Raw genomic sequence first — 67,315 nt, 5'->3', positions numbered from 1 at the left:
ATGACAAAAAGGAGTATTAATCCGAATTTGTCCTAAGTTATTGTCTAGACTCAAGTATGTGCAATTGTGTCACTGAGATTAAACACAATAGGATAGTGTTTAATTCACTCAATGTTGGCTCTGATACCAACCTGTCACACCTCGTTTTCCACGTGTCTCACCGGTGGGCTCGGTGGGGGATTACCGTGACGATGTTGGCAACAATATAGTCAAACCACACAATTATATAAATGCACAGCAGAAGCTTAAAGATAAATATATACTTCAACCTCTGGTTGTAATATCAAATGTATTACAGAAGTCGAATATATCCACAGCGGATCAAAATAATAATAAAATATTGTTCATTCAGATACGGCATCGAGTTTGCGAGACTATTCGTGATGCTTAGGAAGCTAATACCAGCCAATTTCGTATAGTACCTGCACTTAATCTTTTGGGGAAAAATACGTCAGTTTACACTGGTAAATACATTCAACTGACACATTTGAAAATGTTTATTAAAATTGATTTGAATGCACAAGGCACAAACTCTTTTATAACTTGGGAAAATTATTAAAATCTTGTGAACGTTTTACATGTTCTTTTATGCGTTCAGTAGCCCGGGTCGTGCCGGGTTAAAGATTTATAGACACACCACATTGCGTAAAACCGTAGTATAAAAACCAACGGCTACGTCTTTTAATTTAATGTCGACAATGTATACCGGGTGTACGCCTACACCGGGATGTCGATGGTCGTGGCCATTTCGTAAAATGATGCCAAGGATATCCGGGACAACGGTCATTAAACCCCCCAAAGGCTTTTAAGAAACAAAACTGTTTAAATGAGCCAATCATATTATTTAATTAACCACCTAAGCGATGGAAAAATATAATGCTCAATCAAGCGGTATTAATATACCGTAACCCAAGCCCATATAGGGGAAATAAGTTAAAGTATTTACCTTTGCAAGTATTATTCCTTAGTTTGATTAAATCACCGATAGCTTTTACTGGGCTCCTAATCTGGAACGAAGGTTTTAATTAACCTCTTAGAATCCTAACGAGTCTTTATAATGGCCGTAGCCTAGACCGGTTGGTTCCGATATGTGAATACGGTTTAATCACGCGAAAAGGCGAAAACCGTGAATGGAGTGTGATTCTGACCCAACAAGTTCAGAGACTTGTTTTATATAGGTCTAAGGTTCACACTCTGGATTTTGGGGTCCAAATAATATAATTTGACCCGTATCGGCTAATTTATGAAAACTAGTTTCATAAGCCGAACCGTGCGCGCAATAGGCGAAACGGTTAACCATGAGAGTCTTACGCTTATTTCCTGAGTCAATATGCCTTAAAGAGGTTGTGGTATCAGTAGGATACCTTCCGTGATGCCCGTAACGAGTTTAAGTTAATATTACGCCCCGTAGGGGCTTTTCGGTCATTTTAAAGACTTTAAAAGGGCTTTTCGAGTTCTACAGGAAATCTGAGTTTCCCAAACAGTTTATAAAGTCTAAAATACTTTATTTATTATTTAAAATCAGTAGCAACTGGAATCGGGTCAAAAGACCTTGTAGAACTCATGTTTCGGCCAAAAAGGGCATATTCGGTATTTACCGAACCGTAGCCATAACCGCAGGTTATGAGCAAGGTAAAAATTATTAAAAATCTCTAAAATTCCCAAAATATTATTTTATAACAGTGGGTAAAAGTTTTGGTGACGAAATCTTGGTTTAGATAGGCGTTATGCTAATTGCGCCGTTTATTACAAAAGTTTACTTTAATTGCGCTATTTAGCATAACTCTCATTCTAGACCTCGGATTGACGTGAAACTTTAAGGACATGCTTATAATTTAATAAGCAAGGTTCTGGTCCGTTCACGTGTCCGAAATACTCGTTTTATTTTCAAAATGGCGTTACGGTCAACTTTTAGGCGATTAACGGAAATGCGCAAAAGACTCGGATAACTCTTGAACCGATCACAGAGGTTTATATCATCATGTAACCTGGTCCTAAGAGAGTCCTAAGGTATATCTATACCTCACTAAAACGGGTCAGAACTGAAGTCAATGCAAAAGTCAAACTTTTGCGACATTCGGCTCCGAACCGGGTCAATATAGCAAATGGTCGATTCAAACGAGCGCAAACAGGTTTACATACTTATTTTCATGTTTTATGATTATCAAAACAGGTTTCATAGCATATACATTACAGATTATGTACAAAATGGCAGAACGACTTTCTGTTGACTTTTTAAGTGCGCGTTTGACTCGATATTTGACATAGTTAGAGTGGTGATCAGAGGGAACCCTTTTAGGGGTTTATTACCCACATAAATACCAACTCAAAACTACTTTTGATCCGACAATTCACTGGACCATTTGTGATTTATCGCTATGACAACCGTTAGTTACGACGGTTGAGTTTATAAGCTAGAACTATGGAAATGTAAGACCAAAATGGGTGTGAACGACTTACAGAAGTTGTATCTTGCTTAGAGAGCAGAAGAGAATGCTAGAGAGCTTCTTAGAATGATCAGATAGGAGTGTTTGAGTTGTGTGAATGTTATGAACCAAACTAGCCTATTTATAGTGAAACAATGCACTCAAGATCATCACACAACAGCCTACAGCTGATCATGGATGATGGGCATGTGTCCCTTAGAGCTATGGGTCAAGTATAGGGTGCCCATGCCTCATTTATTGGTGTTTGATCGTTCATAATGCTCAAAAGGCAAGAAAATACAAAGTTTCTGCATCTGGGCGTCCCACGCGGCCCGCATGGAGAATCCATGCTACTTCTACGCGGGCCGCCTGAGATTCAAAAATCAGGCGAGTAAAAGAGGAGGCTCGCGGCCCGCCTCAACTTAAGCCAAAACCTCATGCGGGCCGCGAGAGGTTATATTCTCAGAACTTTTAAATCTTTTGCAATGATGACAGAATCGGGTAATTAATAACGAAATCTTTCGTAATGATTTACCTGACCTTTCGGGTTTGAAGGGGTAACTTTGCGGTTTGGCCCTCGGTTAATTACAACTAGGGACCTCGTGTTATTTACCCGCTTTGTTAAGTCCCCGGTTAGTTTATTAATTATTCAGAAAGCCTTAACTTTCATTATTGACGCTTTTAACCCTTCTCCTACGAATTCGATCGTAACTTTCTTGTTTCATAACGAAACTTCGCGAAATTTATATATTATATTTTAGTGAGTGTATAATACCGTCACAAAGCCTTGGGAACGTTAAAGGGTCACTCAGAGGTATAATTAAACATGTTGACACGGTTAACCCCTGTAGCTTGTAATCTCTCACTTTCTTTCGCGTTTCGCTTCTGTACGATCTATGATTTATTCGTTTGAAGGTTCAAGCATTATTTAGGGTTACTATACAGTATATTTACCCTTGTTGACATTTATAACCCTCGAATTTATATACTTTCAAGGTTTGTCAAAATTTGTCCTTTATTTAATATAAATGCCACGTGTAATCAAATGACACGTGTTAACACATTATTGGACGCAAAAATTCGAGGTGTTACTCCTCACCCCCTTAAAATAAATCTCGACCCGAGATTTACTCAAATAAATAGGGGTATTTTTCTTTCATTGTGTCTTCGACTTCCCACGTATATTCGGGACCTCTACGAGCATCCCATTTGACTTTTACAATCGGTACGTGCTTTCTTCGAAGCTTTTTTCACCTGTCGATCTTCAATCGACAAAGGTTTTTCTACAAACTTTAAGCTCTCATCTATATGCACATCTGTGTGTGGAATCACCAATGATTCATCGGCGAAGCACTTTTTGAGATTGCAGATGTGGAACACGTTGTGAATTCCATTGAGCTCTTTAGGCAAGTTCAACTTATAGGCAACTGATCCGACACATTCAATGACCTCAAAAGGTCCTATGTATCTCGGACTCAGTTTGCCTTTCTTGCCGAAACGCATCACCCCTTTCCAGGGCGATATTTTAAGCAACACCTTTTCACCCACTTCGAAGTGAAAATCCTTACGCTTTGGATCAGCGTAGCTCTTCTGCCTATCGCGGGCAGCCTTGAGACGTTCTCGAATCTGGACAATCTTGTCCGTTGTCTGGAAAACTATCTCTGGTCCCGATAATTGGACCTCTCCTACTTCCGCCCAACAAACAGGCGATCTGCATTTCCTACCGTATAATGCCTCGAAAGGCGCAGCCTTTATGCTGGTATGGTAGCTATTATTGTAGGAGAACTCGATTAGGGGTAGATTCTTATCCCAGTTACCACCTAAATCGATCGCACACGCACGAAGCATGTCTTCCAACGTTTGAATGGTACGCTCACTCTGACCGTCCGTCTGTGGATGGTAAGTCGTACTGAAGTTCAAACGCGTGCCCAAAGATTGCTGGAAACTCTTCCAGAAGTGAGACGTGTATCTAGTATCCCGGTCGGAGATAATAGACACAGGTATGCCGTGTAAGGCTACAATCTTATCCACATAAAGTTGGGCTAACATATCGGAGCTATACGTCTCCTTGATGGGTAGAAAATGAGCTGATTTAGTCAGCCTATCAACTATGACCCATATTGTATCGTTTCCTTTCCTGGTTTTGGGTAACTTGGTTATGAAGTCCATAGTTACGCATTCCCACTTCCACTCGGGAAGTTCAGGCTGTTGTAGCAAGCCAGACGGCTTTTGGTGCTCGGCTTTGACTTGAGCACAAGTCAAGCACTTTGCTACGTGGGCGGCCACAGACTTTTTCAAGCCTATCCACCAATAGTTTGCCTTTAAATCTTGATACATCTTGTCTGCACCAGGATGGACCGAATATTTGGAACTATGGGCTTCCTGGAGGATAACATCTCGTAGTCCTCCACAAATTGGAACCCATATACGTCCGTTCAATCTAAGGATTCCATCCTTGCTAAGAGTCAACTGCTCCTCAGTTACTCCTAACTTTTCATTAGGATAATTAGCTTCCAACACAGCCTCTTGCTGTGCAGCTAAAATCCTTTCAATTAAATTGTTCTTGACCTCAATACTCTTGGCATTGATTCGAATAGGTTTTACCCTTTCTTTCCTGCTTAAGGCATCAGCGACCACATTCGCTTTGCCGGGATGGTACCTGATCTCGCAATCATAGTCATTCAAGGTTTCCATCCAACGGCGCTGCCTCATGTTCAACTCCTTCTGGTTGAACAGGTGCTGGAGGCTTTTGTGATCAGAATAAATCACAAATTTAATACCATAAAGGTAATGCCTCCACAATTTTAGTGCAAATACAACGGCACCCAACTCCAAGTCATGGGTGGTGTAATTCTTTTCGTGCACCTTTAATTGCCTTGAAGCATAGGCAATCACCTTGCCCTTCTGCATAAGCACACACCCCATGCCCGTGTGTGATGCATCGCAGTAAACTACGAATTCATCTGTACCTTCCGGTAATGTCAGCACAGGTGCGTTGCTTAGCTTTTGCTTCAGTATTTCGAAGGACTCTTGCTGCTTTGGGCCCCAAATAAACTTTTCCTTCTTCTTGGTTAGGGAAGTCAAGGGCGCAGCAATCCTCGAAAAGTTCTCAATAAACCTCCTGTAGTACCCTGCTAACCCCAGGAAACTACGGATTTCGGTAGGCGTCTTTGGCTCTTGCCAGTTCATGACTGCCTCTACCTTAGCGGGATCCACTTGGATACCACGCTCACTCACAACGTGACCTAAAAACTGAACCTCTCGTAGCCAGAATTCACATTTCGAGAATTTGGCGTAGAGTTTCTCACGCTGTAGTAATTCGAGAATGCAACGGAGGTGCTTCTCGTGGTCAGCTTGGTTCTTGGAATATATAAGGATATCGTCGATGAAGACTATGACAAATTTGTCCAAATACGGCTTGCAGACGCGATTCATGAGATCCATGAACGCAGCCGGTGCATTTGTGAGCCCAAAAGGCATCACTAGGAACTCGTAATGACCATAGCGAGTTCTAAATGCTGTCTTATGTACATCCTCATCTCTGACCCTTAGCTGATGATAGCCCGACCTCAAGTCGATCTTCGAGAAATAGCTTGCTCCTTGCAGCTGATCGAATAGATCATCGATCCTCGGCAAAGGATATCTATTCTTTATGGTAACTTTATTTAGCTCTCGATAGTCGATGCACAACCGCATCGATCCGTCCTTCTTCTTTACAAATAGGACTGGTGCTCCCCAGGGAGATGAACTAGGTCTGATAAAACCTTTCGCCAGCAGTTCATCCAACTGGGTCCTCAGTTCTTTCATTTCCGTTGGAGCTAGCCTGTAAGGTGCTCTTGCTATCGGAGCCGCTCCAGGAATGATGTCTATTCTGAACTCCACTTGTCTATCTGGTGGCAAACCAGGTAGTTCTTCAGGAAAAACCTCGGGGTATTCAGAAATGACAGGAAGATCCTCGATCTTCGGCTTAGGTTCTTCTATTATCACCTGAGCCATGTAAATTACGCAGCCTCTGTTTAAACACCTTGAAGCCTTGAGCATAGATACGTCCTCGGGTAACCCGTACTGCGTATCTCCTCGAATGGTAAGCGATTCACCACTCGGAGTCTTTAGCACTATATGCCTCTTGCCGCAAATGATTTGGGCCTGATTACGGGATAACCAGTCCATGCCTAGGACTATGTCGAAACCCGCTAGTTTGAAGGGAAGTAGAGATAGAGGAAAAGAATGGTTCTTAATGGACATTTCACATCCCTCTAGCACAGTGGAGACGGTTTCTATCGTGTCGTCTGCTAACTCTACCTCGTATTTTACATCTAGGGTTTTGATCGGCATGTTCAATAGTTTATAAAACTTTTGGTCTACAAAGGACTTATCAGCGCCAGAATCGAAAAGTACTCTTGCAAATATATTATTTACAAGAAAAGTACCTGTAAGCACATTGTCGTTCTGTACTGCCTCCTTTGCATCCATGCGGAAGACTCTCGCGTTTGTCTTCTTGGTCTCCTCCGCCTTCTTGGCGTTCTTAGGGCAGTTACTCTTGATATGCCCCTTTTCGTTGCAACCATAGCAGGTTGCATCCTTGATCTTCTTGCATTCCACAGTCTTATGATCCTTAGACTTGCACAGTCCACAGGAAGGAGTCTTTGGTTGTGACTGTGAATTCGATGCAAACCTGCACTTCCCAGAGTGGGGTTTCTTGCAGATTTTGCAGTTGGGCCTTTCACCAGCTTGCCCATCTTTCTTCGCCTCCGACCCTCTTTTGCCTTCACCGTTTCCACGATGCTTCTTCCCTGACCTTCGTGAGGTATCATCCTCACGTTTCCTCTTCTCAGCCTCTTTGCTCCTTAGGGTCCTCAGACGGATCGCGTCTAAAGTGAGAGACAAGGAGAGGTCAGTAACTGACCTGAAGGTCGTCGGTCGGGAGGCCTTTACACTCGCCTTTATCGCAGGCTCCAAGCCCCCAATGAAACGGGCGATTCTTCTAGACTCTGGTGTCACAAGGTACGGAACTAGGCGAGACATCGTATTGAAGCTCGTCAAATAAGCCTGGCAGTCCAGGTTCGTCATTACCAGTGACACAAAGTCAGCCTCGATCTTCTCAACCTCATGCTGAGGGCAGTAGTTTTCCTTAATGAGAGCAATAAATTCCTCCCATGTCATCTTGTATAAAGCAGACTTACCTGATGCCTGCACCAACGCTCTCCACCAGGCCAGGGCCTCGCCCTTAAATGACTGGGACACATACTTCACCACATCCCTCTCTGCACACCCGCTGATGTCCACAATAGTATCCATCTCATCTAGCCAGGTGATACAATCAACAGCACCTTTCTCCCCTGTAAATTCCCGGGGCTTACAAGATACAAAGTATTTGTAGGTGCAACCCTTAGCATTTGGTGCATCAGTATATTCTCTATCGCGATGAACGCTGTTCTCAGTGGACGAGTGTTTGTCGTCATCTTTCTTGGGTTGAGAGGGTGGTTTGGAGTGTGTCTTTGGTTTAGAGGGTGGTTTTGACACGGTTCTGCCTTGGGACTCAGTATATTGACGATCCAGAGCTGCCTGAACAGCATTGTCAATTAGAGCCTTTAACTGTGCGCCTGTCAAATGCACTGGCGCATTATCGTAGTCATCTTCATTTGTATGGCTATTCTCTCCATTGGGATCCGCCATTGTAACTTGAATCTGTTACAGAAGATAGCAAAATTTTATTCAGGAGATTATTATATAATTATCTTTTATGACAATTTGTCAACCATGGTAACAGAGACCATATTTGGTTAACTTATTACTTATTAAATCTTAGGATTTGAATACATCCTATTTTAGCTATAACAATAATATTGGCGGCATAAAGCCTAATCACGAGAATGTTTTATAATATTAGCCGAGATTTCAGAGAATCAAAGGCATAGAGATTTGAACCGTAGTTCTTTTATCTCTTTCTGACAGGGAGTCATAGACCACCACTGTCTTTTGTCTTTATAAGACAATTATTACGGCCCATAGGCACTACACCTCTAATGGATGTTTTAATAAGATTGGCCCGTAGGCACTACATCACTAATGGATGTTTTAATAAGATTTGGCCCGTAGGCACTACATCACTAATCGATGTTTTAATAGGATTGGCCCGTAGGCACTACATCACTAATGGATGTTTTTAAATAAGGTTGGCCCGTAGGCACTACATCACTTAATGGATGTTTAATAAATGATCATCCTTATTGATGATTCTTGCCCAAGATTTATAAATCATTTAGTTGGGTCTTTAAAATCCTTTAAAGGATTATTGTATAAGAATGACGTGCGTGATTTTTAACGAATCACATCTGCCATGATTGTTAACATGCGTGCAGCGGTTAACAGGAAATCTGAATCTTTTAATTAAGTCCTACCATCTTGGCCGGATCTTAAAAGACACCAGGCTAGGTTTCACTCGTAAGATTCTTTATTTAGGCAGATCAATTTAAAAGGATTGGTTTTGATTTATTTCATACATATTAAAACAAAACTCATAACATACATTCCATAATCTTAAATACAATTACATATTGCCCTAAACGGGTCTTTTAACTAGTACATACCTCCATAGAGGTTTTAAAATGAGCGACAAGTCCACGCAGGGACTAATATAAGATAGGTGTCCATGCAAGGACTAAAAGATAAGTCCACGTAGGGACTGAAATATGATAAGTGTCCACGCAGGGACTTATTTTAAAGTAGAAATTACACTAGTACAACTATTAAGGGCTAGTGGTCACGTTTCTTCTTTTTGCCCTTTAGTAGGTTCGCCAAGCCTTTGAGAAATCCTCGGTGGCTCTTTTTCTCTTCTTCGAACTCTCTCTCCACACGATCTAGTCGATGGAGTATCTCTTCTTGTTCAGGAGGAGAGAATCGTGGTTGTGGCGCTTGATGCGGAACTGGAGGTCTGGGAGGTATTGGATACCCATAAGCTGAGTAATCCGGTGGTCCCATGTTCCCATGAGCTCCGTCGGGGTAGCGCGCATTATATCTAGCCGACACCACATACGGGTCGCGCTCATAATTGTAGTTGTATTGTGCTTGTGACGGTTTGAACGGGTTGTAAGCCGTTGGACCCGTGTAAGCAGGTATGGGTTGGTCATACCCAAATGGTGGCGAATTTGGTGCAGCTGGTGCGGAGTTCGCCTCCTGTATTGGACTTGAAGGTCCTTCTTCTTGTAGTGGCGGATAGTGGATACTACTAGAGTGTCGAGGGGTGCTGAAGTGGATACCCCCTCCTCCTCGTGTGGACATACGCGCATTCGTCCTCCTACGCCTTGGCGGATCAGGCATTACTGGTTGCGCCGGTGGCGGAGGTGGTGGCGTAACTGCCTCAAAGCGTGAATCCTCAGAGGGATCCTGTGGATGTCGCGGTTATTGTGATGTCTGTTGAGGTGGCGTGTAGTACCACTCATGTCGGTCGAACAACGCTTGGAAACTGTCTGGTCCCTGATAGGGTGTGCCATGGAAAGATGACCCATCAGAGACTTCTATCGGATGCGTGGGCGTACCACGAGCAGGTTCAGTTGGATCAGTATCTTCATCCATATGGTCTTCGGAGAAGTGATCTTGTGGCCCTAATGGAACAAAGCCTGAAGGTTCCTGTATGTAGTCAGCCGGATTAAACTGACCTATGAAGTATGGAGTAGGGTCGTCGTAATTTCGGTGCGATACCGAACGTTGTAGAGGTATGAAGGAAGGTTGTGGGTTGTTGGGATCATTCTCTGAGTTTGGCCCAAAGGAGTGCCGGTATGATGGCGTCGAGCTGTGCGAGGTGGAATGCCTCGCGGGTTCGTAAAGATCTCTTCGTCGTTGTGGCTCTTCGCTCCTTGTCATTGAAGGAGGTCTTGTACCTGATGGTCCAGCTTCGTGATCGTGATGAGTCACGATATCTCCTCTGCCTCTTCTTCCCCTTCCTCTTCCTCGGAATATTACTGGCGGCATGTTTCCTGCTCCAAAACTTATTAAAAATCGAAATGAAAGTAATGACAAAAAGGAGTATTAATCCGAATTTGTCCTAAGTTATTGTCTAGACTCAAGTATGTGCAATTGTGTCACTGAGATTAAACACAATAGGATAGTGTTTAATTCACTCAATGTTGGCTCTGATACCAACCTGTCACACCTCGTTTTCCACGTGTCTCACCGGTGGGCTCGGTGGGGGATTACCGTGACGATGTTGGCAACAATATAGTCAAACCACACAATTATATAAATGCACAGCGGAAGCTTAAAGATAAATATATACTTCAACCTCTGGTTGTAATATCAAATGTATTACAGAAGTCGAATATATCCACAGCGGATCAAAATAATAATAAAATATTGTTCATTCAGATACGGCATCGAGTTTGCGAGACTATTCGTGATGCTTAGGAAGCTAATACCAGCCAATTTCGTATAGTACCTGCACTTAATCTTTTGGGGAAAAATACGTCAGTTTACACTGGTAAATACATTCAACTGACACATTTGAAAATGTTTATTAAAATTGATTTGAATGCACAAGGCACAAACTCTTTTATAACTTGGGAAAATTATTAAAATCTTGTGAACGTTTTACATGTTCTTTTATGCGTTCAGTAGCCCGGGTCGTGCCGGGTTAAAGATTTATAGACACACCACATTGCGTAAAACCGTAGTATAAAAACCAACGGCTACGTCTTTTAATTTAATGTCGACAATGTATACCGGGTGTACGCCTACACCGGGATGTCGATGGTCGTGGCCATTTCGTAAAATGATGCCAAGGATATCCGGGACAACGGTCATTAAACCCCCCCAAAGGCTTTTAAGAAACAAAACTGTTTAAATGAGCCAATCATATTATTTAATTAACCACCTAAGCGATGGAAAAATATAATGCTCAATCAAGCGGTATTAATATACCGTAACCCAAGCCCATATAGGGGAAATAAGTTAAAGTATTTACCTTTGCAAGTATTATTCCTTAGTTTGATTAAATCACCGATAGCTTTTACTGGGCTCCTAATCTGGAACGAAGGTTTTAATTAACCTCTTAGAATCCTAACGAGTCTTTATAATGGCCGTAGCCTAGACCGGTTGGTTCCGATATGTGAATACGGTTTAATCACGCGAAAAGGCGAAAACCGTGAATGGAGTGTGATTCTGACCCAACAAGTTCAGAGACTTGTTTTATATAGGTCTAAGGTTCACACTCTGGATTTTGGGGTCCAAATAATATAATTTGACCCGTATCGGCTAATTTATGAAAACTAGTTTCATAAGCCGAACCGTGCGCGCAATAGGCGAAACGGTTAACCATGAGAGTCTTACGCTTATTTCCTGAGTCAATATGCCTTAAAGAGGTTGTGGTATCAGTAGGATACCTTCCGTGATGCCCGTAACGAGTTTAAGTTAATATTACGCCCCGTAGGGGCTTTTCGGTCATTTTAAAGACTTTAAAAGGGCTTTTCGAGTTCTACAGGAAATCTGAGTTTCCCAAACAGTTTATAAAGTCTAAAATACTTTATTTATTATTTAAAATCAGTAGCAACTGGAATCGGGTCAAAAGACCTTGTAGAACTCATGTTTCGGCCAAAAAGGGCATATTCGGTATTTACCGAACCGTAGCCATAACCGCAGGTTATGAGCAAGGTAAAAATTATTAAAAATCTCTAAAATTCCCAAAATATTATTTTATAACAGTGGGTAAAAGTTTTGGTGACGAAATCTTGGTTTAGATAGGCGTTATGCTAATTGCGCCGTTTATTACAAAAGTTTACTTTAATTGCGCTATTTAGCATAACTCTCATTCTAGACCTCGGATTGACGTGAAACTTTAAGGACATGCTTATAATTTAATAAGCAAGGTTCTGGTCCGTTCACGTGTCCGAAATACTCGTTTTATTTTCAAAATGGCGTTACGGTCAACTTTTAGGCGATTAACGGAAATGCGCAAAAGACTCGGATAACTCTTGAACCGATCACAGAGGTTTATATCATCATGTAACCTGGTCCTAAGAGAGTCCTAAGGTATATCTATACCTCACTAAAACGGGTCAGAACTGAAGTCAATGCAAAAGTCAAACTTTTGCGACATTCGGCTCCGAACCGGGTCAATATAGCAAATGGTCGATTCAAACGAGCGCAAACAGGTTTACATACTTATTTTCATGTTTTATGATTATCAAAACAGGTTTCATAGCATATACATTACAGATTATGTACAAAATGGCAGAACGACTTTCTGTTGACTTTTTAAGTGCGCGTTTGACTCGATATTTGACATAGTTAGAGTGGTGATCAGAGGGAACCCTTTTAGGGGTTTATTACCCACATAAATACCAACTCAAAACTACTTTTGATCCGACAATTCACTGGACCATTTGTGATTTATCGCTATGACAACCGTTAGTTACGACGGTTGAGTTTATAAGCTAGAACTATGGAAATGTAAGACCAAAATGGGTGTGAACGACTTACAGAAGTTGTATCTTGCTTAGAGAGCAGAAGAGAATGCTAGAGAGCTTCTTAGAATGATCAGATAGGAGTGTTTGAGTTGTGTGAATGTTATGAACCAAACTAGCCTATTTATAGTGAAACAATGCACTCAAGATCATCACACAACAGCCTACAGCTGATCATGGATGATGGGCATGTGTCCCTTAGAGCTATGGGTCAAGTATAGGGTGCCCATGCCTCATTTATTGGTGTTTGATCGTTCATAATGCTCAAAAGGCAAGAAAATACAAAGTTTCTGCATCTGGGCGTCCCACGCGGCCCGCATGGAGAATCCATGCTACTTCTACGCGGGCCGCCTGAGATTCAAAAATCAGGCGAGTAAAAGAGGAGGCTCGCGGCCCGCCTCAACTTAAGCCAAAACCTCATGCGGGCCGCGAGAGGTTATATTCTCAGAACTTTTAAATCTTTTGCAATGATGACAGAATCGGGTAATTAATAACGAAATCTTTCGTAATGATTTACCTGACCTTTCGGGTTTGAAGGGGTAACTTTGCGGTTTGGCCCTCGGTTAATTACAACTAGGGACCTCGTGTTATTTACCCGCGTTGTTAAGTCCCCGGTTAGTTTATTAATTATTCAGAAAGCCTTAACTTTCATTATTGACGCTTTTAACCCTTCTCCTACGAATTCGATCGTAACTTTCTTGTTTCATAACGAAACTTCGCGAAATTTATATATTATATTTTAGTGAGTGTATAATACCGTCACAAAGCCTTGGGAACGTCAAAGGGTCACTCAGAGGTATAATTAAACATGTTGACACGGTTAACCCCTGTAGCTTGTAATCTCTCACTTTCTTTCGCGTTTCGCTTCTGTACGATCTATGATTTATTCGTTTGAAGGTTCAAGCATTATTTAGGGTTACTATACAGTATATTTACCCTTGTTGACATTTATAACCCTCGAATTTATATACTTTCAAGGTTTGTCAAAATTTGTCCTTTATTTAATATAAATGCCACGTGTAATCAAATGACACGTGTTAACACATTATTGGACGCAAAAATTCGAGGTGTTACAGTTTGGAGGTTTGGAGGGGCAGTGGTTTGATGGCAATGGTTTGAAAAGGTGAATGTGGACCATCTTTGAATTTTAAAGTCTTTTAATATTAAGGTTTATGATGTAATAATGACATAAGAAAAACCTTGTTGGACAGCCTCTGTCACGGCCCCCGACCCGGTTTGACCCGTTTCAGGAGCCGCGGGACAGGAATCCCGTGGTATTTAATTTAGGCGACAGCGGAAGTCTTTTTAAAACAGGATCTTTCAATAATTTAAACTGTCCGTTTCATAACTTAGGGATAAATTCCCGTAATTTACAATAATGTGATTTTCCAGGGAAATCTTTATTTTCAAAACATGTTCCTTTATTTATTTACATTGAGCCACTTTTCTAAGCTGGGAGTGCTTCACGGCACTTTTCTTTTGCTCACAACAGATCACCTGAAACATGTTTGAAAAAGGTTTTGTCAGCGGGGAAATACTGAGTGAATCATTCATTTTACTAAAACGACACATTTGTTATAATTTACAGTATTAAGAGCGATTACAATGTTTCTGTTTATCAACCAACTACCCACAGTATTTGTCACTCGACCAGCCATCGGTAGCCTCATTGCCTGATGGTGTATGTGACTATGGTCATATCACCCATTGGCTAACCCGTTTGCCCAGTGGTGACGGTTATCAAGTAATGTATACAAAACCCCACATACCGGCTGTAATTTGGTGATTACAAAGACTTAATCCCTGTAATTATAACTTTGAAAATAACTTGGAGTTTTGTAAAAACAGTTGATAAAAAGAGAATGACTCACTTTGCAGATTTAACGAGCAGAGTATAAGCCTACTGATTTGCCTTGATTAACCTAATTTAACAATAATGCACACACAAACGGTTTAGTAACTAATACAGCAGTTACGACAATTCACGAGATTAAACCCTCACAGTGATTTACAAGTGCAATACTTAATAATTCAACGGATTCACGACGAATAACAGAGCATATTCCGAATTCGAACAGCACTCAAATATTCAAGTCGAAATCACGACGAATAATCAAAGTACAAGCTCAATTTGAGCAGCACTCGGACAATCTTTGGATAGTTATAATCGATCGGACGTTGAATCGTAATAGCGATCGAGTTATTACCCTGATTGCGGCAGCACTTCGTGAATTAGTGTGTGTTGTGGACTGTTTCTGCTTATAACGTACTATACACAACGAATTTCTTCGTCGAACTAACAACAGAATGTAAGTCCCAATGTCTGCTATTTATACTGATTTTTGGACACGCTTACGGACCGTAAGCCACTTCCCTTACGGTACGTAAGGGAAGCAGTCTAGTTATAGGGTAGCCAGGTTCGGGACTAGCTATGCTGAGTTGAAAATTTTCTCAAACGAATTTTAGACAGCAAGAATTGTTGATAATCGTTACTAGGGTTTAACCCCCCCTGAGTTTTAGGGGCCCTGATCCTGATTCCGATTGTTCTGAAAATTTTAGGGTTTATGCAGAATCACTTGGGTGTCTCAATTAGGGTTTTCTTAATAGATAATTATCATTCTAAGTATTATTTTTAGTGAGAGTTGTTACAGCCTCTCCTGCTAACACATCAGTTTTTCTTATGTAATCGAAGTTTCTTCTTTTATAGAAAGTATAGATTCTAATTTCTAGAATTACATATATTTTTTGTATAATTTAATCAACACCCAACAAGTTTGCATACTGATACTGCCAAGATGTATGACCAATAATTCATACGCATCCAGAGTTAGTAATTAGCATTCTCAAATAGACGAGGATGTATAATCCATTCTGATTAAATTTTGACCAAAATCAAAGGTTAGTTTTGAACTATCTGAATTTAAACGATTTTTTTTTCTAATCCATAACTTGTGAATTGTAATTAATTAATAGTTACTAGACGGGTTTTGAGTTGATATACCCAATGGGTATTTTGAAAAAATTAGCGGGTGCACACGAAACCCGAAGTATACCCGATACCCGATGGATAGTTAACCGATAGAACCCCAACGCGTTTTGGGTCAGTACACCCAACGGGCATTTTTAATAAATTAGCGGGTACGCCCAAAACCCGGGGTATACCCGATGGATAATCGGTAGTAACCCTATAGTTTTTGGGTAGGGTTCCGAACAGGCTTTTATAATCTGGTATTGGGTTGGACTATTCAAACACGCCCCATTGTCATCCCTACCCTGGTCTATTAGTCTATTGTTTGTTGTAGGGATTTTCAGCTTATGTTGCCTCTTTTTTGCTATTTGTTTGATATAGTTTCATTGTTAAAAATACTAAAGTTTTCTCTTCCTAATAAAATTATCGCCTAACGCACAGTTGAGCAGATTCTCGAACACACTTGAACGAAGTTAAACAACAACAACCGAATGGATTTTGGAACAAGGGTTAGAAGTCTGGAACATTGGAAGAAATTGTTGCACAACAATGTTGGATTCTTGAACGAAGGATGTAGCCGAAAAGAAAAAGAAATCATCCTTGCTTAAACCTATTTCGCAAAAATTAAAAAAAATACAGGCTCGAGTGCTCGACCCTGAACCCAGATTACCAGTTATTCAGTTAACCAGAAAAGGTATAAAACCGGCCAGCTAAAACAAAACGCCTCATTCCTACCTGACCGAACTTGTATGTTCGGTCTAGGTCTGGCTAGTGGAGCCGGTTAGAAAAACCTTGTTAAATATATATTTAAATTGCATAAATTTGTAAATAAATAAAAATAGGTTATTAAACACATAAAGTCAATGTTTTAAAAACCGGTTTTTAAATCATACCGATTTTGACTTTAAAATAGTTTAACCGATTGAACTGGGTTGTACCGGCCGGTTCAACCGGGTTACTAGTTAACCCTATAATTTCATAAAATACAAATTCATTTTAAAAAATAATCTAATCTCTATTAGGATTTATGTAATTGTTCATGATTTTATTAAAAAAAAACTATTTTCTTATGAAATATTAAGCATTTTCAGAGAATTTTTATTAGTTATGAACAATATTATATTAGACGAGGTGAGCAACAATTTCAACAATGATGGAATATTAAAACGGAAGGCATTTTGTTAATTAGTGGAAATATGGAATGTCAATATTACTTATATATCATATTTTATTAAATCTAAAAAATCAAATTTTAAGATAATCCAAACCGGTTCAACGGTTTGAACCGGTAGAACCGGATTTACCGTCGGTACATAAGACATATTGTATTCGGATTTTACCGGCATTTATCGTACCGGACCCGTGTCTGATATCCAGTTTAACCGGTATAACCGGCCGGTTCATACCGGTATTAAAACATTGCATAAAGTTATAAACAAAGGGGATAAACAACAAAAGAAAAAGTCAAAAAATGATGATGATAGGGGAAATTAAATCACATACAAAAGATAAGAACAAAATTAATACTAATCCTACGCCATTAACACCTTTGGTCCATGAAACATTAAAGCTCATTTGGATGGCGATAGGCACGAGAACTATTTACTAAATAATTACAACTTGCATCAATAATTCAAATTAAACAACTCAATACGTCTGTATCAATAAACTTAAAACTCATCAATCAAACTTAGCTGCCGAACTTAAAGTTTAAGTTGTACTAATCGGTCGATTTAGCGGCCAACCCGCCTAAAAGCCCAACTTAGCTTGTTTGGTCCGCTGGTTTATCGATCGAGCCACCTTAAAACATAATATAAATGGAGGATGAAATGGTCAATAGTTCACATGTGTTGTTACTTTTTTTTTTTTTTACTTTTACCCTTGTCTAGTAATGTTTCATTTTAATAGATATATTATGTCGAAAATAAACTTTGTTTTTGAGTATGTATTTTGTATGCAATGAATTATGGAGTGAAAATCATTTCAGAACCCTAAATATTTACAGAACATACAAAACTTCTAATAAACAATCTTTTTATTTGTATATTTTTATATTTTAAATAATTTTATCATTTATTATATGTATATTTATCATTACATACATGTTAAGAGCAACTTTATCATTTTTTATGTGTAATTTTATGATTACACATATGTAAACTAGTTTTTTTACATATATGTAATTAGTTATAACACATATATATAATTTGGCTATTACATATATGTAAACTACTTTTAACATGTATGTAATCATAAAAATACATATAATAAATGATACAAATACCCTATATATATATATATATATATATATATATATATATATATATAGGGAGCCGCTAGAATGAGAACCACCTCGAGTTGTAAGAACCGCGAGAACTACACCCCACGGAGGGGCGTTCGCCGCGATTTTTTTTTTACAAGTAGATGTGTGCATTATAAACACGGCCGTAAAAAATCACGGCGAACGCCCCTCCGTGGGGTGTAGTTTTTTACACCTCAAGTTTGGTGAAAAAAAAAGAAAAAAGAAAAAAAAATTAAAAAACACCAAACTTGAGGTGTAAAAAACTACACCCCACGGAGGGGCGTTCGCCGTGATTTTTTACGGCCGTGTTTATAATGCACACATCTACATGTAAAAAAAATCGCGCCGAACGCCCCTCCGTGGGGTGTAATTCTCGCGGTTCTTACAACTCGAGGTGGTTCTCATTCTAGCGGTCCCCTGTATATATATATATATATATATATATATATATATATATATATATATATATATATATATATATATATATATATATATATATTTATATATATAATTGTTTATTTAGAGTTCTGAAAGTTCTGTATTTAATTAGAGTTCTGAAATAAACCCAACCCATGAACTATGGAAATTTACATATTTTAGATATTTCACACATTTTCTAACGACGATAATATGTATCTAATTTATCATAATAATTAATATGTCGTAAACTCGTATTTGAAAACAAAAATTTAGATAAAATTATAATAGTAAGAAACTTCATTTGCCTCATTCGTATTTTTCTCAATGGCTAAATCAAATACCATCTAAAGAAAACACATTTTCAACACCTCTTAATTTTTTTAGAATAGCAAACTCAAACATCAACTAAATCTACTCTAAATTTTACATCAATATCCACTGACAACACCTTGTTAAACTCCTTAATACAACAATTTTTTTTTTTATTTTTTGCTAGACTAAATATCCTTTACTTGATTGCATGGCGGAGCTAATGGCGTGCTACCAACAACCACATCTTTGTACCATTGTCGTAGTGTAAAAAAAAGAATTACCGGTTTTATATAAAAGATACCCCTGCTTCCAAAAAAATGGACGCCTTTGAAATTTTGGATTAGATCCGTCATTGAATTTTTAGGTTACATACACCACTCCTTGATTGACGAAAAAAAAACCAAGTGACTTTATCTCAAAAACTTGGTTAATAACTTAATTAGTTAAATGCCATTTTATTTCGTGTGATCTGGGCATTTTGACAGTTTAGTCCAAAGGTTTCATTTTTTATATCTGAGTACAAAAGGGTTTCACCATTGCCATTTTAATCCACTGGGTTAACTTCATTCATTTTTTCTATTAACGAGAATGGTAATTCTGTCATTTTATATGCAATTTTGTTAACTAGAATGGCAATTCGGCCATATAAAATGACCGAATTACCCTTTTCGTTAACAGAAAAAAATGGATTAAGTTAACCCAGTGGATTAAAACGACAACGGTGAAACCTTTTTGAACTAAACTGGCAAAATAAAATGACATTTAGCTAAACTTAATATTAAGTGAGATAAAAACTTAGGTTAATATTGCATAAAGTTACCTAATTAAGTGAACCAACACTTTATCTATGTACAATTTATTCAAACTACCATAAAAACCATTACATGTCAATATATAAAAAAAAACATTACATGTATCATCAACTTTAATTATCCCACTTATACTTTTCATATACTCGCCGGAAACCGGTCACCGGAGATCAAGCATCAAACCGATCGGAGAAATCAGAAGCAAAACGAGAAGCAATAGCGGAGTGATACATCGCATCATGAAACGACTCCGTTTCACTCGTCAACATTCGGAGCTTCCGCGCCTTCTCGTCAGTAAAATTCACCGGCGATATTCGAGATTTAATCGGTCTCTGATCCAGATCGGAACCAGAATTGGCGCTAGATTTCGCTGATAAAGTAGAATTGTTCGTCCGGTTTTTGTCGGTGTTGATGTAGTCCGGTTCGGAAGACCAGCCGAAGAGTGGGGTCCACCAGTTGTTGGTTTTCGGTTGTGAGTCGGATGAGTGGTGGCCGGCGGTGGTACGGACGGTGGAGTGTAGCTGAATTGGTGGTATGATATTGGCTGCCATTGTTGTTTAGAGAGAGAAAGTGGCTATTTTTTCAATGGAGATTTGGGGGTTGATATTCAGCTGACGTTGAGGAGTGGTTGTTATATAGGGAAACCGGACACGTGTCGGTTTTGTCTTGATGCGTCGTCACGTGTGGGGCCCTACTCGCTTTTTCTTTTTCTTTTTCTTTTATTTTACTTAATATTTATTAAAATTAAAACCTTATTAATAACCAACAACTTTATGCATATTGTAGTTGTAAAATTGGCTTGGGGAGTTTTTCAAAAAAAAATTGAATTTTTCATTTCTAACCCTAAAGTTTCAAGCTTTGGCAAGTTAAGTTTAAAGTTTTAATCTTTGTTTTCCTTTTAACTTTAAAGTTTTAATCTTTGACAATTTGAGTTTAAAGTTTTAATCTTTGGTAATTTAACCCCTTTGATTAATTTGATTTTTCACTTCTAATTTAAAAGTTCCCATCTTATACATTTTAACCCCTTTCATTAACTTGATTTTTTATTTCTAATTCAAAAGTTTCCATCTTTTGCGATTTAACCATTTTAATTTTTTTTACTTATGTGTTGTAATCTTGGCTTTGAGGGTTTTCCAAAGAAAAAATGGTTATGCATATGGTTGTTGTAACCTTCGCTTTGGGGTTTTACAAAAAAAAAAAAAAAAAACTTGATTTTTTTACTATTCACCCAAAAGTATTTCATAAATTACTTTTAACCCAGAATTATTTGTTTTTTTTTACTTTTAACACAAAACTTTTTATCTTTTACAAATCTATCCTCACAACTTTTTTTACTTTCAACTTTGGTCCTTTATAATTTTCATTTTCTACAAATTTTTCGCTTTATGCTTCGTTCTAAATTTTGTGACTTAACACATCGCAACGTGCGTCTTTGGTTTAACGTTTTTACGTTTCGTTCTAAATTTTGCGAGTTAACACGATGCAACATGCGTGTGTGGGTGAACGTTTTTACATCGTCTATTTTTTCCCGTTTGACAGGTTCAACATAACGTGTGCGTCCTAAATCGACTTAGTTATAACCATGGTTGTAAAAATCCCGACTAGGCACCGATTAATCCCCGATTAATCACCGATTAATCTCGATTAATTTTCGATTAATTACAATTAATCCCGATTATATCCGATTAATCCCCGGTTAATCCCGATTAATCGCTAGTCCCCACCTCACCGACCAACTAGCGACTAGCGATTTCTACAACCATGGTTATAACTAAAGAATCCCCGCCGCAATACGGCGGGTCGTAATTCTAGTTTCTTTTAATTTCAATATATTCTTCTAGAAATTTAATTAAATTCGTTTCAAGTTAAAGTAAGGGTGTAGTAGCCTAGTCTAGGTCTAATTAACTCGTTTAATTTGTATAGAGTTTGGGTTCAAGCGCTTAATTAACTTGTTTCAAGCTTAATTTCTATAAGTTGAGCTTCGCTTGTGATAATTTCTATAAGTTGAGCTTCGTTTCTGAGTAGCTTTTCAACATGCATTTAAGTAGAGAATCTGAGAACTAATTTGAACACAAACAAAACTACCTAAAAAAACTTAAAAACAAACAAAAAAATAAAAAAATGTTCACATTAAAATCATGATTTTTATTAATAATTTTTTTATTAATAAAAAGTCACTTTTTGATGGATTTTTTTTTAAATATTTATAATATTTTTAACATTTAATTTTGGGGTTTAGTTTTTATCATTTAGTTTAGGTGGGAGGTTTAGGTTTTTAGAGGGTGGGGTTAGGTTTTTTTAGGAGGGAGGGAGGGGGGTTCATTGTTTGTGTTTGTGTTCGTGTTTTATTATTTACTAGTTTGTAGTCACATGTGTTACACGGGTTGAATGATAAGATTGATTGTGTTCAAAGAACAACATAATAACAAAATTTGAGATATTCTTGATATTGCACGTGATAAATATAAATTTTAATATAAACAATATTACCCTAACATGAAGTATCCATACCAAATTAAAGTGATAACAATCACTCACTATAAATGACACTTTTAAGCAAATAATTTATATTTATTTATTACTTTAGTAATAATAATTAGATATATATAAAATATATATTTATATAATAACTAAATTTATATATTTCACTCTTCTCAATATCATTCATATTTTGGGATGAAATAAGACACGGATTTTTGGATAGATTAAGATTAGCTGAAATTTTTGGATTTTCTGATTATGATTATTGTTTATTAGATTCTACAGTGTGGATAGATATTCATATAACAACCACGTCAGCAGGAGACGTGGTAAAAAAATCTGGGATGGAAGAGACTTGAAAGTGACGTTATTAAAAAAATAAATTAAACAACAACCAACTAAAACCAACCTAAAATTCACTAATCAAGAGCCATCATATCACCCACCTTCTCCCCTCCACACCGGTGGAATTCTCCAAGCCCTCCCCTTAACGCCACCACCACACCATAACACGGAGCGTCTTATCGACATAATGAAAATCTCCACGCCACCATAACGTTGCCACACGTTGAAGTCTTAGACCATGTGTAGTGGGAGGGAAGATAATTACCCCACCCTTGGGCGTTTTGTGTCATGTGATGGTCCAGTCAGCATGTGGGCATTATTGGACATTATCTTAAAACATATGTAGTGGTATAATGCCCCATAATTCCCCAACCAATCATTACCCAATTATTATTTTTTCAAATTAAAACTAATAATATCTTATTAATTAAATAAAAATTACATAAATAATAAAACACAAACACATAATACTACTCGTCTTAATTTTCGTCATCGCTTTCGCCATTCTCGTCATCTTGGTCTTCCTCGTCATCCGCTTCTTCTTCACCCTCGTTTGGAATATACCGAACCGACCATGCGTGTTGAACCAATTCAACCGTTAATGCAGTATGTGTGGCTTCAGACCGCATTTCATGTGCATTCTTCACTCTGTCTTCCATTGTTGCTTGGGGATATTCCTGAACAGCTTCCGGTACATAGTTTTGGCATATTGTTTTTCCTTCGTCTTCAAATATCGTATTATGCATGTTATACAAGCGTACATAACATTTCTCATTTTTTCTTTGATTCATGCACGACAAGGATTTATCAAATAATGTCACCGTTGTTGAAGAACCCCAAAGGATCTCTCAATGTCCTTCCGCGAAGACTCTTGAACTTTTTTAAATTGAGCTCTTTTTTCATCGTACGGCTCCCTAAACGTCTTCACAACAATCGAATACCTAGGATAAATTCTATCGCACAAATAGTATCCGTGCAGGTAGTAGTTTCCATTTGCCTAAAAAATGAATGCATGTAACAAACATATATAACTTTAAGCATACTAGAAATGGTTTGTGGTTGTATGTGTAGGTTTATGGTTTTGGTTTGTATAAAATGGGGTGTAAGGTAAGGATACAGTGAAATATAAAATATATATAATCTATCTGTTACTTTTGACCGTTGGCAACGGTCTTATTGGTCAAAAAATAAAGTGCAGACGTTTAAAATAGGACGTCCCACCCATTTATTCAAGAAAACGTCCCGAGGGCAGTCCCAAGACGTGTTTAGGCGTTTTTTTAGGAAAAAACGTCAAAAACCCCGCTACCGCGGATGTTAGTAGGCTAATTTCATAATAACTACATGAAGTCGTAAAGTTTTTTTTTTTTTTTTTTTTTTTTTTTCTAGCGTGAGGAGTCAGCTTTTTCTAAAGTCAATGTGGACGTCCTCAATCCTATCCATATTTTTTAGGTATCATTTACCTTTCATAACCTTTGTTTATTTTTATTATTTTATAATATTATCTTCATGAAATGAAATTATCTTCAACTGATGAATTCAAGTGTCGACTCAATAACTTGTCTAGTTTTTAAACATCTAAAAGTAAAATGAAAAGAAAAAAGAAAGGTGATTTTAATGGTCAGCGTAACCTGAAAGTATTCGGGTTGCACGATGTTAAATGTGTCTGAACTAAGATTGATATATTTGACATAACCCGTGTATGGGTTCATCGATTCAACCCGCCAACACAACGCCATTTGTCAACCCTTTTTGTCCACACTAAAAATAGAATAGGTCATCGTTTTAAACTTCGTTATTTTTTTTTCAATTTGAGTAGACCTAAAATTCTACTAGGTTTAGAAAGCAATGATTGTGCAGTTGAGTTTTCATGTCTGAAAACCGCTTTTCTCTCAAGTTACTCGAGTTACTTTTTTAATTTAACCTTTTCATTTTCACTATGAAATCGAGAGGATTCAAAATTAATCAAAGTAAAAACCCTAAAAAGTGTTCGTGTTGTATGGCTCTTTCATACAAATATCTTCATAGAAAAAAAAATGGATGCCGTCTTTTGCGAATATTCTCTATTTTTATTTTCACATATTAAACAAAAGTCAATATCTTATTTCAAAATCAACAAATAAATTTCAAAATGCTAATATATAGAGACAAGAGACATGTAGAAAGGACGACAACTTTTGAGTTGTCTTGTTTCGACCTCATATGCACATGTTTTCAATTGAACTTTCGAACCGTGTATACAATACAACTTGGTGTGGTCCTTTTGAAGGAACACGCGATATGGAATTGCCGCGATGTTTCTTTTGTGGTATTCAAACAAAATAAGAAAGCGGACGAATCTCATATTTGACATGAACATCATGTTTTGGAAACAAATGAGCCACCGAACATTATATTTGTGTATTGTAATATTCTTTCGAGTGAAAAAAGTTAAGCATATAGACAAGACAATTATATTCGTTTTTGTAATGCGTGTTAATATTAGTGAATGTTATGCTAAAAACGATAGAATGATCGACATAGGCTCACAATCGCAATGTAAAGGGAAAAATCACATTAACCATGACAGAAATAAAGCTTTGGGTCGAACTTGACCGGAAATTATTAAAGATCTATAAAACGCTGGAGCATTCTCTATTTTCACGTTATCCACCTTTTCGACTCCAAAACGAACAAAAAGGTGTGTGCCGCACTCACCAAGGACCAATAGACTATAAACCTATTTTAGCAATCAAGTTCTAGAAGTGTATTACTAAAATCACTTCAAAGTTTTAAGTTACATAATTCAACTTTGCAATGTATTCCAGTTTTATGATTCAACTGCTGAGACAAGAACATAAACTACCTTTTCAGAATCAAAATCTGGTGAACAGAAACATTATAAATCTATAAGGTGCTGTTTGTTTTTGAAGAGGTAAAATGTCTGCAGTCTGCGGACCACATCTGCAGACATCTACAGGAGAAGAGGTGGACCAAAGATCTGCAGTCTGCAATGAGAAGACTGCTTGTTTTTTTTACTTCTACAAAAACCTGGTTCTTCTCACAAACACACACAACACAACAGCAAACCTCTCTCTCTCTCTCTGCTTTCATTTACCACCACCACCACCACAACCATCCGCCACAACCTCCTCCACCGTCCACCTCCGCCACCACCACCTCCTCCACCGTCCACCTGCCATCACCGCCTAGCTCCCCGTCGAAACCCACAGCTGCCGCCGGCTCTCTCTCTTCTCTGGCCCCTTTCTCTTCCTCTCTCCGATCCATCGCCGCTATACGCCACCACCAACCGGTGGTGGCCGACCGTTCGTTTGAGGGATGCAACAGGGAAGTGTGGGTGTGGGTTTGATGTGCGACCACCGAAGGATGGCGAAATAGATGGAGCAGATATGTGTTGTTGTGTGCGTGTGACAGATATTTGGTGTGTGGTGTCGGAGATGACTGAGAGCAATTTTAAAGAAATCTGTAGAGGTAAGTTTTTAATGGCTAGGGTTTTGAAGATGAAGGTGAAATAGATGGAGCAGATATGTGTTGTTGTGTGCGTGTGACAGATATTTCGGTGGCAGAGGAGGTGGTGGCGGAGTGGAGGTGGGCGGCGGAGGAGGTGGTGTCGGAGGTGGAGGTGGAGGTGGTGGCGGTGGCAGAGGAGGTGGTGTCGACTGGAGGGAGAAGAGGTTTGAAGACTTGGGTTGATGTCTGCGTGGGGAAGAGGTGGGGAAGATGTTTTTGGTGAGAAGCTCTTCAAGAAAACAAACAAGCTGCATGACCCAAACGTCTGCGCGACGCAGACATAAGTGCTCAGAAGAGCTTTTGCCCAAAAAACAAACACCACCTAAGACTTCAAAGTATTTAATCTGTTTTTTATTGAAGTTGAAAGATAAAACAACCAAGAATATGATACTGGTTTTGTTGCATCCCACCATGAATGCCAACCATATCGAAAACAAAAATAAGACAAATCTTTTTCCTTGCCACAAAGCAAAAGATTTAGGGTATTGTGCGTTGTTGGAGAGGCAATGCTCCGAAGGCTTCACGTTCTGCTCTCTCCCTCTTTACCTGCAAATAAACAGTTTGTTTTATTTCTAACTGTTCAAAGGGTTAATATCAGATAGATTAGTTTCAAATAGTATTTTTAATTCACAAAACGGCATACAACATGTTCAATAAAACTATATTATTATTTATACAACATGATCTTTGTAATCATATTTGACGAACTAACTATTTATAAAGAACTTATACACAACCAGTTTTATTTATCCATCCACCACCGAAACTAACTGCGTTCACTAATTTACTAACAAGGCTCGTGTGAATCTAAACTATGAAGAAATTGAACTTTTTGTGCCACCTCACTTAATTCTTTCATTCTTACAAACACAAGACTGATTTCATATTGATTCTTACCCCTTCAGCCTAATAGGAGAAAAGACCAAAATTTGTGTTCATTGTCACCCCTCGAGCACATGGTCAAGTGGTCAACATGCAGGTTGTGCACCCACAATGCGTACAACTAAACCAAGAACAAGGATCCAACAAGTGGTAGAAGCATAGCAGTCGAAAGCACACAAAGTACACCTCTAGCCCTAGGCGCTTAGTCGAGGCGAGGTGAGATCCATGTTCATTTTCAGATTTTAACCATTGGTTGGAGATGATGATTGATGAACAATGAATGCGGCTGAGTTTTTAGTGGATTGTTATTAGCTTTAAGCCATATGATTTAGCCCACTATATAAATATATATATTTTATTATTTTTCCTATATTGCACTTTTTGTCATGGGTGTGCGCTTTTTTGGCTTTGTGCCTTGCTTCCTAAATTGCATCATGTTATTTGTAGGTACCAGATTTCTAAATACAAAAATGAACTTATGTAGTGAGGAAAACACACTAAGTTCTTATCAAAGAGCCTGACCCTAGGGGTGTAAATGAGCTGGGCCGAGCCCGAGCTCGACTGGGCTCGAGCTCAGCTCGTCATGTTTTTATGAAGCTCGAGCTCAAGCTCAGCTCGGTTCGACCCTACTTATTTGAGCTCAAGCTCGGCTCGCGAGTAAAACCCAAAGCTCGAGCTCGAGCTCGGCTCGGCTCGAGCAATTGTGAGAACAACCTCAAACGAGCTAAAAGCTCGGCTCGATCTCGCTTCAATATCGCTTGAACGAGCCAAAGCTCGGCTCGCCAATGTTATCATCATTATTATTATATTATATATAAAAAAATGTTGTTTGGGCTTGTTCAGCTCGCGAGCCTAAACGAGCTTTGTATTTCAGGCTCGAGCTCGGGCCCGATAACTAAACAAGCTCTATTTCAGGCTCGAGCTCGTTCAAGCTTTTAACCAAGCCGATAACGGAGTAGCTCTCGAGCCTCTGGGCTTGTTTTACACCCCTAAGCCTGGGACCATGAGAAATATAGAAATGAACATAGTCTAAATTTTGGTGCATAAACAAAGGATTTGTAACATATGTCAAAAATCATTAATACAAAATTTGGTCTACCGTGAAAAATATAAAAAAAATTACGAGTAAGAAATGCATCAAAGATGCATAGACAACACTTCGCTTCATCATCTAGTATTTATATCTAAGCAGACAAATAATCACCTAGAAGGGCCTTATTGACAAATAAATTGGAAAATGATATGCACAAAAGCACAACACAATACAATCAGTAACTTATCTCTCGAATCTTAAAGCATTCAATATTATTTACTCTTTTTTCTTTGGTTTCTTCTCAAGAAAAGGCTTCATACCATGATGCTGATTATAACTAACAAAGATTGATAAGTGGTAAACAAACCAATCTAATCTAATTATCTAAACACATTGTAATCAATTTGAATGATTTAGTTCAGTACAATGCAAATTAATTTCATTCTGGTTAACCGACTGAATACCGTTTGTCCGTTTGTGTATTCAAAAATAGGTAATGTCGCTGATTTCAAAACAATGATGAAAGTGTAATTAAACATTTCATGGTCACTAAACCAAAAAAGGAATTCTTTATGAACTTACCAGAGCTAGCATGTCCGAAAGATAACTCCTAAATGGTGTCTGTTGCGCCTGTAACAAGAACAAACCAACAATATTATTCCTGATTTCAAGTTTCAATGCTAAGAATATATTACTCTAAGTGCAATCAAGTATATAAGTATATATACATATATATGACTGAAGATGGACCTGCAGATCTTTGGGGAGGTATTCGTGTTTCATAGAGAGATCCATGGCACGCAAAAGGCGTTGGTTTCTAGCATCAACAATCTCACGAGGCAGCCTATTTAACGCTTCCTTGATGTCCAAACACTCCATCGGATCGTACAGATCGTCATATCGCAACCCTAATATTCATATTGTAATCCACACAAACACACTCATTATTCACAGACAACCAAATTAAGAACAACATCCAAAAGTTCTCAAGCTCATACGAATTCATAAAGCAATCAATGACGTATAAACAGACACGCAATTGCACGCTTAAACAGATAATCAACTAAATGTTCAGAAATGAAACTGCAAACAATTCACAAAATCAAACACCTAGAGGCAACAAGACACGAATAATCAAGGTGTACGCACAGATAATCGCACATGCATGATACCTCAAATGCGTAACCCTGCCAAGTCATAGAACAATCAATGACAGACACACACACACAATCATATGCTTAAACAGATAATCGACCTAAATGTTCAAAAATGAAACTCCAAACAAATCACAAAATCAAACACCTAGAGGCAATTAGACACAAATAATCAAGATGTACACATAGATAATCACGCACACACGATACATCAAACGCGTAACCCTATGAATTCACAGAACAATCAATGACTGATAACTAGACACACACAACCGTACGCTTAAACAGATAATCAACCTAAATGTTCAAAAGCGAAACTGCAAACAATTCACAACATCAAAAACCTAGAGAAAATTAGACAGATACATGCACAGATAATCGCACATACATGATTCCTCAAACGCGCAACCCTACCGTCCCTACGAATTTATAGAACAATCAATGACAGATAACTAGACACACAATTGTACGCTTACACAGATAATAAACCGAAATGTTCAAAAAATAATGAAATCAAACACCTAGAGATAATTACACACATAGAATCACAGACGTAAGCACAAATAATCGTTGAATTCATAGAACAATCAATGACAGATAACTAGACACACGCAATCGTACGCTTCAACAAGATAATCGACCTAAATTGTTCAAAAACAAAACTGCAAACAATAAGAACATCAAAAACCTAGAGGTAATTAGTACGTATAGATACTGACCGTATTTGGTGAGGCGATCGGATATAGTTTTCTTGTGCAGAGCTGCGAACCAGTTCTTGTTTGGATCTAAAATAGTTCGCACGAGCTTCGAGGTCGCCATTGAAACGATATGAAGCTTTCTCTCCGATCTGTTTGCACTACACAGAATTCGCCAGTTACAACAGAAGAAAAGCCCCCTTCACATAAATGGGCTTAAACTTGGCCCAAATCTACCCGTTCGGGTAATTGGGTCAAACGTCAAAAAACTAGGGTTATTATTAGAGGTGTACAAATCGTTTTTTTTTTTTTTTTTAAACCGGTTTCGGTTATTAACCGAACCGGTTTTTTCACCCAAAACGAAAACCGGTTTTTTTATAACCGATTTCGGTTACTAACCGGTTTTTCAAGTCCAAAACAATAACCGGTGTAACCGTTTTTTAACTGGTTTTTCCAAAAAAAAACCTGTTTTTTCCGCTTTTAACCGTTTTTTTTAAACCGGTTTCGGTTATTAACCGGTTTTTCAGATCAAGATTAGTAACCGGTCACAAACTGGCGGTTCGGTTATAAAACCGGTCCGGTTATAAAAAACCGGTTAAAAAAAACTGGTTTCGGTTTTTTTCCCGGTTTCGGTTCTAAAACCGGTTTTTTTGTACACCTCTAGGCTATTATTGAGAGGTTGACTCGATTTAAGAGTTGGTCACAAGAGGTTTGTTGTGGTGCAAGCTAAGTTTGCTGAAGGGCGGACGAAATTCGAGCAGGAGAAAAAATCCGAAGAGTGGGGCGCGCTTGGCGCAAAGAAAATGGTTGAAGCTCTCGAGAAAGAGCTTTCAGAAGCGGTGGACTGAAGCTTGCAGAAGAGACAATGCTATCCTACACAAGGTGTGAGAAGAAAATACCAACCTGAAAGCGCAAGCTGAAATTTTGGAGAAACAGAAGGTTGAGCTCCTGACTTTGTTGAATTAAGCCAAGTCTCACCAAGAGCGTGCTGAGCAACAACAGGTTGAAACCGAAGTCGCCTCTATGTTAAAGATAAGGAAATTGCGGATCTTACTGCTAGTTTGTTTGAACAGGATGAAACCATGGAGCGTTTAGCTTCTTGAGAAAGATATTTGGCGGGCAAAGATGTGGAAATTGGTAGACTGAAACGTTGCTTGCTCGAGAGCCAAGATAAATGTGAGTCCTTGGAGTTGGATGTCGGAGTTGAGAAAGCGTGTGCAGATGCCGCTGAAGAAGCAACATTAGATATGTGACGGCAACTGAAAAAGGAAATTGGTGATAGTAGTTTTAGGGTCAAGATCGAGAACACGAGTTTTTTGTCTTTTAGATGTTAACCGTGATTTGTGAGTTGTTAAGTTTGTTTTAAAGACGAGAGTTTTTTAGTGCTTTTAACAAGAAACATAAAAACATCAGACCGAGTCACCGGTTTAACCACCATACCACCACTTACCGGTCGTTTTTTTAGAAAACAAGTGAATAATGCTTGACCGGACCGGTGCCCCTGGTTGTAATGCACAAGCGGTCCAGTCCACTCGTGAAAACCATGGTTATAGTGTACAACCAAGAAAATACATGTGAATATTACTATTCTTGGTTGACCTTGGTTTATTCCGATTAGCCCGCCTGTCACACCCCCACGAATACCCCAAGCGGAAACCCCCACGAGGCGTGTGACGTACCAGGATCTAGCCACCAATCACATTGAACTCATACAAGATTTTAAATAAAACTTTCATTCATTAGCATAAAGTGTTACAAACGGTAATTACAAATCATCGTATTTAGCGGAAGCATAAAACATTAGTTAAGTGTTTCATATGTATGATAACCATTAGACTCGTCTCGCGATTCCATGTATCTCGACCCATGATGTCACACCCCGATTTCCACGTGTCTCACCGGTGGGCCCGGTGGGGGATTATCGTGACGTAGTTGGCAACGATATAGTCAAACCACACAATATATGAATGCACAGCGGAAGCATAAAGATAAATATATTTCAACTTTATTTGTAATATCAAAGTATCACCATTGTTGAAATAAAATCCACAGGGGATCAATAAAAATAACAAAAGTGTTGTTCAACAGACTTCAGGCATCTTAAGCTTGCGAGACTTCTAATGATGCTAAGGAGAAATCCTAGCCAATTACGCATAAAATTGGTTTATATGCTCAAGGCACAAACTCTTTTTGGGGAAAATACGTCAGTTTACACTGGTAAATACATTCAACTGACACTTTTGTAAAATGTTTAATAAAATTGGTTTAAATGCTCAAGGCACAAACTCTTTATAACTTGGGATAATTTATAATCAAATCTTGTAAAGAATTACATGTTACTATGCGTTCGGTCGCCCGGGTTGTGCCGGGTTAAAGTTTAATAGACACACCACATAGCATAAAACCGTGGCGGGTAACCAACGGCTACACTTTTATAGTCATGGACATAATGTCGGGTGTACGCCTACACTCGGATGTCGAGGTCGTGGCCATTTCGTAAAATGCTGCCAAGGATATCCGGGACATGGTCATTAAGCCCCCAAAGGCGTAAAGCCAACAAAACAAGTTTTTAAACGGGTCACATTGATAATACCCAACTACTAATGAGTTGGGGTCAATTGCCCAATTGCCCGACCAAGCGGTATTTTAAATACCGTAACCCAAGCCCGTATAACGGAAAATAAGTTAAAAGTATTTACCTTTGCAAGTAAAATTCCTTAATTGAATAAATTGCAGATAGCTTTTACTGGTCCTCCTAATCTGGAACGAAGGTTTTATAATAACCTATTAGAATCCTAACGGGTCTTTAATTAAGCTTAAGCTTAGACCGGCTAGTTACAAAGATACGGTTCGTACGCACGATTAAGCGAAGACCAGATAGAATGTGATTTAGACCCGACAAGTTTGAAGACTTGTTCAATATGGGTTTATTATTCACATTCTGGATTTTGAGATAAAACCGTTAAGGTTTGACCCGTCTCGGCTAATTTATGTAAACTTGTTACATAACCCGAACCGTACGCGTAATAAGCGTGACGGGTATTCATGAGAGCTATAGACAGGTCTCCTAAGTTAATTATGCCTCATTTATGTTGTGACATCAGTAAGATGCCTTTCATTATGCCCGAAACGTGTTTAAACACCAACTAGGCCCCGTAGGGGTATTTTGGTAATTTCACATAAGCCGAAAAGCTCAAAACTGGAGTCTGAGTTTATCAACCTTTGCTTACTGTTAAAATATTATAATTTGCTTCTTATATCAGTAGGTATCAACCCGGGTATGTCCAATATAATTTTGTCACATACTTTGCGTTAAAAACGCTTAATAAGGCGATTAGAGGCCATTTCCGGGTTCTATACTTAAATCTGATATTTTTATATTTCCAGAAGGCTTAAAATAATCTATTTATCATATGTGATTAGTAGAAAAAGGTTTGAAGTTGTTTAGATATGTAAAACTCATTTTATGGTCCGTAAGGGCAAAACCGACAATTATCGGATTAAGCCTACGACTACTAGTTATGCTCAGTCTAAAATTAATTAAAAATATTCAAAAATCCCAAAATAATATATTACATCAGTGGGTATTAAGTTTGATACTAAAAAGTAGGCTTAACTAGGCTATACGCTAATTATGCCATTTTATTAACATAAAGCATTCATTTTGCGATAATGAGCATAACTCTTGATCTAAAATTCAAATTGATGTAAAACTTTGCATACATGTCTATATATTAGTAATTAAAGTTTCTACTCTTTTACATTTCCAAAAATCTCGTTTTAAGGCAATAAGGGCATAATGGTCAACATATGGGCATTTAACGGAATCATGCATATTAATTGGATAACTCATGATCCGAGGTGTATAATCACAGAGGGTTATACTAGCATGTAATCTGGTCCAAATAAGGCTCTACGGTATTTTTGAAACATACCATAACGGGTCAGAACTGAAAGTCCAAGTGAAAGTCAAACTATGTGACTTTCGGTTCCGAACCGGGTCCTTATAGTAAATTGTCGTGCTGAACATGTTTAGACATGTCCTTACACTAATTACCAAGTTATATTAATGATTAAACAGGTTATAAGTGTTCTACATTGTTAATCTTGCATAAATCGCATTTTAAACTTTCTGTTGACTTTTTAAGTACACGTTTGACTCGACTTTTGACCTAGTTAGAGTGGTGATCAGGGGGAACCCTTTTAAGGGTTTATTACCCACATAAACACCAACTTATAACTACTTTTAATTCGAGATATGACTGAGCCATTGTTGACTAATCTCGAAGTCAAACCGTAATTACGACGGTTTGATTTTTAGCTAAATAACTAAGCTAAACTCAATTTAGAAAGGATTAGAACACTTACTGAAGTCCTAAGCTTGATTAGAGAACACTTGAGAGGAAGTTGAGCTCCAGAAGTGGTCCTCAAATACAGATGAAGGTGTGAGGAATACTTGTTGCACAATGTGGCCTTTTATAGGCAATGAGGATCATTAAGATCATCACACAAAGGTCTACAAGGGCTCCTTGATGATCAACAACTGTCCCATAGTGCTAGGAGATGATTAGGGGTCGCCCATATATTTGGAAAGATCCTCACATTAATGTTTTACCGTTTACAACAGCCAACAGCCAACTTTCTGTCGCTGGGCGTCGCTTACGGACCGTATGGCATGGCCCTTGCGGTCCGTAAGCCTATGGCGGAAACATTTTTACCCCTTCACCCCTTTACGGTCCGTAAGGCAGGACCCTTACGGTCCGTAAGCGCTTATCAGTGGCAAAAAAAATTAACCTTTCAAGGATTGAATGGTCAACTTGCATTATATAATTTCTGAGGCTTGCCTTTAACCCATACTTGATCAGATGTCTACCCCATTATGCAGTGTAAAGAGATTGATCAAGGGTAGGATACATGAACCTAGATTTAAATTGTATTATTTTCTTAGGATCCAATATTAGTAAACTTGGGCATCCATTATTATTAGTAATTACCGGATTAAGATATATTAGATGCTTATTAATTTTTGCTTAGGGTCTTGGGATTTAAAATGACGAAGTCGCTCAGAGGTATAAAATTAACATGTCGACATATTCGAAAATCCTACCGTATATCTTTAATTAAATCCAGGTTTACAATACTTTTGTCGTATGCGACACGTGTCATTTATTTATTGGACACAAAATTTCGAGGTGTTACATCCTCACCCCCTTAAAATAAATCTCGACCCGAGATTTACTGAAACAAATAAGGGTATTTTTCTTTCATCGTGGATTCAACCTCCCACGTGAATTCGGGACCTCTACGGGCATCCCACTTGACCTTAACAATAGGTATATGCTTCCTTCGAAGCTTCTTTACCTGTCGATCTTCAATCGACAAAGGTTTTTCCACAAATTTTAAGCTCTCATCTATATGCACATCTGTATGTGGTATCACCAGTGATTTATCAGCGAAGCACTTCTTTAGATTGCAGATGTGGAACACATTGTGAATTCCATTGAGCTCCTCTGGTAAGTTTAACTTATAGGCAACTGACCCGACACGTTCGATAACCTCGAAAGGTCCTATGTATCTCGGGCTTAGTTTGCCTTTCTTGCCGAAACGCATCACCCCCTTCCAGGGTGATACTTTAAGTAACACTTTTTCACCTACTTCGAAGTGAAAATCTTTACGCTTTGGATCTGCGTAACTCTTCTGCCTATCTCGGGTAGCTTTGAGACGGTCTCGAATCTGGACAATCTTGTCCGTCGTCTCGAAGACTATCTCTGGTCCTGATAATTAGACATCTCCAACTTCCGCCCAACAAACAGGTGATCTACACTTTCTACCATATAATGCCTCGAAAGGCGCAGCCTTAATGCTGGTATGGTAGCTATTGTTGTAGGAGAATTCGATTAATGGTAGGTTCTTATCCCAACTACCACCCAAATCGATAGCACATGCACGTAGCATGTCTTCCAACGTCTGAATAGTACGCTCACTCTGACCGTCTGTCTGAGGATGGTAAGCCGTACTAAAATTCAAACGTGTGCCCAAAGATTGCTGGAAACTTTTCCAGAAATGCGACGTGTATCTAGTATCCCGGTCAGAGATAATAGACACAGGTATGCCATGCAAGGCTACAATCTTATCAACGTATAACTGGGCCAACATGTCAGAGCTATAAGTCTCCTTGATGGGTAAGAAATGCGCTGACTTAGTCAGTCTATCAACGATAACCCATATTGTGTCATTTCCTTTCCTCGTCTTGGGTAACTTGGTAATAAAATCCATAGTTACACATTCCCACTTCCATTCGGGAAGTTCAGGCTGTTGTAGCAAGCCTGATGGCTTTTGATGCTCAGCCTTGACTTGCGTACAAGTCAAGCATTTGGCTACATGAGCGACTACAGACTTTTTCAAGCCTATCCACCAGTAATTTGCCTTTAAATCCTGATACATCTTATCAGCTCCCGGGTGAACAGAATATTTGGAACTATGGGCTTCCTGGAGGATAACATCTCGTAGTCCTCCATAAATTGGAACCCATATTCGTCCATTTAATCGTAAAATTCCGTCCTTGCTAAGAGTTAACTGCTCCTCAGTTACCCCTAGCTTTTCTTTAGGATAGTTAGCTTCCAACATAGCTTCTTACTGTGCAGCTAACAACCTTTCAATCAAATTATTCTTCACTTCAATGCTCTTGGCATTGATTCGGATGGGTTTCACCCTTTCCTTTCTACTCAGGGCATCAGCGACTACATTCGCCTTGCCGGGATGATATCTGATTTCACAATCATAGTCATTTAAAGTCTCCATCCAACGGCGTTGCCTCATATTTAGCTCCTTCTGATTAAACAGATGTTGAAGGCTCTTATGATCAGAATAGATCACAAACTTGATACCATACAGATAATGCCTCCACAGTTTTAGTGCGAACACAACGGCACCCAGCTCCAAGTCATGGGTGGTGTAATTCTTCTCGTGCACCTTTAACTGTCTCGAAGCATAGGCAATAACCTTGCCTTTCTGCATGAGCACACATCCCATGCCAGTGTGTGATGCGTCGCAGTAAACTACAAACTCTTCGGTACCTTCAGGTAATGTGAGCACAGGAGCGTTGCTCAACTTTTGCTTCAGAATATCAAAGGATTCTTGCTGCTTAGGGCCCCAAACAAACTTTATCTTCTTCTTGGTTAAAGAAGTTAAGGGCGCAGCAATCCTTGAAAAATTTTCAATGAATCGCCTGTAGTATCCTGCCAATCCCAGGAAACTACGAATCTCTATAGGCGTCTTCGGCTCTTGCCAGTTCATGACAGCTTCAACTTTAGCGGGATCCACCTGGATACCACGTTCGCTGACAACGTGTCCTAGAAATTGGACTTCTCGTAGCCAAAATTCGCACTTGGAGAATTTGGCATAGAGTTTCTCATTATGCAGGAGTTTGAGAATACAACGAAGGTGTTTCTCATGGTCAGCTTGGTTCTTAGAGTAGATAAGAATGTCGTCGATGAAAACGATGACGAATTTATCTAAGTACGGCTTGCAGACGCGATTCATGAGATCCATGAACGCAGTCGGTGCCTTAGTGAGCCCAAAAGGCATCACTAGGAACTCGTAGTGACCGTAACGAGTTCTAAATGCGGTTTTATGTACGTCTTCATCTCTGACTTTCAGTTGATGGTAACCTGACCTCAAGTCAATCTTCAAAAAATAACTTGCCCCTTGTAACTGATCAAACAAATCGTCGATCCTCGGCAAGGGATATCTATTCTTTATCGTGACTTTATTAAGCTCGCGATAATCGATGCACAGACGCATCGATCCGTCCTTCTTCTTAACAAACAGGACAGGTGCTCCCCAGGGAGACGAACTGGGTTTGATGAAACCTTTAGCTAGCAGTTCATCCAGCTGGGTCCTTAACTCCTTCATTTCGGTCGGTGCTAGCCTGTAAGGTGCTCTAGCAATAGGTGCTGCTCCAGGGATGATATCGATCCTGAATTCCACTTGCCTATCTGGTGGCAAACCAGGTAGATCTTCAGGGAAAACTTCTGGATATTCCGAAATGACGGGAATGTCTTCTATCTTCGGTTTAGGCTCTTCAATAATCACCTGTGCCATATAGATGACACAACCCTTCTTTAGACATTTTGAAGCCTTGAGCATAGTCACTTGCTCAGGCAATCCGTACTGGGTATCTCCCCGAATGGTAAGCGATTCACCATACGGAGTCTTTATCACCACTTGCTTTCTGTTGCAGACGATTTGGGCCTGGTTGTGAGATAACCAGTCCATACCCAATACTAGGTCAAAACCGGCCAATTTAAAGGGAAGTAGAGATAGAGGAAAAGAGTGGTTCTTAATGGATATCACACATCCATCTAACACAGTGGAGACGGTTTCTATGGTGCCATCTGCTAGCTCTACCTCGTAATTCACATTTAAGGTTTTGACAGGTATATTCAGCAATTTGCAAAATTTATGATCTACGAAAGACTTATCAGCGCCCGAATCAAAAAGTACTCTTGCAAAGATATCATTTACGAGAAAAGTACCTGTGATCACGTTATCATCCAGCACTGCTTCTTTCGCCTCCATCCTGAAGACTCTTGCATTGGTCTTCTTGGCTTCTTCCGGCTTCTTGGCATATTTAGGGCAGTTGCTTTTAATGTGCCCTTTCTCGCTGCAGCCGTAGCAGGTTGCATCCTTTATTTTCTTGCAATCCACGGTCTTGTGGTCCTTGGACTTGCACAACCCGCAAGCATACGACTTCGACTGAGTCTGCGAGTTTGATTCGAGCCTACACTTTCCAAAGTGATGTCTCTTGCAATTCTTGCACTTGGGCTTCTCGCCAGACTGTTGTCCATCCTTCCTTGACTCCGACTCTCTCTTGTTATCACCGTTTCCACGGTGTTTCTTGCCCGACCTCCGTGAAGTATCATCTTCACGCTTTCTCTTTTCAGCCTCTTTGTTCCTCAGTGATCTTTGTCGGACCGCATCCAGAGTAAGGGACAAAGATATGTCGGCTACAGATCGAAAGGTCGCTGGCCGAGAGGCCTTTACGCTTGCCTTTATTTCGGGGGCTAACCCACCGATGAAACGAGCGATTCTCTTTGGCTCCGGGGTTACCAGATACGGAACCAACCGGGACATCGTGTTGAAGCTCGTTAGGTAAGCTTGACAGTCAAGGTTCGTCATAACCAACGATAGAAAGTCGGTCTCAATCTTTTCAACCTCATGTTGAGGGCAGTAATTCTCCTTGATGAGAGAAATGAATTCCTCCCATGTCATGCTGTATAGAACAACCTTTCTCGAGGCCTGAACCAACGACCTCCACCAAGCCAGGGCCTCGCCCTTGAATGATTGTGACACATACTTTACCACATCTCTTTCTGCACAGCCGCTGATGTCCACCACGGTGTCCATCTCGTCAAGCCATGTCATACAATCGACCGCTCCTTTCTCCCCAGTGAAGTCTCGGGGTTTGCATGATACAAAGTACTTGTAGGTGCAGCCTCTGGCGCGAGATGCATCGGTATACACTCTTTCTTGACGGACACTGTTTTCATTGGACGAGTGATTATCATCGTCCCTTTTAGGCTTGGACGGTGGTTTGCTGTGAGATTTTGAGTGGGTTTTCGGCTTTGAGTGTGGTTTGGATATGGTTCTGCTCCGAGATTCAGTATACTCCTCGTATTGTCGATCCAGGGCTGCCTTAACAGCAATGTCGACAAGAGCTTTCAGTTCTGCGCCCGTCAAATGAACCTGGGCGTTATCATATTCGTCTTCTTTCGAGTGGCTATTTTCTCCACTAGGATCAGCCATGGTAACTTGAATCTGTTACAGAAGATAACGAAAATTTTATTTAGGAGTTTATTATGGAATTGTCTTTTATGGCAATTCATTAACCATGGTAAACAAAGGCCATATCTGGTTAATTTGTTACTCACTTTTATTTAGGATTTGAATATAACTTATCCTAATTACAAACAATATTGTTAGTGGCATAAAAGCCTAGTCACGAGGACATTTTTATAATATTAGCCGAGATTACAGAGAATCAAGGTATGAAGGTTTGAACCGTAGTCCTTTTACCCTTTCTGACAGGGAGTCATAGACCACCACTGTCTTTTGTCTTATATGACAATAATTATGGCCCGTAGGCACTACATCACTAATGGATGTTTAATAAGTTTGGCCCGTAGGCACTACATCACTAATGGATGTTTAATAAGTTTGGCCCGTAGGCACTACATCACTAATGGATGTTTAATAAGTTTGGCCCGTAGGCACTACATCACTAATGGATGTTTAATAATTGATCATCTTTATTGACGATTTAACCCATGATTTATAAATCATTAATTTGGGCTTTGAAATCCTTAGAAGGATTCTTATATAAGAATGACGCATGCGATTTTAACGAATCACATCTGTCATGAACGTTAACATGATTACAGAGGTTAACAGGAAATCTGAATCTTTTAATCAGGTCTTACCATCTTGGCCAGATCTTATAAAGACACCTGGCTAGGTTTCACTCTTAAGATTCTTTATTTTAGGCAGATTTAAATTTAAAAGGAATGACTTTTCATTTATTTCATATATAATAATAACAAGAATAAATTTATAACATAACATTCCATAAATATCAAATATGATTACACGCTGCCCTAAACGGGACTTTTAAATAAATAAATAAATACCTACACAGAGGCTCATAGAAAAAACACATCCACGCAGGGACCAAATACAAGATAGATATCCTCGTAGGGACTAAAAGATAAGTCCACGTAGGGACTGAAATACGATAAATGTCCACGCAGGGACTAAATTGCAAATACAACATTACATAAGGAGACTAATGGTCTCGTTTCTTCCTTCCCTTCAGTAGGTTTGCTAAGCCTTTGAGAAATCCGCGATTACTCTTACGTTCTTGTTCGAAGTATCGTTCCACACGGTTTAAGCGGTGGAGTATTTCTTCTTGCTCCGGTGGAGAAAAACGTGGCTGTTGCGACGGTTGCTGAACCGGAGGTCTAGGAGGTATTGGATACCCATGAGCTGAGTAATCTGGTCTCCAAGAGGTTCCATGAAGCGCATTATAATTAGCCGCTACCACATATGGATCGGCATCATAGTTATAGTTGTAGTGCGTGTGAGTCGGCTTCTCAAACGGATTGTACGCCGTGGAAGCGCCGTACGCTGGTATCGGATTGTCATATCCGAATGGTGGCGGAGGTGGTGCAACTGGTGCAGAATTCACCTCTGCAGGGTGACCCGAAGGTTCCCCTGATTGTGGTTCTTCTTCAGGTACTGATGGAAAGTGACTAGCACTCGAGTGGCGAGGGGTGCTGAAATGAAATTCCCCTCCTCGGGTAGACATCCGTGCTCCTGATCTTCTACGCCTTGGCGGATCTGGAATTACTGGTTGAACCGGTGGCGGTGGCGGTGGCGTAACGGCCACGAACCGCGAATCCTCAGAAGGATCCTGTTGTTTCTGTTGATCATGAGGCGAGTAATGATGTGAAGGTGTAAAGTACCAATTACATTGGTCAAACCTCGCCTGGTAGCTGTCGGGACCTTGATAGGGTGTTCCATGGAAGGATGACCCATCAGAAATCTCGATTGGATGGTTGGGAGTACCCCGTGCAGGCTCGACGGGATCTGTATCCTCGTCCATATCCACTGCATTATCTTCAGAAAAGTGATCCTCTGGTCCTAGAGGGTTATACCCTATTGGCTCTTGGACATAATCCGCCGGGTTAAACTGTCCTATGAAGAAAGGTGAAGGATCGCCATAAGATTGGTGCGAAGCAGATCGTTGGAGAGGTATAAAGGATGGTTGAGGGTTATTTGGATTATTTTTCGAATCTGGTCCAAATGAATGGCGGTATGAGGGTGTTGAGCTATGCGAGGTAGAATGTCTCTCAGGTTCAAAAAGGTTTCTTCTTCGTCTCTGTGGTTCCTCACTTCTTGTACTGGAAGGAGCTCGCATGTTCGAAGGTCCAGCCTCGTGATCATTGTGAGTAATGATCATTCCTCTGCCTCTTCCTCCTCTTCCTCGTCTGATTGCAGTGGCATATTCCTGCTTTCAAAACTTTAAATAACAATAAACAATAAAAAGACAAACTGGAATAACAATTCGAATTTGTCCTATGTTCTTGTCTAGACTCAAGTATGTGCAATTGTGTAACTGAGATTTAACACAAAGGCTAGTGTTTAATTCACTCAGTGTTGGCTCTGATACCAACCTGTCACACCCCGATTTCACGTGTCTCACCGGTGGGCCCGGTGGGGGATTATCGTGACGTAGTTGGCAACGATATAGTCAAACCACACAATATATGAATGCACAGCGGAAGCATAAAGATAAATATATTTCAACTTTATTTGTAATATCAAAGTATCACCATTGTTGAAATAAAATCCACAGGGGATCAATAAAAATAACAAAAGTGTTGTTCAACAGACTTCAGGCATCTTAAGCTTGCGAGACTTCTAATGATGCTAAGGAGAAATCCCAGCCAATTACGCATAGTACCTGCATTTAGTGTTTTTGGGGAAAATACGTCAGTTTACACTGGTAAATACATTCAACTGACACTTTTGTAAAATGTTTAATAAAATTGGTTTAAATGCTCAAGGCACAAACTCTTTATAACTTGGGATAATTTATAATCAAATCTTGTAAAAGAATTACATGTTACTATGCGTTCGGTCGCCCGGGTTGTGCCGGGTTAAAGTTTAATAGACACACTACATAGCATAAAACCGTGGCGGGTAACCAACGGCTACACTTTTATAGTCATGGACATAATGCCGGGTGTACGCCTACACCCGGATGTCGAGGTCGTGGCCATTTCGTAAAATGCTGCCAAGGATATCCGGGACATGGTCATTAAGCCCCCAAAGGCGTAAAGCCAACAAAACAAGTTTTTAAACGGGTCACATTGATAATACCCAACTACTAATGAGTTGGGGCCAATTGCCCAATTGCCCGACCAAGCGGTATTTTAAATACCGTAACCCAAGCCCGTATAACGGAAAATAAGTTAAAAGTATTTACCTTTGCAAGTAAAATTCCTTAATTGAATAAATTGCAGATAGCTTTTACTGGTCCTCCTAATCTGGAACGAAGGTTTTATAATAACCTATTAGAATCCTAACGGGTCTTTAATTAAGCTTAAGCTTAGACCGGCTAGTTTCAAAGATACGGTTCGTACGCACGATTAAGCGAAGACCGGATAGAATGTGATTTAGACCCGACAAGTTTGAAGACTTGTTCAATATGGGTTTATTATTCACATTCTGGATTTTGAGATAAAACCGTTAAGGTTTGACCCGTCTCGGCTAATTTATGTAAACTTGTTACATTACCCGAACCGTACGCGTAATAAGCGTGACGAGTATTCATGAGAGCTATAGACAGGTCTCCTAAGTTAATTATGCCTCAAATATGTTGTGACATCAGTAAGATGCCTTTCATTATGCCCGAAACGTGTTTAAACACCAACTAGGCCCCGTAGGGTATTTTGGTAATTTCACATAAGCCGAAAAGCTCAAAACTGGAGTCTGAGTTTATCAACCTTTGCTTACTATTAAAATATTATAATTTGCTTCTTATATCAGTAGGTATCAACCCGGGTATGTCCAATATAATTTTGTCACATACTTTGCGTTAAAAACGCTTAATAAGGCGATTAAAGGCCATTTCCGGGTTCTATACTTAAATCTGATATTTTTATATTTCCAGAAGGCTTAAAATAATCTATTTATCATATGTGATTAGTATCAAAAGATTTGAAGTTGTTTAGATATGTAAAACTCATTTTATGGTCCGTAAGGGCAAAACCTACAATTATCGGATTAAGCCTACCGACAATTATCGGATTAAGCCTACGACTACTAGTTATGCTCAGTCTAAAATTAATTAAAAATATTCAAAAATCCCAAAATAATATATTACATCAGTGGGTATTAAGTTTGATACCAAAAAGTAGGCTTAACTAGGCTATACGCTAATTATGCCATTTTATTAACATAAAGCATTCATTTTGCGATAATGAGCATAACTCTTGATCTAAAATTCAAATTGATGTAAAACTTTGCATACACGTTTATATATCAGTAATTAAAGTTTCTACTCTTTTACATTTCCAAAAATCTCGTTTTAAGGCAATAAGGGCATAATGGTCAACATATGGGCATTTAACGGAATCATGCATATTAATTGGATAACTCATGATCCGAGGTGTATAATCACAGAGGGTTATACTAGCATGTAATCTGGTCCAAATAAGGCTCTACGGTATTTTTGAAGCATACCATAACGGGTCAGAACTGAAAGTCCAAGTGAAAGTCAAACCATGTGACTTTCGGTTCCGAACCGGGTCCTTATAGTAAATTGTCGTGCTGAACATGTTTAGACATGTCCTTACACTAATTACCAAGTTATATTAATGATTAAACAGGTTATAAGTGTTCTACATTGTTAATCTTGCATAAATCGCATTTTAAACTTTCTGTTGACTTTTTAAGTACACGTTTGACTCGACTTTTGACCTAGTTAGAGTGGTGATCAGGGGGAACCCTTTTAAGGGTTTATTACCCACATAAACACCAACTTATAACTACTTTTAATTCGAGATATGACTGAGCCATTGTTGACTAATCTCGAAGTCAAACCGTAATTACGACGGTTTGATTTTTAGCTAAATAACTAAGCTAAACTCAATTTAGAAAGGATTAGAACACTTACTGAAGTCCTAAGCTTGATTAGAGAACACTTGAGAGGAAGTTGAGCTCCAGAAGTGGTCCTCAAATGCAGATGAAGGTGTGAGGAATACTTGTTGCACAATGTGGCCTTTTATAGGCAATGATGATCATTAAGATCATTACACAAAGGTCTACAAGGGCTCCTTGATGATCAACAACTGTCCCATAGTGCTAGGAGATGATTAGGGGTCGCCCATATCTTTGGAAAGATCCTCACATTAATGTTTTACCGTTTACAACAGCCAACAGCCAACTTTCTGTCGCTGGGCGTCGCTTACGGACCGTATGGCATGGCCCTTGCGGTCCGTAAGCCTATGGCGGAAACATTTTTACCCCTTCACCCCTTTACGGTCCGTAAGGCAGGACCCTTACGGTCCATAAGCACTTATCAGTGGCAAAAAAAAATAACCTTTCAAGGATTGAATGGTCAACTTGCATTATATAATTTCTGAGGCTTGCCTTTAACCCATACTTGATCAGATGTCTACCCCATTATGCAGTGTAAAGAGATTAATCAAGGGTAGGATACATGAACCTAGATTTAAATTGTATTATTTTCTTAGGATCCAATATTAGTAAACTTGGGCATCCATTATTATTAGTAATTATCGGATTAAGATATATTAGATGCTTATTATTTTTTCTTAGGGTCTTGGGATTTAAAATGACGAAGTCGCTCAGAGGTATAAAATTAACATGTCGACATATTCGAAAATCCTACCGTATATCTTTAATTAAATCCGGGTTTACAATACTTTTGTCGTATGCGACACGTGTCATTTATTTATTGGACACAAAATTTCGAGGTGTTACACATGACCACTCCAGCATCCCAGACAGCAAGTTCCACATCCACACATACCTATAACCTGCGAGCATGCACACACGTGTATCAGAAAACGCTGTTGAGTTCATAGTTTTACGAAAACGTTGGTTACCAAGTGTTTAATTCCGTTCATTGATTACAATGTTGATAATCCCTCGGATACAAGACGACTCCAGATTTATGTTTTGCCCGTTCCCCAGTGCTCCTATCAAAGCACTGGGCATGACTAGGTCATTAGTTCACACCCGTCCTCTCCGGTACGGGGTGAGGGTGCCAAACCTAAGTAGCGCTATCAACTAATACCCCGTTACCTCTCCGGTAACAAAAAGATGGGACTTAAAGGTGATAGGACGAGTGTATTATCCAACATCCCAGATTTTACCCACAAGACTTATCCCTCCCCGGGATACCCACTGACTGTCCCAGCCACCGGGACGCATGCTCAAGAAAGATGAACTCACCTTTGTTTGCTTGGTATGACTAGTTACTTGTTCTCACTTAATCAGTCAAAGCCTATGATGTTCATGTACACGCAATCAGTTTACATTCACGTTGTTCACATATATGACGTATCCAACATACACGTTACGCGAGTAGCATACAAGTAAGGCACACGTGCTTATACAAGTCGTAACTGTTAATCATGCAATCCATTAATCTATAACGTTTGTCGTAAAGTCACATAACAAGTGTTTTGTTCCCAAACAAGTCTACATCCCATGTTTATGACACATATCAACATTCACAGATGTACTGTCTATTCATACGGGTTAAGTCAAGGTTCTCATCTGATTAACATTATTACCATGCAACATATTGGCTTTTATAATCTAACTACTCAATTCACACAGTTTCGTTCAACGTCATATACATCATACTGTTTCATTGTATATCATACACATCATGCAGTTTCATTATATATCATACACATCATTAGCAGGCAAACAATAAATCATTCAAGTTCCATACCCATGAGGCTCCATACACATGATAAACCTCAAGTTGTTCAACGGCAGGTGTGTGTGATGAAACATCACCTTTCGTCGTGGAGGTATGTGTGACGAAACATTATGTTTCGTCGTGAAGGTGTGTGTGACGAAACACCAGGTATTTCATCGGCAGAAGTGTGACGAAACACCAGGTATCTCGTCGACATGATGGCTTCGTGGGGAGGGGATCATCATCACTGTACCACAGCTGTTTCACCATTATCATTCAAGGCATAGACAAGTCTATTCACTGATTACTATAGTTACTTTACATGATTCCTAAACACCTTGTAAACATTAACAATTACATAGAGCACTCCCTAATCGAATCACACCAACATGCTTCACCAAAAACATACAACACCATACAAACCCTAGTTTCTATCATGCAGATCCTTTTCTAGCAGTCTGTTACTATCACATATAATTATCAAATCACATATTCAGCTCCAGCACCAGTTACCCAAGCACCGCCTGCTAAGCGTGCTTATACTGGCCCTCACCCTGCTTGCCCGACATGTACTTATCATCATCCGGTGGGTATCGCCTGCCGGTTTTGTGTGCATTGCAACATGTACGGCCACTTCACCGCCAACTGTCGTACAGGTCCTCGACAAGCACCAGCTCTGTAACACCTCGAAATTTTGTGTCCAATGATGTGTTAACACGTGTCATTTGATTACACGTGGCATTGATATTAAATAAAGGACTAACATTGACAAACCTTGAATGTATGTAAATTCGAGGGTTATAAATGTCAAGCAAGGGTAAATATACTGTATAGTAACCCTAAGTAGTGCTTGTACCCTCAAACGAATAAATCATGGATCGTACGGAAGCGAAACGCGGAAGAAAGTGAGAGATTACAAACTACAGGGGTTAGCTGTGTCAACATGTTTAATAATACCTCTGAGTGACCCTTTAACGCTCCCGAGGCTTTGTAACAGTATAATACGCTCACTAGAATGCAATATATAAATTTCGCGAAGTTCCGATTTAAAACGAGAAAGTTGTGATCGAATTCGTATAAGAAGGGTTAAAAGCGTCAACAATGAAAGTTAAGGCTTTCCGAATAATTAATAAATTAACCGGGGACTTAATAATGCTTGTAAATAACACAAGGCCCTTAATTGTAATTAATCGAGGGCCAAATCGCAAAGTTACCCCTTCAAACCCGAAAGGTCAGGTTAATAATTACGAAAGATTTCGTTATTAATTACCAGGATTTCGTAATGATAACAAAAGATTTTAAAAACCTGAAAATCAAGCCTCTCGCGACCCGCGTTGTGTTTTGGGTTAAGTGGAGGCGGGCCGCGAGCCACCTCCTTTACGCGCCTGAAGTTTGAACCTCAGGCGGCCCGCATTAAAACGTGCATGGATCCTCCATGCGGGCCGCATTAGACGCCCAGATGCAGAATGTTTGTATTTTCTTGCCTTTTGAGCTTGTGAATGATCAAAATGCCAATAAATGAGGCATGGGCACCCTATACTCGACCCATAGCTCTATGGGACACCTGCCCATCATCCATGATCAGTATAGACCAATGTGGAATGATCTTGGAGCTCATTTTTCACTATAAATAGCCATGTTGTGTTCATAACAATCACACAACTCAAAACACACTTCACTGATCATTCTAAGAGCTTTCAAGTGTTCTTCTCTGTTCTTGAGTCTTGCCTTAAGCTTCTGTAAATTATCTAAACCATTGTGGTCTTGTTTTTCCATAGATTTAGCTTATAAACCAACCGTCGTAACTAACGGTTGTTATAGCGATAATTCACAAATGGTCCAGTGAATTGTCGGATCAAAAGTAGTTATGAGTTGATATTTATGTGGGTAATAAACCCCTAAAAGGGTTCCCTCTGATCACCACTCTAACTATGTCAAATATCGAGTCAAACGTGCACTTAAAAAGTCAACAGAAAGCTATTTTGCCGTTTTATGCATAATCTGTAATGTATATGCTATGAAACCTGTTTTGGCACTCGTAAAACATGATATTAAGTATATAAACTTGTTTACGCTCGTTTAAATCGACCATTTGCTATATTGACCCGGTTCGGAGCCGAATGTCGCAAAAGTTTGACTTTTGCTTTGACTTCAGTTCTGACCCATTTTAGTGAGGTATAGATATGCCTTAGGACTCTCTTAGGACCAGGTTACATGGTGGTATAAGCCTCTGTGACCGGTTCATGATTTGTCCGAGTCTTTTACGCAATTCCGTTAATCGCCTAAAAGTTGACCGTAACGGCCCTTATAAAATAAAACGAGTATTTCGGACACGTGAACGGACCATAACCTTGATTATTAAATTATAAGCATGTCCCTAAAGTTTCACGTCAATCCGAGGTCTAGAATGAGAGTTATGCTAAATAGCGCATTTATAAGAAACTTTTGTAATAAACGGCGCAATTAGCATAACGCCTATCTAAACCAAGATTTCGTCACCAAAACTTTTACCCACTGTCATAAAATAATATTTTGGGAATTTTAAAGATTTTTAATGATTTTTACCTTGCTCATAACCTGCGGTTATGGCTACGGTTCGGTAAATACCGAATATGCCCTTTTCGGCCAAAACTTGAGTTCTACAAGGTCTTTTGACCCGATTCCAGTTGCTACTGATTTTAAATAATAAATAAAGTATTTTAGACTTTACAAACTGATCGGGAAACTCAGATTTCCTGTAGAACTCGAAAAGCCCTTTAAAAGTCTTTAAAATGACCGAAAAGCCCCTACGGGGCATAATATTAACTTAAACTCGTTACGGGCATCACGGAAGGTATCCTACTGATACCACAACCTCTTTAAGGCATATTGACTTAGGAAATAAGCGTAAAACTCTCATGGTTAACCGTTTCGCCTATTGCGCGCACGGTTCGGCTTATGAAACTAGTTTTCCTAAGTTAGCCGATACGGGTCAAATTATATTATTTGGACCCCAAAATCCAGAGTGTGAACCTTGAACCCATATAAAACAAGTCTCTGAACTTGTTTGGGGCAGAATCACATTCCATTCTCGGTTTTCGCCTTTTCGCGCGATTAAACCATATTTATATTCCGGAACCAACCGGTCTAGGCTACGGCCAATATAAAGACCCGTTAGGATTCTAAGAGGTTAATTAAAACCTTCGTTCCAGATTAGGAGCCCAGTAAAAGCTATCGGTGATTTAATCAAATTAAGGATTAATACTTGCAAAGGTAAATACTTTTAACTTATTTCCCCTATACGGGCTTGGGTTACGGTATAATATTTACCGCTTGATTGAGCATCATATCTTCCATCGCTTAGGTGGTTAATTAAATATTATGATCGGCTCATTTAAACAGTTTTGTTTCTTAAAAGCCTTTGGGGGGTTAATGACCGTTGTCCCGGATATCCTTGGCATCATTTTACGAAATGGCCACGACCTCGACATCCCGGTGTAGGCGTACACCCGGTATATATTGTCGACATTGAATTAAAAGACGTAGCCGTTGGTTTCTATACTACGGTTTTACGCAATGTGGTGTGTCTATTAATCTTTAACCCGGCACGATCCGGGCTACTAAACGCATAAAAGAACATGTAATACGTTCACAAGATTTTAATAATTTTCCCAAGTTATAAAAGAATTTGTGCCTCTTGCATTCAAATCAATTTTAAATAAACATTTTCAAATATGTCAGTTGAACGTATTTACCAGTGTAAACTGACGTATTTTTCCCCAAAAGATTAAGTGCAGGTACTATACGAAATCGGCTGGTAATAGCTTCCTAAGCATCACGAATAGTCTCGCAAACTCGATGCCGTATCTGATTGAACAATATTTTATTATTATTTTGATCCGCTGTGGATACATTCGACTTCTGTAATACATTTGATATTACAACCAGAGGTTGAAGTATATATTTATCTTTAAGCTTCCGCTGTGCATTTATATAATTGTGTGGTTTGACTATATTGTTGCCAACTACGTCACGGTAATCCCCCACCGGGCCCACCGGTGATACACGTGGAAATCGGGGTGTGACAAGCTCAAGCTACTGCTCATCAAGCTCTACTTCCCGCTCCTCAAGGCCAGCAAGCGGCTCAGGCGCCCGCAATCAACGCTAGAGTCTTGATGTGCACAAAATGCAACATATAAATTACATCAATTACGGCTTAAAACTAACCCTTTTTTGTACTAATGTTGGAAAAAGTGTGCTTTTGTCTTCCTTTTGTATTTTCAGGATGAAATGAGCTCAAAATAACAAAAGAAGCAAAAAGACAGCAAAATCTAACATAAATACAAGAAAAGGAACAAAAGTGACAAGCCCGACCCCCCGACAGCATCTTCCCAAGCAAAACAAAGAAGACAGAAGACTGAACACGCCCCGTGCTCAGCGAGCACGGGGCCGTGCCCAAGAAGTAGCAGAAAAGACAAACCTATAGAAGCTTCTACTGCCCACCACGGGGCCGTGCCCAGCGGACACGGGGGCGTGGTCAACTTGCTGCAGGCGCATTTATTGTAATTGCGAATTACAATTAATGAAGAGAGAGAGTGTCAGATGGACACGGGGCCGTGCCCAGCGGGCACGGGGCCGTGCCCGAGCTTCTGTTCAGCCTATAAATAGGAGTGTTTGGAGCTCTTGCAACTCATCCCTTGGCACACCACCTCTCTCACACTTCACCCACCACCCACCACCATCACAACACCATCATCCACCACCATCATCCATTGTCCATCATAGAGTGTGTGAGTCATCTCGGGATCCAAGATTGATCGTAAGAGTTCTTGACAATCAAAGGCCATGTTTGCCTAAGTCTCTTACATCACTTGGTGAAGACAAGTGTTTAGTGTAATACTTTTTATTTTTAATCTTTTGCACTTTTTAATTGGTTTTGTATTAATGACTTTAATTACTAGTTTCTTATGTTGAAGGTGATTCTTCCTTATCATTTGTCCGTGGTGTCTTGGCATTATTTTACTGTCTATATAAAATAAAATATTTTCACCATTCATATCTCCACGGTCTATATGGAGGTATGTTGGCTACCTGGTCGGGGGTTAAGGGAACGGTTTGGTAAGAGTCTTGCCATTGTTCAGTGTATAGATCTTGCAAAGGACCTGGGTCAAATTTAGTATGACCTCCTTCAATACCCAAAGGTATTGGATGGCGGGGGTCCAAACTCTTTGATCCCCTCATAAGTTAAACTACTATTAAAACTTTAACCTAGCTACTTAGGATTGTATCCCTGCTGACTCAGACTACTTAGCTGAGGGTAACGTCGCCTTCAAAAGAGGGGCCTACCACATTATGCATTAATAATTAATTATCTTTCAATAATCCGACCCTTTAGGATTGTATCCTTGCTGACTCAAACTACTGGGTTGAGGGTAACATCACCTTCAAAAGAGGGGCCTACTACAATAACTAAGATAATCTCTTAAAGAAGTGCAAAAGTGCGAAAATAATCAAAGGTTACACTACACACGAGTCGGATCCAAGTGATTCATCCTGTCTATCTGTTTTATTTTTATTTTATTTTTCAGCATTTTAGTTAGTTTTATTTTCTTAGTTTAAAAATCTTTTTTCTAACATTTTGATTTGATTAGACGTTGAGGATAAACCGATACTAAAAGCTCTTGTGTCCTTGGACGACCTCGGTATCTTACCAACACTATACTACGTCCACGATGGGTGCACTTGCCCATATGTGTGTTTAGTGTTAGTAAATATCGTGTTTTATAAATTTAAAACTTGGCTAAAAGTGTAAAAAGGGCTTAAAATATATACCTAAAAATATAACACACTTCACGCACATCAAGTCTGCTTTGCGTGTGGCGATCCCAGTCACTTCGCCAACATGTACCCGAACAGAGTTGTGAAGCAAGAGCCATTACAGTAGCAGCCCCAGCAGCAGCAACAACAGCCTCAACAACAACAACAACAAGCAGCTCGCGCCCAAACTTTCAACATCAATGTGCGCCAAGCCCAAGCTGACAACAATGTGGTCAATGGTACGTTTCTTGTGAATGGTATTTATGCTTCGTGTTTGTTTGATACTAGAGCCGATAACTGTTTTGTATTGTTTGAATTCGAGAAGCTCCTTAATCGTAAGCGCTCCCATCTCCCCTCGACGTTCGATGTTGAAGTTGCCACCGGAAGAACCGTCACTGTCAATTCTGTTCTTCGTGATTGTACTCTCGAACTCAACAATCACGTCTTTCCGATTGACCTTATTCCGATGCAGCTCGGTAGTTTTGACATCATAGTAGGCATGGACTTTCTACGTGAAAACCATGCTGAAGTTGTGTGCTTTGTTAAGATGATTCAATTAGTGCTCGCTAATGGTGACCAACTATGTGTGTATGGCGAAACTCCCTCGAAGGGTCTCAAACTCATGTCTTGTAGAGGTGTACAAAAAAACTGGTTTTAGAATCGAAACCGGAAAAAAAACCGAAACTGATTTTTTTTTAACCGGTTTTTTTTATAACCGGTTTTTTTAACCGGTTTTTTTAACCGCCGGTTTTTATACCGGTTACTATTCTTGATTTCAAAAACCGGTTATTAACCGAACCGGTTATTAAAAAACCGGTTAAAACCGGAAAAAACCGGTTTTTTTGGGAAAAACCGGTCCCAACCGGTTATACCGGTTATTGTTTTGGACCTCAAAAACCGGTTAGTAACCGGAACCGGTTATTAAGAAAACCGGTTTTTATTTTGGGTGAAAAAACCGGTTTTTTTTAACCGGTTTTTTAAAAACCGATTAACCGATTTGTACACCTCTGTCTTGTGTCCAAGCTAGCAAGTATCTCCGCAAGGAATACAAAGCTTTCTTGGCTAACATTGTAGTAGCGGAGAAGGAAAAGAAAGGAAGACCTGGTGTAAACGATGTTCCAGTGGTTCGAGAATTTCCTAACGTTTTTCCTGAGGATCTTCCCGGACTTCCGCCAAGTCGTGATATCGACTTTCGTATCGACCTCATTCCTGGAGCAAACCCTATTGCTAGAGCTCCTTATCGACTCGCTCCGTCTGAAATGCGTGAACTCTCGAGTCAGCTCCAAGAATTGCTTGATAAAGGCTTCATTCGCCCTAGCACCTCTCCTTGGGGCGCACCAGTCCTTTTCGTTAAAAAGAAGGATGTGTCGTTTCGGATGTGCATCGACTACCAGGAACTGAATAAGCTGACAATCAGGAATCGCTATCCCTTGCCTCGAATTGATGATTTGTTTGACCAGCTACGAGGTGCTACATGTTTCTCTAAGATCGATTTAAGCTCAGGCTATCACCAGTTACGCATTCAAGAGGAGGATATACCCAAAACCGTTTTCCGCACTCGCTACGGCCCATTATGAGTTCGTTGTTATGCCTTTTGGTTTAACCAACGCACCCGCGGTTTTCATGGATCTGATGAATCGCGTGTGTAAACCATTTCTTGACCGTTTCGTCATCGTGTTCATCGATGATATCCTGATCTATTCCAAGTAGAAAACCGAACACGCGCAACATCTAAGTTTGGTTCTCGAGCTACTCTAGGGGAATCGACTCTATGCCAAGTTCTCCAAGTGTGAATTCTGGTTGGAGGAGGTTTAATTCCTCGGTCACATTGTTAATAGTCAAGGTATTCACGTTCGATCCCGTGAAGATTGAAGCTGTTAAGAGTTGGGTTACGCCTATGAACCCGTCTGAAGTCCGTTCTTTTCTCGGACTAGCGGGCTATTATCGCTGATTTATCGAAGGATTCCCTAAAATCGTTGTGCCGCTTACCTCTCTCATGTATAAAGACAAACCTATTGTTTGGGGAACTTAACAAGATACTCCTTTCCAAACCCTCAAGCATACGCTCTGCAATGCTCCCGTCCTCACTTTGCCCGACGAAAACGATGAATTTATCGTCTATTGTGATGCCTCGAACCTTGGTCTTGGTTGTGTTCTCATGCAACGAGACAAGGTTATCGCCTAAGCATCTCGTCAGCTCAAGATCCACGAGAAGAACTATACAACCCACGACCTCGAGCTAGGCACAGTTGTTTTTGCGTTAAAGATTTAGCGACACTACCTGTATGGTACCAAGTGTACGATATTCACCGATCATAGGAGCCTACAACATATCTTTGACCAGAAAGAGCTGAATATGCGTCAACGCTGGTGGGTAGAACTTCTCAACGATTACGACTATGAGATCCGTTATCATCCTGGAAAAGCAAATGCCGTTGCCGACGCTTTAAGCCGACGAAGCTATTTGCATAGCACTCGTAACGTTCAAGCCCAATATGATCTCGAAACCCTTATCCGCGAAGCCCAACATTTTTTTTACCAAAAGCACTTTGAAGAAGGAAAGGATTCTCAACGATGGAGCCCAACTTGTAAATAAGTCGAATGGGATATTCCATTATCTAGACTGAATTTGGATCCCTAAGCGGACCAATTTACGACAGATTTCGATGGACGAAGCCCACAAATCCCGATATTCTATTCATCCCGGTGCCGATAAAATGTACCATGACCTTCGCTACAAGTACTGGTGGCCGGGCATGAAGAGAGATATCGCCCTCTATGTTTCGAAGTGCCTGACTTGCTCGAAAGTCAAGGCTGAGCACCAAAGACCCTCTGGCTTGCTTGAACAACCCGCGATCCCTATGTGGAAGTGGGAAAGTATAGCTATGGACTTCATAACGAAACTTCCGCGTACGCCATCAAGTCACGATAGCATCTGGGTTGTCGTTGACCGTTTGACCAAATCTGCTCATTTTCTGCCGATACAAGAAGACTACAAGGTAGAAAAATTAGCCCGAATCTACACCAATCAGATTATTTGTCGACATGGGACGCCTCGCGACATCATCTCTGACCGTGATGCTCGGTTTACCTCGCGTCTTTGGGAAACATTTCAAACGGCTCTCGGTACTACGATTAATCTAAGTACCGCTTTTCATCCCCAAACCGACGGTCAGACTGAAAGAACAATTCGTACCCTTGAAGACATGCTCCGTTCGTGTGTCATAGACTTTGGTGGTAATTGGGACGCTTATGATGCGTGTCGGTGTGTATATAATTTAGATATATATTTAAGCCCATTTTTACACTTTTAACCAAGTTTTAAATTTATAAAACACGATATTTACTAACACTAAACACACATATGGGCAAGTGCACCCATCGTGGACGTAGTATAGTGTTGGTAAGATACCGAGGTCGTCCAAGGACACAAGAGCTTTCAATACCGGTTTATCCTCAACGTCTAACCAAATCAAAAAGTGAGAAAAATGTTTTAAACTAAGAAAAATAAAAACTAACTAAATGCTGAAAAATAAAATAAAATAAAAACAGATAGACAAGATGAATCACTTGGATCCGACACGTGTATTAGTATAACCTTTGATTATTTTCGCACTTTTGCACTTGTTTAAGAGATTATCTTAGTTATTGTAGTAGGCCCCTCTTTTGAAGGCGACGTTACCCTCAACCCAGTAGTTTGAGTCAGCAAGGATACAATCCTAAAAGGTCGGATTATTGAAAGATAATGAATTAAGTTATTAATGCAAATTGTGGTAGGCCCCGCTTTTGGCGGTGACGTTACCCTCGGCTAAGTAGTCTGAGTCAGCAGGGATACAGTCCTAAATAGCCGGGTTATAGTATTAATAGTAGTTAACTTATGAAGGGGTCAAAGAGTTTGGATCCCCGCCATCCAATACCTATGGGCATTGAAGGAGATCCTACTAAAATTGACCCAGGTCCCAAGCAGGACCTCTAAACGCTGAACAAGGGCAAGACCCTTACCAAACCGTTTCCTTAACCCCCGACCAGGTAGCCAACATACCTCCATATAGACCGTGGAGATATGAATGGTGAAAATCTTTTATTTTATATAGACAGTAAAATAATGCCAAGACACCACGGACAAACGATAAGGAAAGATCACCTTCAACATAAGTAACTAGTTATTAAAGTCATTAATACAAAACCAAATAAAAAGTGCAAAAGATTAAAAATAAAAAGTATTATACTAAACACTTGTCTTCACCAAGTGATGTAAGAGACTTAGGCAAACATGGCCTTGATTGTCAAGAACTCTTACTATCAATCTTGGATCCCGAGACGACTCACACACTCTACGATGGACAATGGATGATGGTGGTGGATGATGGTGTTATGGTGGTGGTGGGTGGTGGATGAAGTGTGAGAGAGGTGGTGTGCCAAGGGATGAGAGAGAATGAAGCCAAGCTCCTCTATTTATAGGCTGAACAGAAGGCTGGACACGGCCCCGTGTCCGCTGGACACGGCCCCGTGCCCGTCTGACATTCTCTCTCTTCATTAATTATAATTGTGAATTACAATTAATGCGCCTGCTGTACTTTCACCACGCCCCCGTGCCCGCTGGACACGGCCCCGTGGTGGGCAATGGAAGCTTCTACTGGTTTGTCTTTTCTGCTGCTTCCTGGGCACGCCCCCGTGTTCGCTGGACACGGGGCGTGTTCAGACTCTGTTTCTTCTCCTTTGCCTTGGGAGGTGCCGTTGACGGTCCGGGCAGTCTACTTTTGTTCCTTTTCTTGTATTTATGCTAGAATTAGTTGTCTTTTTGCTTCTTTTGTGATTTTGAGCTCATTTAATCCTGAAAATGCAAAAGGAAGACAAAAACACTATTTTTCCAACATTAGTACTCAAAAAGGGTTAGTTTTATGCCTTAATTGATGTGATTTATATGTTGCATTTTACACACATCAAATACCCCCACACTTGAACTTTTGCTTGTCCTCAAGCAAAACTCTTTAAATGTGGCTTACACTCCCAAATGGAATAGGTAGAAGAGAAGTTTTTAGCTTGTCCTAGAGTGTCGGGAATCCAAGGTCTTTATAAGTTTTATTTTTATTTATTTACAATCCTATTCGTTATGATTTATTTTGAACGTTTCATAAGATAATGTACTTATTTGGGCATAGCATGCCTTATTAAAATTCCATTTATATACAAGTTCACATACCTCACGGGAGATCACTCAACACTCGGCCGAAGGTGTATATTTTTAGTGAATCACTCGAGAGCGGCATGGAACTTACGCCTTCCATAGGCTTGCCAAGCAATCAATCCTTCTCCTTTTTAACTTTTTACCTTTGTAAATATCAAGAGGACTTTTGGGGTGAAGGGTTAGGCTTGGGTTAAAGGTGGGTGGTTGGGTTAGTGGTTAGTAAAAAGGGCGAAAATCGTAACAAGCGTCGGTTTTCGTGAAATACCTTGTTTTTAGCAACTTTTTATTTTGAAGTATTTCTCTAAACAAGCTTTTATATAGCTTTTGTTTGTTTTTGACTTCATCATATTTTTTTTTTCGATCGTCACATAAAAAGGTGAGTTTACGAAAAAGCGAGCTTGTTACTAAAATAAAGGGTGAAAAATAAAAAGGTTTTTGGCGGGTAAAAAGGGTTTTTGGGGTAATGAAATGAAAGGTTTAGGCTCAAAGGGGCTATCTAGGGGGATTTTGGGTAGGTGATAAAAAAAATTGAAAAATAATGGTTTTGAAAGAAAAATGGTTAGTCCTAATGCCTCCATCATTTACTTACTTGGGTTTAAGTTGGTAAGGACCGGGAATGTATCGTTGTGGCAAGTTCTAGATTTGTAAGAACAAGCGGCTATTCACACAAGAAACGAAAAATGAGCATTTAATCTAAATATGTATATTTTTGTGCTCAATAAAGGCTCAAAACTCACTTTTGCGGGAATGGGTTTTTTAATGTGATCAAGTATATATAATCGAATTTTTAACTAGACTTGTTATGCCGTTTCATAATTTTCTTATGTTGGTTCTTTTTATCACGACGCTATCGGTTGTAAACTTGTAAAAATATAACCTTTTTAGAACTTGTTATTCCCAACTTAAACTAAGACAAGTAAATAATAAAAAAAATGAAAAAGTTTTTGAGAAAAAATTTGGGGTGTTTAGCGGTTCAAATAGAGTTTTGTGTAAGGCTTGTGTTTAGGATTTGCAAAATTCAAGGTTTTAGCATCCCCCCCACACTTAAATTACACATTGTCCTCAATGTGTCCAAAAATAAAGTTTTTGGTTGATTAGAATGTGTAAAAGCATGTTAAAAAGCAAAGATTTTTGTTACTGACAGTCTGGGCACGGCCCCGTGTCCATTGGACACGGCCCCGTGGCGAACTGCCAGTACTGAAAACTTACAGAAGGTGAACACGGGGGCGTGTTGGGTGAACACGGCCACGTGTCTGGCAAAAATTTGCAGATCAGTAATCAAACAGCAGGTCTGGGAGATGAGCACGGGGGCGTGTCGGCTGGACACGTCCCCGTGTGGACAGTCTGTGAGCCTGAAAAATAGGTTTTCTCTCCCGGTTTCTCCATTTCGGGGCTGCAAGTGCTAATGTTTAGCACTCTAACCCTTGCATTGCACCTGTTTAATCACTCAATACCAACCAAACAAGCACAAACCATCCTAAATTACCATCGTCAAGCATCATCCAAACATAAAGTAAAAATAAAACAAAGATAAAAAGTAGTTAGAGAAAGTAAATTGTTCGACAAATGGCACGCAGGCCATGATTTGTTTGATAGATAGAAGGGCACTTAAACCTGTGGGCTCATCACCAACTAGCCCCTTGTTCCTTCAAGCCTCCTACTCCATGTCTTCATCACTACCATCACCTCCACCCCCATGCCTCGCCATGTACTCCCGGATGCTACCGATATCATCTTGTATATCGTTAATGTTGCGTTCGATAGCTCCAACCCGGTGGTGTGTGTTGTTGGCGAGATTGTAGGTGTTCCTTGTGCACATGAGGTTTTCCTGCAAAAGATCATGTAAACTTTGAAAGTTAGGAAAACCACCTCCTTGAGAGGAGGATTGGCCCGGATCGCCTTGGGGTGGGTACTGAAAATGGGGATGTGGTGCATGAAGAACTAGAGCCTCCTGCGGGTTCCATGCATAGCCTTGCGTCCTCTGAAAGCTCACCGTCCCGTCCTCCGCTTCATAAAGCATGTTCATGGATCGGCAAATGTGGTAATCGACCCGTCCCGACCATGGACTCCTTTCGAAGGACCTTGGGATATTCGTGAAGTGCTTGAAAAGACGGTACACCCATCCTCCGAAGAAGATCGGTGTAGGAGCATGAGCAAGGCGGTTTAGGTGCATGTTTCGCAGTAGGAGGTATGGAACATCGAGAGGCTTCTGGTTGTGGATGCAGTGAAGGACGACCAAATCTTTCAACCCAACAACGCCACTACTGTCATGGCGTTGGTTCAGCGAGTACGATAGGAGCCTGTGGATGTATCGGTATAGCGGGTCCCTCAGTTTGGTGCTTTTGGTGCTGCTCGGGTTGTAGATTCCTTCACCTATTTGAGCCCATGCGGCTTGGCGTTCAGTTGCATCCAAGTCTCGTAATCCCCCAGTATTCTCTTCATTCCCCGCTTCTTCTTCACTATATAGCCCAATGATGGCTCCAAACTGTGCCATGGAGGTTGTGAACGTGGTCCCTCCACATCGGAATGTGACTGCATCATGGTCAAACGGGTCACATCTCGAGTTGAAAAGGAAGGTGCTGTAGAACTCCATCGTGCATTGATGCACCGACCGTAGTCGGGTGGTCAATGCGACATGCAGTGGACCCCTCACAATGTTATTGAAGCGGTCAAGTTGATTCACCATGGTTAGCAAGTCGGTACACGCCCGCCTTGGGTACTCTTCCGGTCTTGTTTGTAGAACCTCGTATCGTGCCCTAGCGTCCAGTTCACTTGCGTTAAACCTTGTGAATTTAGACATCTGAAAAGAATACATAAAAAGTTAGTACGAAACAAGGAAAATCAGAGTGAAACTGCAAACAGTGGGCTGGACACGGCCCCGTGTTCGGCGGACACGGCCCCGTGTCCAGGCGTCTGTAACTCAAAAATTCCATTTTTCGTCCCGGTTTCGAAAACCTGAAAATTTTTAGCCCAATAGTAGCGGTTTCCCCCGAAAATGAAACCCTAAGTGTCGTTTTTCCCAAAACAAACCGTTTACCCTTTCGATTTAGTGTTTTTCGGTTCAAGAACAAGGGTTTGGGGTTTTAGTTGGAAATCGAACAAATCTATCAACAATACTTGTCTATTTACTTCCTGCTATACTAGTCTAAACTACTACTAACAAATTTCATCAAAAATTTTGAGTTCGATCCGGATGAACATGAAGAACCCTAGATTTTTCCCCAATTTTTGATGTTTTAACTACATGCAAGTAACTAATCTAACTACTAAAGAGGATAGAATCATACCTTGACGTTGTTAGATTCGGTGGTGACGTTGAAAAACTGCAGAAAATCGCCGTAAACCAGAGCGTTTTCGGCTATACGGGGCGTGTGGAATGGTGTAACTGATAAGAAAAGAGGGTTTTATCCCGACAGTTGTCTCGACACGGCCCCGTGCCGAGCAACGTTTTTGAAATTTTTTTTTTATATATGTGCTCGTGTGCATGCCCCTTATTTCCGAAAAATGGTTAGAAGATTTACCGGTTTTTAAACGTACACTTACCTGTAACATGTCGGGTATGAGTTTATTCGTTAACCGTTTGAAGTGAGATCTCCTCTTCCTCATCCTCAATGGATCCTCGGTAGAGTTTCAGCCGTTGGCCATTGACTTTAAATGGTGTCCCATTTCGAGTTTTAATTTCTACTGCACCGTGTGGAAAAACATGGGTGATGGAAAAAGGTCCTGACCACCTAGATTTTAGCTTACCAGGAAATAACCGAAGTCGTGAATTAAACAATAGAACTTGATCTCCAACCCGAAATTCATTAGATTTAATATATTTATCATGTAAATTTTTCATTCTTTCTTTATAAATCTCGGAGTTAGAATATGCATAATTCCTTAGCTCGTCTAATTCATTTATTTGACAAAATCGATTTTTACCGGCATTTTCCAAATCTAAGTTTACGTTTTTTATTGCCCAGCAGGCCTTGTGAGCTATTTCTACTGGCAAGTGACAACTTTTTCCATAGACGAGTTTATATGGGGTTGTGCCTATAGTGGTTTTATAAGCAGTTCGAAAAGCCCATAAAGCGTTGTCTAACTTGTCGGCCCATTCTTTTTTATTTATTCCTACGGTTTTTTCAAGTATTCGTTTTAAACCTCGATTAGTCACTTCGGCTTGCCCATTTGTTTGAGGGTGATATGCTGTTGAGACCCGGTGATAGACCCCATACCTTGTTAATATTTTTTCGAGTTGATGATTGCAAAAATGGGTACCTCTATCACTTATTAAAGCCTTTGGTGTCCCGAAGCGAGAAAACAGTTTTTTCAAGAATTTTACCACTACTCTCCCATCATTTGTTGGAAGAGCCTCGGCCTCCGCCCATTTAGACAAGTAATCGACTGCCACAAGTATATATTTGTTTCCCTTTGAAGGTGGGAACGGTCCCATGAAATCGAGTCCCCACACATCAAAAATTTCACAGACGAGAATGCCATTTTGAGGCATTTCGTTTTTGGAAGAAATATTACCTGATCTCTGGCAGGCATCACATGTCTTTACAAGGTTTTGTGCATCCTTGTAAATTGTTGGCCAGTAAAATCCCGAATCAAATACCTTTCGTGCGGTACTTGCTGCACCATGATGTCCTCCATATGGACCTTCATGACAATGACGGAGAATTCTTCGTGCTTCATTACCATGGACACACCTTCGGATGAGCTGGTCAGCACACATTTTGAAAAGATAGGGGTCTTCCCAAAAGTAATGCTTTACATCAGCAAAGAATTTCTTTCTTTGATGATGTGGCCATCCTTTGGTGACTATACCGCTAGCTAGGAAATTAGCGTAGTCGGCATACCATGGCTCTTGTCTACTCTCCATCATTTCCAAGGATTCCGTGGGAAATTTCTCGTTGATTTGCTCGTCTCTGGTTGTCTCCAAAGCTGGGTCTTCTAAGCACGAGAGATGATCTGCAGCAGTGTTTTCTGCTCCTCTTTTGTCCTTGATTTCGATGTCGAATTCTTGGAGGAGTAGAATCCATCTGATCAAACGGGGTTTTGCGTCTTGCTTCTTGAAGAGGTACCTGATGGCTGCATGGTCTGTATAGACTACTGTTTTAGAAAGAACAAGATAAGAACGAAATTTATCAAAAGCAAATACCACTGCTAGTAATTCTTTTTCTGTAGTTGTATAATTTTCTTGTGCGTCATTAAGAGTTTTACTAGCATAATAAATTGGGTGGAAATGCTTTTCTTTTCTTTGTCCTAAGACTGCTCCAACGGCAAAGTCACTTGCATCGCACATGATTTCGAAAGGAAATTTCCAATCTGGCGCTATCATGATAGGTGCATTGACTAGCATTTCCTTGAGGGTTAGAAATGCTTGATTGCATTCCTTGTCAAAGATGAAGGGTGCATCTTTTTCAAGTAATTTTGTTAGAGGCCTTGAGATTTTCGAAAAGTCTTTGATAAACCTTCTATAAAATCCGGCATGTCCTAGGAAACTTCTGATTGCTCGCACGGAGGATGGAGGAGGTAATCGAGAAATAGTCTCTATTTTTGCTCGATCAACTTCCATTCCTTCGCTAGAGATTTTGTGACCGAGTACTATTCCCTCTGTTACCATGAAATGGCATTTTTCCCAGTTAAGGGCGAGGTTAGTTTCCTCACATCGGGATAGCATTCGTTCAAGATTATCGAGGCATTGGTCATATGAGTCTCCAAAGATGGAAAAGTCATCCATGAAGACTTCCATTGTCTTTTCGATCATATCATGGAAAATGGCTACCATACAACGTTGGAATGTTGCAGGTGCATTACATAGACCGAATGGCATGCGTCGATATGCGAAAGTTCTGTAGGGACATGTGAAAGTTGTTTTCTCTTGGTCTTCTGGTGCTATCGGTATTTGAAAGTAACCTGAAAAACCATCTAAGAAACAATAAAATTTATGACCGGATAATCTTTCTAACATTTGATCAATGAAGGGTAAAGGAAAGTGGTCTTTCCTTGTTGCTTCATTTAATCGCCTATAATCTATACAAACTCTCCATCCTGTGACAGTTCTTGTTGGTGTTAATTCATTTTTCTCGTTAGTTATTACCGTCATACCTCCTTTCTTTGGGACTACTTGAACGGGACTTACCCACGGGCTATCGGAGATAGGGTAGATTAGTCCGGCGTCGAATAGTTTGATGACTTCATTCTTAACCGCTTCTTGAACATTGGGGTTTACTCTTCGTTGTGGTTGAATTACCGTTTTGTAGTCATCGTTCATTAAAATTTTGTGTGTGCACATGGAAGGGCTTATTCCTTTAATATCTACAAGCTTCCAAGCGATCGCGTTTTTGTGTTTTTTAAGTAGGTTAACTAATTTCTCTTTTTCTACGTTACTTAATTTAGATGAAATAATTACAGGTAAACTACCATCTTTGCCTAGAAAAGCATATTCCAAACCTTTAGGAAGTTCTTTGAGCTCGATGGGTGAGTCTTTAGAAGACACCTTATTTTGTGGCTCATCTAGATTAAGAATCTTAAAGGTTTGTTCTATGGCTATCTCTTCTTCGACAAAGTGGTCTTCTTCGTTGGTTGTATCGGGTGGTTCAGCATCATCTTCAATTAGGGGGTCATTGTTGCCAAAAGGATATTTCATTGAACGCTCAAGATCTATGCTCCTTTTGAATGCCCCTAATTGAAGAGGTAGATTGTTGAATTTCCGGTTTTTCAAAGCTTTATGAGTTTGTACAAAAGGTTTTCCCAAGACTAAGGGGGCGTCATCAAGGATGACGAAGTCGGTTGGGATTACCAATTGATTTGTTTGAACCAAAACATCTTCAACTACACCGATTGATTTCATTACTTTTCGATCGGATAGAAAAATGGGAATTTGAAGTGGAGTAAAATCACTAACACTTATTTTTTCAAAAATGTAGTTAGGCATTATGTTAACACAAAGATCTTTATCAATGGTGATATTACTAATAAAGGAATTTTGAAAGAAACATGGAACCGGTGTAATGTTAATTTCAAAAGGATCTTCTTTTATTAGCGAGGTTTGATCATTAGTTAACTTAACACTTACTAAGTCTTTGATTTTAGCACTAGTGTTTAACTCTTTTAAAAACTTAGCATGAGGGGTTATTAAACAATGATTTTCGAAAGTAGGTGACAAGAGATTAATTTTTTCAAAATTAGACTCTTCTTGAATTTTAGCATTATCAGAGTCACCTTTTTCATTGTTTAACTCATGTGTCGGTTTTTCACTTTCTTGTTCTTCCATTTTTATACTTTCAACTATCTCTACGTTATTATTACTTTTTAACTCTTCTCTTGCGTGGGATTCCTCTTCCCTTGCGCGAGATTCTTTTATATAACGTTCGATAGTTTTAAGTTGTTCTAATATCCTATTAGTTACTTCGGTGAGAGAAAAAGAATTTGGATCCTCAAAGCTTGAATCCGGTTGTTCGATCCTTGGTTCCTCATAATTCTCATATGGAGTAGATGGTTCACACCATTGTTCTTCATTATAAGTATATGATGGATAAGGGTCGAAACTTCGTTCTTCATAGTACTCATATGAGGTGGGTTGTTCACGCCATGGTTCCTCATAATAAGAGTATGAAGGTGGTGGCTCATATCTTGAGTCTTCAAAGTATGAGTATGAAGGCTCATACCTTGGTTCATCAAAATATGAGTATGAGGAAGGAGGTTCATACCTTTGGTCTTCATAGGATGTGTATGAAGCTGATGGCTCGTACCTGGGCTCCTCATAGTAGTTGTATGAATTGGATGGTTGATATGAGTTATTATATTGAACCGAGCGTGCGTTACGACAATTAGTGCAATAATTACCCCTATAATCATCCTCATCATAGGTGTAGTTGTAACCTGTTGAGTATTGATCCATAAGAATCACTCAACAGACCACAACTGAGTCTCGGGACCAGAAAACAAAAATAAGACGGAAACAGAAGCTGGACACGGCCCCGTGTTGAGTGAACACGGCCCCGTGTTCAGGGTCTGTATCTGGGCGTTTTAATTAAAGTTACTGGTCACGTTGAGCACGGGGGCGTGTTCAGTGGACACGGCCCCGTGTTCAGACTCTGTATCTGGGTATCTACTCTAAAAATATGCAGCACGGGGGCGTGTTCAGTGAGCACGGCCCCGTGTTCAGGCTACTGTAAATGCAAACTAAACTAAAATGCAGAAAAATGTGCGCGCGTTTTGAAAAGGTTTTGAAAAACTAATTAGGCCGTCGATTTTAAGCTTTCTTAAAATCCTTGTGTCCCCGGCAACGGTGCCAAAAACTTGATGCGTGTCGGTGTGTATATAATTTAGATATATATTTAAGCCCCTTTTTACACTTTTAACCAAGTTTTAAATTTATAAAACACGATATTTACTAACACTAAACACACATATGGGCAAGTGCACCCATCGTGGACGTAGTATAGGGTTGGTAAGATACCGAGGTCGTCCAAGGACACAAGAGCTTTTAATACCGGTTTATCCTCAACGTCTAACCAAATCAAAAAGTGAGAAAAATGTTTTAAACTAAGAAAAATAAAAACTAACTAAATGCTGAAAAATAAAATAAAATAAAAACAGATAGACAAGATGAATCACTTGGATCCGACACGTGTATTAGTATAACCTTTGATTATTTTCGCACTTTTGCACTTGTTTAAGAGATTATCTTAGTTATTGTAGTAGGCCCCTCTTTTGAAGGCGACGTTACCCTCAACCCAGTAGTTTGAGTCAGCAAGGATACAATCCTAAAAGGTCGGATTATTGAAAGATAATGAATTAAGTTATTAATGCAAATTGTGGTAGGCCCCGCTTTTGGCGGTGACGTTACCCTCGGCTAAGTAGTCTGAGTCAGCAGGGATACAGTCCTAAATAGCCGGGTTATAGTATTAATAGTAGTTAACTTATGAGGGGGTCAAAGAGTTTGGATCCCCGCCATCCAATACCTATGGGCATTGAAGGAGATCCTACTAAAATTGACCCAGGTCCCAAGCAGGACCTCTAAACGCTGAACAAGGGCAAGACCCTTACCAAACCGTTCCCTTAACCCCCGACCAGGTAGCCAACATACCTCCATATAGACCGTGGAGATATGAATGGTGAAAATCTTTTATTTTATATAGACAGTAAAATAATGCCAAGACACCACGGACAAACGATAAGGAAAGATCACCTTCAACATAAGTAACTAGTTATTAAAGTCATTAATACTAAACCAAATAAAAAGTGCAAAAGATTAAAAATAAAAAGTATTATACTAAACACTTGTCTTCACCAAGTGATGTAAGAGACTTAGGCAAACATGGCCTTGATTGTCAAGAACTCTTACTATCAATCTTGGATCCCGAGACGACTCACACACTCTACGATGGACAATGGATGATGGTGGTGGATGATGGTGTTATGGTGGTGGTGGGTGGTGGATGAAGTGTGAGAGAGGTGGTGTGCCAAGGGATGAGAGAGAATGAAGCCAAGCTCCTCTATTTATAGGCTGAACAGAAGGCTGGACACGGCCCCGTGTCCGCTGGACACGGCCCCGTGCCCGTCTGACATTCTCTCTCTTCATTAATTGTAATTGCGAATTACAATTAATGCGCCTGCTGTACTTTCACCACGCCCCCGTGCCCGCTGGACACGGCCCCGTGGTGGGCAATGGAAGCTTCTACTGGTTTGTCTTTTCTGCTGCTTCCTGGGCACGCCCCCGTGTTCGCTGGACACGGGGCGTGTTCAGACTCTGTTTCTTCTCCTTTGCCTTGGGAGGTGCCGTTGAGGGTCCGGGCAGTCTACTTTTGTTCCTTTTCTTGTATTTATGCTAGAATTAGTTGTCTTTTTTCTTCTTTTGTGATTTTGAGCTCATTTAATCCTGAAAATGCAAAAGGAAGACAAAAACACTATTTTTCCAACATTAGTACTCAAAAAGGTTAGTTTTATGCCTTAATTGATGTGATTTATATGTTGCATTTTACACACATCACTTACCTGCCTTTAGTCGAATTCTCGTATAATA

General features: G+C 39.7%; 2 protein-coding genes across 2 annotated transcripts; both read right to left on the bottom strand.

Moving 5' to 3' along the window:
- Window positions 1–19,864: 19,864 nt before the first annotated feature.
- LOC110931189 lies at window positions 19,865–20,245 on the bottom strand. Its single transcript, XM_022174594.1, has one exon. It carries the CDS (start codon window positions 20,243–20,245, stop codon window positions 19,865–19,867), a length of 381 nt encoding a protein of 126 aa, XP_022030286.1.
- Window positions 20,246–26,352: 6,107 nt separating this feature from the next.
- LOC110928612 (cytochrome b-c1 complex subunit 7-2, mitochondrial) lies at window positions 26,353–29,973 on the bottom strand. The gene is made up of 4 exons (XM_022171642.2): window positions 29,816–29,973; window positions 28,693–28,850; window positions 28,525–28,572; window positions 26,353–26,573 (listed from the first exon to the last, which is right to left on the bottom strand). Exons 1-4 carry the CDS (start codon window positions 29,913–29,915, stop codon window positions 26,505–26,507), a joined length of 375 nt encoding a protein of 124 aa, XP_022027334.1. The 5' UTR covers window positions 29,916–29,973; the 3' UTR covers window positions 26,353–26,504.
- Window positions 29,974–67,315: the final 37,342 nt, after the last annotated feature.

Source organism: Helianthus annuus, chromosome 3 (genome assembly GCF_002127325.2).
Source record: "Helianthus annuus cultivar XRQ/B chromosome 3, HanXRQr2.0-SUNRISE, whole genome shotgun sequence".
Classification (NCBI taxonomy): domain Eukaryota; kingdom Viridiplantae; phylum Streptophyta; class Magnoliopsida; order Asterales; family Asteraceae; genus Helianthus; species Helianthus annuus.
Note: the sequence above shows the minus strand (reverse complement) of the source record. Positions and strands in the feature narration are given on the sequence as shown.

Excerpts from the sequence above, each read along its gene's own strand:
- LOC110928612 (XM_022171642.2), bottom strand. The coding sequence starts at position 29,915 with ATGGCGACCTCGAAGCTCGTGCGAACTATTTTAGATCCAAACAAGAAC. Across the intron at positions 28,851-29,815 it reads CGATCGCCTCACCAAATACG|GGTTGCGATATGACGATCTG; the intron begins GTCAGTATCTAT and ends TATGAATATTAG. Across the intron at positions 26,574-28,524 it reads TTTCGGACATGCTAGCTCTG|GTAAAGAGGGAGAGAGCAGA; the intron begins GTAAGTTCATAA and ends GTTTATTTGCAG.
- LOC110931189 (XM_022174594.1), bottom strand. The coding sequence starts at position 20,245 with ATGGCAGCCAATATCATACCACCAATTCAGCTACACTCCACCGTCCGT.